At 32.9% G+C, this 60,948-nt stretch overlaps 7 protein-coding genes and 1 pseudogene across 10 annotated transcripts in view; 5 read left to right on the top strand and 3 right to left on the bottom strand.

Annotated features, from left to right (window-relative positions):
- The first annotated feature begins 676 nt into the window (after positions 1 to 676).
- On the top strand, positions 677 to 2,642 carry LOC105172054 (uncharacterized; annotated as a pseudogene). Its single transcript, XR_016067936.1, has 4 exons — positions 677 to 1,280; positions 1,459 to 1,565; positions 1,699 to 1,843; positions 1,905 to 2,642. The product of XR_016067936.1 is annotated as an uncharacterized LOC105172054 (transcript).
- Positions 2,643 to 9,085: 6,443 nt separating this feature from the next.
- On the top strand, positions 9,086 to 11,252 carry LOC105171873 (large ribosomal subunit protein uL13w). Its single transcript, XM_011093123.3, has 4 exons — positions 9,086 to 9,419; positions 10,175 to 10,291; positions 10,381 to 10,468; positions 10,899 to 11,252. Exons 1-4 carry the CDS (start codon positions 9,148 to 9,150, stop codon positions 11,040 to 11,042), a joined length of 621 nt encoding a protein of 206 aa, XP_011091425.1. The 5' UTR covers positions 9,086 to 9,147; the 3' UTR covers positions 11,043 to 11,252.
- Positions 11,253 to 15,439: 4,187 nt separating this feature from the next.
- Positions 15,440 to 19,170, top strand: LOC105171874 (putative pectinesterase 29). The gene is made up of 5 exons (XM_011093125.2): positions 15,440 to 15,929; positions 16,028 to 16,187; positions 16,325 to 16,537; positions 17,504 to 17,748; positions 18,835 to 19,170. Exons 1-5 carry the CDS (start codon positions 15,697 to 15,699, stop codon positions 19,010 to 19,012), a joined length of 1,029 nt encoding a protein of 342 aa, XP_011091427.2. The 5' UTR covers positions 15,440 to 15,696; the 3' UTR covers positions 19,013 to 19,170.
- A 2,401-nt stretch (positions 19,171 to 21,571) lies between these two features.
- On the top strand, positions 21,572 to 24,973 carry LOC105172055 (putative pectinesterase 29). Its single transcript, XM_088885940.1, has 6 exons — positions 21,572 to 22,009; positions 22,096 to 22,255; positions 22,428 to 22,640; positions 23,723 to 23,970; positions 24,251 to 24,448; positions 24,795 to 24,973. Exons 1-5 carry the CDS (start codon positions 21,777 to 21,779, stop codon positions 24,420 to 24,422), a joined length of 1,026 nt encoding a protein of 341 aa, XP_088742066.1. The 5' UTR covers positions 21,572 to 21,776; the 3' UTR covers positions 24,423 to 24,448; positions 24,795 to 24,973.
- Positions 24,974 to 25,071: 98 nt separating this feature from the next.
- Positions 25,072 to 33,898, bottom strand: LOC105172056 (uncharacterized). The gene is made up of 9 exons (XM_088886257.1): positions 33,447 to 33,898; positions 32,025 to 32,134; positions 31,317 to 31,754; positions 29,463 to 29,556; positions 28,878 to 28,950; positions 28,534 to 28,598; positions 27,541 to 27,858; positions 26,079 to 26,185; positions 25,072 to 25,768 (listed from the first exon to the last, which is right to left on the bottom strand). The coding sequence occupies exons 1-9, from the start codon at positions 33,753 to 33,755 to the stop codon at positions 25,312 to 25,314; spliced, it is 1,971 nt and encodes a 656-aa protein (XP_088742383.1). The 5' UTR covers positions 33,756 to 33,898; the 3' UTR covers positions 25,072 to 25,311.
- Positions 33,899 to 34,362: 464 nt separating this feature from the next.
- Positions 34,363 to 43,075, bottom strand: LOC148786744 (putative F-box protein PP2-B12). 2 transcript variants are annotated; one of them, XM_088885888.1, is made up of 4 exons: positions 42,922 to 43,075; positions 36,535 to 36,764; positions 35,207 to 35,310; positions 34,363 to 35,121 (listed from the first exon to the last, which is right to left on the bottom strand). In XM_088885888.1, the coding sequence occupies exons 1-4, from the start codon at positions 42,956 to 42,958 to the stop codon at positions 34,596 to 34,598; spliced, it is 897 nt and encodes a 298-aa protein (XP_088742014.1). In that variant the 5' UTR covers positions 42,959 to 43,075; the 3' UTR covers positions 34,363 to 34,595. The 2 variants fall into 2 exon arrangements, with proteins under 2 accessions (XP_088742014.1, XP_088742015.1); XM_088885889.1 differs by having other exon boundaries at positions 34,363 to 34,935.
- Positions 43,076 to 44,381: 1,306 nt separating this feature from the next.
- On the bottom strand, positions 44,382 to 49,334 carry LOC105171876 (serine/threonine-protein phosphatase PP1). Its single transcript, XM_011093126.3, has 5 exons — positions 48,907 to 49,334; positions 48,467 to 48,674; positions 45,287 to 45,846; positions 44,988 to 45,209; positions 44,382 to 44,700 (listed from the first exon to the last, which is right to left on the bottom strand). Exons 1-5 carry the CDS (start codon positions 49,138 to 49,140, stop codon positions 44,674 to 44,676), a joined length of 1,251 nt encoding a protein of 416 aa, XP_011091428.2. The 5' UTR covers positions 49,141 to 49,334; the 3' UTR covers positions 44,382 to 44,673.
- Positions 49,335 to 56,871: 7,537 nt separating this feature from the next.
- LOC105171878 (Homeodomain-like superfamily protein) overlaps positions 56,872 to 60,948 on the top strand; it is a 4,527-nt gene continuing 450 nt past the window's right edge. Inside the window, exons 1-7 of one of the 2 annotated variants that reach the window (XM_088885756.1) lie at positions 56,872 to 57,430; positions 59,234 to 59,310; positions 59,443 to 59,497; positions 59,746 to 59,824; positions 59,908 to 59,977; positions 60,056 to 60,667; positions 60,778 to 60,948. The exon at positions 60,778 to 60,948 is cut by the window's right edge and continues 450 nt beyond it. In XM_088885756.1, the coding sequence (XP_088741882.1) occupies positions 57,235 to 57,430; positions 59,234 to 59,310; positions 59,443 to 59,497; positions 59,746 to 59,824; positions 59,908 to 59,977; positions 60,056 to 60,475 (897 nt within the window). In that variant the 5' untranslated portion in view covers positions 56,872 to 57,234 and the 3' untranslated portion in view covers positions 60,476 to 60,667; positions 60,778 to 60,948. The remainder of the gene's footprint in view (positions 57,431 to 59,233; positions 59,311 to 59,442; positions 59,498 to 59,745; positions 59,825 to 59,907; positions 59,978 to 60,055; positions 60,668 to 60,777) is intronic. The other variant, XM_011093130.3, reaches the window with a different exon arrangement.

Genomic DNA, 60,948 nt, shown 5'->3' with positions numbered 1-60,948 from the left:
ATTTAATTAATTTATATGTAATTTTTATAATATGGCAATCCAATGTCAATTCATCTTTCTTATAAAGTCAGGTATATTCTTGGACTGTGCCTGTTTTGTTTCATGAGTTTTAAGCTTAACGTAATTTATTCATGTGATATTGTATGTAAATAAATTATCTTTTTATAATAAAAATATAGTAATCAATTTTTCTTAAAATAAATTAAAGTAATTTACTCTTACTTCATTTTAACAATTTCGAGACAATTATTGTTTAAATGTATTATTGAATAATTTACTTTGATAATCTTAAATATCTTTTAAGAAAAGTGTCGTTGACCGCCAGTTGAATAATTTGGATTGGAATATACATGAATTTTTAAATTTCTATAATTATCATATATTGTGGTGTATTAGATTTTTAAAAGGGTAAATTACAGTGACCCCATATAAGATTTGGTATGATTATGAAAATACTCTCGTTATTTAAAAAATTAAAAAATTATACAAATTCAAACAAACATCCATGATAATTTTTTAAACAACTAAAAATTAGAAAGAAAGAAGCACATTTTTTTTAGACTTAAAAAAAAAAAAGGGTATTCTGAGAAGTGATTTAGTGTGATATTCTTTAGTTGGCTCATTAAACGCTATTTTCTGATAGTTTTCCGTTTCAGTGGCAACTCATCAACTGATTAGAGGAAAAAGGAAAATGGCAGCATCAGTCACCACCCGTTGCCATTGCCTAGATTTGAGCAGCACTTTGCACTGCATTGCCCACTGCCCACCTTCTGGGGAGATGCAGATGTGGTGTTGAAGAGGAGGCCTTGGCAGCGGATTTGAAAACATAACAGGGCGTTTAGGCTACTTTCTTGATTAAAGGTTTTCTTGACGCGATTCTGTTCTCGTTGGTGCGACTTCTGCATTAAGAGCCCATATCGGACCAAACAAAGCCGTAGAGGATAGGGCATTTCAGATATGACCGTTGTATCATCATCATCTTGTATCAATCCTCAGCAAACATTCTCTCTGTGCTCTTAAAGGTGAATACGTTTGAATTCTTGAAGAAGTTCTGCAAGAAATATGGCGTTGAGGCCTCTTGACAATGCATTGCCAGTCACTCCTGAAAGACCCAAGAAGCAAGCAAAATCGTAATCCCAGCTCACAACGAGAAGCAACAATTGCCTCAACTTGTTGTGAATGACGAAAACAAAGCCCCTTTACCGCAACCATCTTCTGCCATTGACTACATTTCCTCTGAAAATCTCAAAGCATTTCAACACCCGGATGTTAAGATTCAGGTTTCTTTGGGTTTCTTGAATTCTTTGTTCTTCATTTCTGAATCTAAGATTCAGGTTTTCTTTGGGTTTCTTAAATTCTTTGTTCTTCATTTCTGAATCTTTGATAAAAAATCACTTTTTTGGATATTTCTTTTCCTTGGCTTTTCTGTATTTAGTTGGATGTTGGAATTTTTTGCAGGGTCTTGTTGGCGGGTTAGAGTCTAAAGACTGGTTGAAGGTTTGTGAATCACTCAATGGTATTAGGCGTTTTGCGCTCTATCACTCCGGTCTCTTGCTGCCAATTCTGTAAGTTTTGTCATTCCTCTCTCTCTTTCTCTCTCTCTCTGTACGTATGTATGTATGTATCTATCCATCTATCGAGTTAATTTTTTGTATTGGCTTCAAGATTCATTTGTTGAGGGATGTTTGGTGAGTGTAGGGACAAACTGGTTTCAGTGATGGTGAAGGCAATCAAGAATCCAAGAAGTGCACTGTGCAAGACCTCTATCATGGCTGCTTCTGATATTTTTAAGGCCTTTGTTGGAAGTTTACTCGACTCAACTTCTGACGCTTTCAACCACTTGGTAAAAGATGAACTCCCAAATTTCCCCCCTTCTCTAGGTACGCTTTCTTGTGTTTTTGCAGTTGTTGCAACTATTACTGAAAGCTTCCCAAGATAAGAAATTTGTATGTGAAGAAGCAGACAGGGAATAGTTGGCGGGTTAATTATTTTTTTATTAGTATAATAAAAATATGATGAGTTGTGGTTTCAAACCACAATTCGAATTAAAAAACTACTTTTTTAAAAAAAATTGACCAAGTCGCGGTTTGAAACCACGACACCAAGTCGGTTGTTTAACTAAATTTTTTTATACATTAGTTATATAAAATTAAGATTTGATAAGATATTAAAGTCCAAATTCATTTAAAAAATTATAATTAAGTATACAAATGTAATAGTGTATATATTTTTTTTATACAATTGTAAAAAATACAATAAACACAATTTCAAATGTCAAAAATGTCCACCTGTTCTAATAGAAGAGAAACAGAACGAAACTGTGTATTGGATTGTCTATGACTGTGTATATGATTTTATGCATTAGAATCAAGAATTTGTGTTCTGTATAGATATTTGCTTACTTGAATATTTATTTTCTTTCGCTACAAAAAAATTTAATTTTTGGCAACATTATAAATGACTACGACTTAATAAATACGGTAAATCAATACTATTAACCACGATCAAATTTTTAGCACGATTAGTCAATAATTTGGTCAAAATTTTTAGCTATGGCCAAAATATATATTAGCCATGATTGCAGAAACAACGGCTAATGGCCGTTGCAGAGCTCTGGTTATTGTATTCGGCACGATTTTGTTTTTATCATGATAATTAATTGTAGCGCAATGTATATTTCTTCTAATATTTGCTCGGCTTCTAATCATTAATTATATTATATTATTTTTAATATTTTGATTGAATAAATTATGTAGTAGGGAAAGAAAATAAAGGGGGGGTAAGGGATCTAAAATTTTGTGGTATATGTTAAATAGGAGGGTAAAATTAAAGTTTGATACCTTCATGGCTTCATCCTTTCAATAACCTGCAATTTTATTAAGAAAATTCAGATTCGTATTAACTGACCATGCATGTTCAAATATTCATTTAGTGTGTAGATTATAATCTTTTTTTTTCCCCTTTAGAAAAGGAATTATTAATTCTTAAATTCAAAATTTCATTCCGTCAAAATAAAACTTGGTCCTTTTTCATTATAAATTCTTTTATGTATTAATACTTAATTAAAAAATAAATTTTTTTTGCACATTTATTTATATATACCCAAACTTTTATGAAATTTATTGAACTTTGATGTTTCTCTTTATTTAATTTTTGTTTAGTTCTACCAATTTTAAAAAATAATATTTATTTATTAGTAGTGATAATTTTAATTTTGGGGGTAAATGGTAAATTATATTAAAGTAATGGTATATACAATTACATTATATCATTCCTAAGTTGGCAGCATGAAGCTAAGCAATCTCCTTTAACCATGCCATCTTCCTTCTGCCGGAGCATCGTCTGTTCTTGAAGAACAACCGTTGCATAAATACGTCTGGAGAACTTTTCCAATGCCTGCAGCAACTCATCAAAAGGGAAATGTTGTGGTTATAATTGGGTTGTGTCGAACTTTGAGACAGGTGTCCTTTACCCCCTTTTCTGCGATCTAACGATTGGCTTCAATAGTTTCAACTTTCGAGTGACACTATGATCTCGTTCGAAATATGCGATCTCGAGTGGTGATATCGACATTAGTCATGTATTTTTCCAAAATCTAGTATTTGGGTATGAGGATAAAACAAGAACGTGAGACTCGTCGGGTTCGTCCCCAACAATAACTCTCCGATGCTATGGGTGTAAACGAGTCGAGTTGGAGCTCGATTTTGAATTTTCTGACTCGAGCTCGACTCCTATATGCTGAGCAGGAGCTCAAGCTGATTTTTTATTTTTTTGTTTATTATTATTATTATTATTATTATTATATTAAATTATGGGAATCACCAATTTTTTATATAAATTTATAAGTAATAAAATATATTGTATATTATTATTATTGTTATTATTAGATTAAATAATGAGAATCATCAATTTTTTACATAAATTTATAAGTAATAAAATAGATTGTATAATGTATACTATATTATAAATATACCATAACATAATATAAAATTTTAATTTATTGTTATAAATATAAACTACTGATTAGTTAAGCTATAATATAAATAGTAAAATGGACAAAAAAAATCATACTGAACAGCTTAAAATTATAGAAAAGAAATTATCTGAAATAATGCAATTGAAATATATAAAAATATTTTATAGTTGAGATTAATATATGTTCACAATCAGCAGTAAATTTATATATTTATAAATGTTAGTATTACATTGATATAACTATCATCTTACATTGTTGAACAACATGGGTTAATCGGACCATCAAAATTCAGATCAAACCGTTAGATATGATCAAACTTATAGAAAAATACATTTGGTAAAGTTTTAGACTTATTGGATATATGGATGTCAAGATATCGTACTCGAAACATAAAATAACCATTCAAGTCGGTGTATTGTAGAATTTGGTCATGTGATTTTAACTCGGACCATCTGATATGATATAATGGACACGGCCTTATATATATATATATTTAAATTTGGTGTGAATCGGGCGCTCTCATTTTAAGATATCGTAATTGTTGATTAAACTTTTTGATCTCATTATATATATATAATAAACTAATAATTAAAATAATTAAAATTATTCAACCATCACTATTATTATCATTATCATATTTTTAGATTAATTCATAAGAATCACTAAATTTTGACATAAATTTATAAATAATAAAATAGATTGCATAATGCATAGTATGTATCCTGATATAAATATAAACTCAAAAATAGATAATAAATGATAAGTGAATTACTTATCAATTTTAAAAAAGTATATATGCCATATTAAATAATAATTTTAATTACAAAAAATATTATAATTTACTAAGTTGTTGATTAAATTTATTTTTTATAATTATAATATACGATTAATTTTAATTATAAAATTGATCAAATATAAAATATATAAAAAATTCAAAAAAAATAGAAAAATCTCGCAATCTTATTAACAGAAACAATTAAAATCGAGCTCAAAATCGAACCGACTCGACTCATCTGCCACTCCTAAATAACTACGGTGTCTGATTACAATAGCATGAATGAAATAAGAAGAACGAAAGAGGGGCGGCGGTTTTCTTGTATAATGGAAGCAAAAGGAAGAAATGTACGAGTGGTGGAAGGAAAAGAAGAAAAGAGACGTGAGAAGACATCCTCTTGTCATATTTACTTTTTGGTAATATTTTCACGTTACACTATAAAATTTAAATTTTTATAATTACGTATACAATTTTAATATTCAAATACAAATCAACTCTCATTTCTCGCACCTAATAATATAGATTTGGAAACATGTAATTCTAAACATATTTTAATTTTTCGCACAAAAATCAATTAAACATTTTCAGTTTCTTAAAAATGCTAAAAATTGAAAATAAAATGGAAACAAAACCAAACGGAAATGTTTCTGTTTGAAAGCTTGCGAGTTGATTCCGGAATTATTTTTTTCTGTTATTATTTTTTATATTTTAAATACTTGTTCTTATACATTTTATTGCATATTCAGTATAATTAATTATATCATGCAAGTTCATTGAAAGATTTTTTTAATAACGAGTGGAGGATTATAATTATGACAAATCGCAAAAAAAAAAATATCATTATAATTTACCTGGAAAAATTGATTTTGTCGTTGCTATAAGTTTTGCAAGTTCTAAATTGAGAATGACCTATTTTCTTACTAAAAAAAGTTATAAAACGACTTTTAATACTTTCAAAATATGATTTTTAGGGTTTATATGTAGCAAGTTGTTTAATTTCATGACACGTTAAAAAGGTTCGAATCAAATAAGCCCTGAACGCTTCTAATTGGAGCAAATTTATTTTCATAAACCAATAGAATTATAATTGTTCACGTCAATTTTTTTTAAAATAAATTATCAACTAAAAATAAAACAAATCGGCAATAATTTGAGTTTGCATATTAATACGAGCAAAATATGATGCTCGAGTTCAGTTGAAATATAAAATGATATAAACTAATAAAATATGGATGAGTGAAGTTGAGAGTCACTACAAAATATTGTGCATTAAATTATCACTGGAAACAATTAATGACACATGTATAGTGACAATCTAATAACAACAATCACTTATTGTCACTATATTTGTATTGTTATAAAGTTGTAATTATAGATGTGTCACTAATAACTATAGTAATAGCTATATACATAATCTTTAGCACTAATAATTATATATTTTAAAAATAAAAACTGTTGTCGCTCGATATATATTTTTTGTGAGGATTTTTAAAATTGTTAGTCTATATCTTGTCACTGGTATCATATTTTTTTATAGTGAATGAAATTCCTAATTTTTCATTTGCAAGTGGGAGATTAAAGTCATTAATTTTTCAGGCTAGGGGAGTCTACATCTTATAGGCAATCCTCTAGTTGGTAGGATAAGGTCGACCTGCCCTGTCCTCTCTCCTCGCCCCCAAATTTGATTGGAGGGTTATTTTTTGGCAATTGAAATATTTTAGCCTCGAGAGAATGATAAAAGAATTTATTGTGGATGAGGTTTCTAAATTCTCTACGTAATGTAAAAGGGATATTTTCTTGCCACCAAAATCCCAAGATCTTCATGTTAGTGATTACTTTAGGAATAAGGACAACTTCAACCCTTCTCCGTGGTCGCGACGTGTCCTTGCTTACATTGCTAGTGCTTTATCTAATTTTATGGGGCTTGCTGATGTGGCTTGAAGGGTCCCACATAGATGCCATATGGGCCATTCTCAGGTGCCCTATGGAATAGATTTGACAGTGTCTGGACCTCTATTTTGATTGAAAAATCTTAGGCTCTTAAGCTTCCATCATGGATTTGGGATCGAACCGGTCGAGTTACTGGGTCACTGGTCCAATCGATCGGATCGAATTAAAAAAATTGGTTAACTCAGATTATAATGTATATACACATATGTAGCATATATTATTACATTATATATACATTTCAAATAAATTAAATGTACAACCTAATAAATTTCCCAATAATAGTTTAATAAGAAATACACAAACTCAATCTAATTAAGACATTTATAATATTTTATGAATTTACATTTATATAATTTTTATATAGCAATGATTTATAAATTACATATCATTTATACAATTTAATTAATAATTATAATTAATACAAATAACTTTCTACAATTATAACATCTCCTCTCTTTCTCTTTCTAGTCTCTACTCATTATCTCTCTATTTCTCCTTTTTCCACCACTAAAACCTAATCGTTTATTCTTTTCTCCCTCCCTCTCCCTCTAAGTATATATTCTTTCTCTATATTTCTCTCTCTCCCTCACACACTCTCTCTCTATACTTTCTCTTACCTTTCTCCAAGGTTAGAATTCAAAATTTCAAAAACTACTCATTCTTGTTTCAAATAAAAAATCTATGGCATATATTGAAGAAGAAAGGGAAAAATCATTTACTTTTTAAGGTGAGATTTGATGTTTAAGAAGAAGAATTTGGAGTCTTGGATTTGGAGAAGGTTGCACTCCATTTCCCCCTTCTTCATCTCTTACACAATTTTTCAGCTTTTTTTTTTAAGTGAAAATCAATTTGACCGGTTTTTGGCCAATTTTGATCGATTTACCAAATTCTGACAGGTTCTCACTAGATTTGAATGAGGTGGTTTTTATCATATGAATTGGACCGGACACATGACCAGTTCTTGGTCGAACCAACCAGATGGATCGGGGTCTGATTTGATCTTAAAAGCAGTGCTTCCATGTGGACTTCATGGTTATCCACTCCACTTTAAGCCGCTCGAACCTCATTAAACCAGTTCTCTTCTTAAGGGCTTTGCCTAACTTCTTGTGGAGCACTCTGGCCTTTCTTTTTATTGGCTTTCTGACTCCTTTAAGGTTTATTGAGCTTTGCATTTTTTCTGCCCTCACAATCTCTTTCTTTCATTTAGGTCACCTAGGCCTCTTTGGTCAATTCATTTTTATAACATCACATATAATCCATATATAAATTTGCAATAAGTCTAATTCAAATTTAGGCTTTATGCATCTTGTGGATCAATTCAAGATAAATACATTTTTTTTTTAATTTTTAAATGAATTGATTAGGCAAATGCATGTTCAAGCAGAATCTATTAAAAGATCGATTCATGTCAAAGTTAATGATGTTTAAACCCAATACTCTACTACAATATACAATGATTCTATAGAGACTCAAGTAAAAAACAAGTTCGAATTCTCAGCCACGACGAAGCTATGTAATCGCAAAGTTTAAAGTCTTCACTGACATCAAATCCTCAAACTCTATATTTTGAGACGACTCATAATTTGCACCCACAAATTCAAGTGAAATAACATATCAGTATCAAAAAATAAAAAACTCCTAACCAGTGGATCAATTGAATAGAAGAATTAGAAGATAATATGCATTCTCAGATGTTGTAACCTTTCAATTAAAATTTATAAAAATTTCATTTGTCCATAATATTTTATTTTATTTTTTGTAAACTCAAAATTTGTGTGAACAATAGTATACTAAGAGTTAATAAAGTGTAAGTTCCATATACTCTTTTTTTTTTTTTTCCCTTATTTTGTTCTTACAACATATATTTAAGAGTTTATAACATTGGAATACAAAACTAATTTTTTGAAATAATTTTTGAAAATGTCACGAAAAGCATATAATATAAATAATTCATATAGAAAGGATATATCACTATAAAATACAAAAAATAATTATCACAATATTTTTTTTGTATAATTTAATTCATTATGGACACATGAACAAAGTTTAAATATTTTAAAAATACATAATAATCATGATGAGGTTTTCCAATCTTATATGGTTCCTTTTTATCCTAATTGACTACGTTGATTTATCTTTTTTAACACACACACACACACACACACACACAAAAAGGAATTAAGGAAAGAAAACATTTATTTGATAACCTTCTTGAAGATAATATTAATTTTAAAAATAAAATAAAATAAAACTAGAAATGAAAAAGCCTATACTAATTGGGCCTGGCCCATATTAAAAAAGCTGTCCAAAATCCATATACTCAAACCCTTACCAATGTAACCTGGCTGCTGATCTACCGCATAAATACGGCAACTCCCACGTAAAAACCCTAATCTCTCGTCACCACTGCCCCCATTACCCCCCGCCTCTTAGAGAGAGAAGAAAAATGGTGTCGGGTTCAGGGATCTGCGCGAAGAGAGTGGTGGTGGACGCTAGGCACCACATGCTTGGTCGCCTGGCCTCCATTTTGGCCAAGGAGCTGTTGAATGGGCAGAAAGTGGTCGTTGTTCGATGCGAGGAAATCTGCCTTTCAGGCGGGCTCGTGCGCCAGAAGATGAAGTACTTGAGGTTCCTCCGTAAGAGGATGAACACCAAGCCTTCTCATGGTCCCATTCATTTCCGCGCTCCGTCCAAGATTTTGTGGAGAACGATTCGTGGGTATGGTTTGAATTATTCATCCCGCTGTTTGTTTGTTTTCTTTTACCGTTTGGTGTTTCGTGAGGTTTTGGTGTGAAGATGACTTTTTTTTGGGTTAGTAGAGGTTTGTGTTCTAGTGATACTCGCTTGGTGTTTTAATCTGTGAAAATGTGTCAGGTGATTAAGCTTTCGAATTTATGAATGCTTGTGTATGGAACTGTGATGTATTAAATTGCGATTGGCGCCTTTTATTCCCTCCGAATGCAGTATGCATGTAGCTCATAATGATGTAAGTGCATCTAATGTGGAGAAATTGTGTCCAAGTTTAGTGTTTTACGTTGAACATTTTCTATTCAAATTGCTGTATGTAAAATTGTATTGTTATAGATATGTATCAATTGGTTAATTGATCTCCTTCTGTTAGCAATGTGGATACAGATTTAACTGTTGATGTATGAAGGGCAAATACTCATTTTGCTCTTTGAACTTTTGTGCAATTCTAATGGTCCAACTAAATGTTATATGAAAAATGTGATCTTTCATTGGGTTTTTCTCAACTTGACACGTTTGTTATATTTATGTAGAGCTGATCTTGTTTAATGGTTTCTGTTTGTGGGGGCTAATGTCATAGTGAATAGATGCATCTCTTTGTGTATTTCCTGTGAACTCTTGTTGTGATTTTCCTCAAGCAAGCGTGCTGTTACTTATGCTTCACAATATCTTATTCTTGTGGTTGAAATAGCCTGTTCTTATGCCATATGTTCACTTACTTAAAGGATGATCCCCCACAAGACCAAGCGAGGAGCAGCTGCACTTGCTCGTTTGAAGGTTTATGAGGGTATTCCACCACCATATGATAAGACTAAGAGGATGGTTATTCCTGATGCTCTCAAGTGAGTTTATAGACGAGCACTATTTTTTTTCTTTTTTTTTTTATATTCATACTGGTGTCTCTTCAACTCATTGCCCAATTAATGATCAGGGTTTTGAGGCTTCAAGCTGGTCACAAATACTGTTTGTTGGGAAGACTCTCATCAGAAGTCGGATGGAACCACTATGATACTATCAGGGTAAGTGAACTTTTCTTTCTGTTTATTCATACATTATATCTCTTCCACGTGTGGAGTACAGATATGGGTCACCTTGTCTCTTAGCTTTAGCCTCTTAACTACATAAGTTTGAAGATCTGAATATTCCATTTTGACTCTTTGTCACCTTGGCTCTTGTTGAGTAAATGGTAATCAGAAAATAAACTATGTTTTAGTGGGTGGAATCTGAGTTGTAATGTTGGTGGTGGCTTTGCTCCTTGTCCATGTTCCACATGAGACTTTGTTTATAAAAGTTCGCTATGCTGATGGGTTTGGTTTTTGCTTGAGTGGCATAATGTTCCTTGTGGTTATTGCTTTATTCATTTGGTTCAAGTGGCAAAAACTAAAGTTTTTTTCCTAGTAGATTTCAATGTCACTGATCTCTTCATTACGGTTTTCCTGTTTATTATAGGAGTTGGAGAAGAAGAGGAAGGACAGAGCTCAGGCAACATATGAGAGGAAGAAGCAGTTGACGAAATTGAGACTCAAAGCAGAGAAGGTTGCTGAAGAGAAGCTTGGTGCCCAACTTGACATAATCGCCCCAATCAAGTACTGAAAGAGCACCATAGTAGTTCTTCCAAGTGCCAATTTTGTTGGTTAATGATGTGTCTGGTGGATTTGTTTCTGTTAGCAAAATCTATTTTGACTTTTATTTTTCTTGTGTCAAATACATTATCGAATATTTTTCCAGTTCCCTATGACTGAGATCTTGAAATCGCCAAACATGTTTTCTGTTTTTGCCTATTGCAATACTTCTTAAGGCCAAGTGTTGGTTTTCACAGAGATTGTGGTTTGCAGAAATTGCTATCTAATATAGTTGCATATGTACAATCAACTTCACTGTGTAAGCATATGTATGTTTTTCTTTATGCTGGAGATGATGGATATTTATGAACGCTGCTATTAAAGCAGCAGTAGATTTATTTACTATAGAGGAATGGAAGGGGCATAATAGCCATTCATAGCATGGTTGATGTTGAATGGAGTGATGCACCTCACTGTCCCTTAAAGCATGCTCTGCCTTAATAGTCTGCTGTGATATGTTGGATTTGTGTTGTAGTTTCTATTGTCATGGCTCAGCGTGGCCTCGGACCACATAATGGTCCCAGGCAATGAAACGGACGGAGATTTTGGTAGCGGCACATGCACACCAGCAGTAGATTATGGGGTTGATCTGGGGCTTGAGGGGCAGTAGGGGTTGGGGGAGATGGGCAGCGGTTAATGGGGTTGGTCTGGGAATGGGCTGCCACCATCGACACCGTCTGAGTGTGGGGTGACCGGACAAGAAAAATAATGTAATTGTTTGTTAATTCATCTCATTTTATAATTACAAAATAAATAAAAAAAAATTCACCCCAACTCATGTCATTTCAATAACAGAAAATCATTGATTAAAAGAAATGTTCCCTTTTTTTTTTTTTTATGTTTTTTTGGTGTGGAAAACACAAAAATTTCCGTCCATTCGCAAACCAACAAATCTGTCTACAAAGCACTCCCCACTCCCCAGGTACAAAGCATCTCCTCAGTCACCGCCACGTCTCTACTCCGAGTAAGCTAAAATACTAGCAGCCCGGTTTGCCTTTTTATGAAAACATTCCCAATTGAAAACAGAAAACAGCTGCAAAATCTCAGCAAAAAGGGGACCAAACGGTGCTAGATAAGCTTCTTCAGTCCGCAACAGCTCAATGAAATTACTCATAGCCTTATATTTGAAAACGGTGCAGCAGCAGTGTAACGAGAATGTTATTTTTTTTATAACATGAATAGATTACAATTATATCAACGATTCAAATACTTAAATTACAATATCAAATATAGTTTCAATCATCACTAATAATTTTTATTATAATAGACCAACAACTACTATTAGAATAAATCAAATATTTTATAAACGCATGAATTAGCCGTTATCAGGACTCAATTTCGCCAATTAGCCGTTAAAAATGATTTCTCGGTAATTTTATTATAATTTAGAAGGTACTGGTTTAATTAAAACATAAATAAGTCAAGTGTCTAATAAACTCAAGAATTGACCATTTTTTTGTAATTTCATCATATTCCAAAGCACATTGGTTTAATTATCATTTAATACATATATATTTATCAAATAAATCATTTTGGTATGTGAATTTTGTTATTAATGTTATTTTGGTACTCGAATAATTATAAATGGTTCAATTGGTATGCTAATTTTACTATTATTATCATTTTGGTACATAATTAATACTATTTATTTATTTTCTCTATTACTTTTTATGTAAATAAAACTTGATTAAGGCCCAACGACGCACCCAACAATGTACTAAAAAATGACCGTTTCAACCTTAGATACTAAAATAAAAATAATTAATAGGGAAAATAAAAAAATTGCATAAATTTCAATTAATATATTTTCTCTTTATCTGAACCAGACTTTCAATTTCTATATTTCATTGTTATACCTGATAATAATATTTTTCTTAATTTTATTTATAAATATTTGTAAGATAACTCATTATTTATTAAAATTAAAATCCAAGACATATGATAACCTTTGGGAAAAAAAATCAATTTTTAATTTAATTTTTGAAAATTTATAACATTATATTTAAACTCTTGAATCTAAGTTTACATTTTTATAATCATATGTTAATATGTCCGGTAAATGTAAACACATATCTTTGCCTATCATAAAAACTTATGATCCTATCTCTTTATTATATTAATTCAACAAAAATACTACTTTAAATATATTCTTTCAGTTCGCTTACTTACAATTATATAAATTATTTAATAATATTTTTAATAAAGAAATAAGTTTAATAAAAAATATAAAAAATGTGAAAAATATAATATCCTGGATAACAACATAAATAAAATGAGAAGGACTAAAATGAAAAAGGTAAAATATATTAATTGATATCTCTGCAGATTTTTCTTAAGTATGTTTTTATTTTAAAGGGTAAACTATTGCCTCTTAAACCATTTTTATGTAATATTTATTCTTCTAAACTAGCAAATATAACACTTAAAAGTTTTTACACTTTTGATTAAGCATATATATATATATATATATATCATTAATTGCTTTTTAAAAAATATATATGAATTGTTGGAATATTATATTTATTGTGTGTCTATTATATATATTAATTTATTACTCTAGTACTTTTAATTTAAAGTTTCACTTATTAAAAAATCTTTTCAGTTAGAAAATAATTTAACGATGATTTAATATGCAAAATATTAAAAATACATTGAGAATAATCTAATTATTCAAGGTATGAGGAGCAATTTTGTCCAACCAAGAGGGTAAGTATTATATTGTTAGTTTGGAGGGGAGGGGGGTAAATGCTATATCAAGAATAGTTCGGGAGCAAAGTGTATTTAATTAAGCCTATATTATGAAGGCAATATTGTCCAAATATTTGGTTGTAGGGGGTAAGTATTATATTTGTTAGTTTAGGGGGTAAATGTTACATTGATAATAGTTCAGGGGCCAAAAACTTAACCCTATTTTAAGATCTAATAGTAAAATGACTTAAAATAGAAAATAAATTGAAAAACATCAATTTTCTATCAAATTAAGTGATATTAATAATAAAATTCAAGCATACTAATTAGGTTATATATTTGCAATTATTCAGGTAGTAAAATGACATTAATAACAAAACTCGAACATCAAACTTTTTTTACCCATTATATATCGAAGTTACACCATCGGCTGTCCTCTGTAATTTCATCATAATTGAGGGGGTATTATGTAAATAATGGAATAGATGAATGATCAAATAATCTCAGCATTAATTGGCATGAAGATGAAGAAAGAAGAAGAAGTTGGCAAATTGTAGACAACAAGAATCATGACATCTTCGCCTATCGTTAACAAGAATTGTAATATAGTAAGAACCCAACAGACGTAGAGGACAACATCCTAAGACCACATGCATGTTGCCCGTGGAAAAAGATATATTCTGAACTACAACCCAAGGCTTGAAAGCATGGCAAACTGCAATCTTTTCCGCATTTTGCTCTAAAATGTTGCAACATAAAATCTAGAATTTATGGTTTCAGGCTACCTTTTTGCCCTCTCTTTCAGCCATTATTACATCTTCCTCGTTTCCCAACTCGAGAACTTTATGTTTGTACAGCCTGGTCATTGAGCCTTTTCTGAAAATTTCGTATAGGTCCCGAGATGCTAGAATGTATGCGGTAGGATTAAGTCGTTCGTGTCGTTGCTACTACGATGCGGATCTCATGCATATATTGACCTCTGATTCACTCCGATTAAGAAAGATGAACTGAATGTCTTAAAAGAACGACCCCCTTCCATACAAGCCATTCTTGATTCAGGTTTTCTCCCGTAAGTTCCATTTTCAAATAATTGAAGATGGAATTGCAAAATTTAATTAAATTAATGTAACAAAGACCACGTTATGGTAAATTCTTGAAATCATTGTAAAGAGGGTGTGCGTGGGTCAAATAAAATCTTTTTCCCCTCTAAAATTCACTAGTTACAAAAATAAGATATATATTTATATATTTAACATATATGTTTGTTTATGCACAGAAGAAAATCCAGTAAAAGGAAAAAGATGAAACAATAAGGGAAATGTTGAAGAAATTAATTAATCTTATTATGTAAATCATGAACATAAATTCTACAATAAGATCCATGATTTCTGATATCAGAATTCAATTAATTGCCCTTCTTGACTGAATTAATTTCCCCAGTTCCCTCCAAATACATACAATCATTAATGAAAAATTATATCAAATAGAGAGAGTGAATAACGATGATCACCGATAAGTTTGAGGTCATGGGTTTAAGTTCTACCGTGTGGGTATTGTTTCACTGTGAGTTTATTGTAACTTAATTATTACAAAATTCTCAATTATATTTATGTATTGATCGAACGGATGTATTGTTTAACTTATTACAGCCTCTATTAAACAAAAGTAATGATGAAAAAATGTTTTATGAACAAATTAAACTCTTTCAAACTAATGTTTCCAGCCCCCGTTCTCAGTTCCTTCCAAAACTATTTAATGACTCTAAATAACCAATTAATTGCTGCAGTTATACACTGAATCATGTAATTACCTAATAATCATATATAGTTTGCAGCCATTGCAATAGTCCTCATTGCTTTCTCCAAACCTCTACTTCTCATTTCTCTCCAAAATCTTCCTAGTTTTGTTGCAATACTCTCACCTTAAACACTCAGAAAATGTTGTCTTATAGGTTGTTTATCCATGTTCTTGCTGCTGTTTTCTTAGTATTAGCATCAGGCAATGCTGCGTTACGAAGAAACCTTGGAAAAAGCAAAGTGATTATTTGTCAATCAATCTTTGTTGATCCATCAGGTATAGGCAATTTCACAACCATCCAAGCCGCTATCAATATTGTCCCTTCTTACAACAAAAGATGGATATGTATACGCATCAAAGCAGGCGTGTACAGGTGACAAAAACATCGGTGTTACTTTTGCTATCTTAATTATTTTAGTCGAAACATGTAAGGGATAAAATTTCTCAGTTTCTGTTTCAATCTTCATGCAGAGAACAGGTTACAATTCCTTTTGACAAGCCCTTCATCTACCTCAAAGGAGAAGGGAAACGAAAGACGTCTGTCGTGTGGGATGCTCATGAATCGATTGCAACCAGTGCCACTTTCACTTCTCAAGCAGACAACATCATGGCCAAGAGCCTAACCTTCATTGTAAGAATGAAGCTAGAGATTATTTTACAAAAACACTACGTGAAAAAGGACTATATTAATCAATGCGTTTGTTTTCTGGTACATCTGTCCATTTATTGCTCATGATTTGCCTCATATTACATGAATCTGATGCGCAGAATTCTTACAACTATCCCCTGAATGGCTCCGGCAATCCAATGAGGCCGGCCGTTGCAGCCGTGATTGAGGGAGACAAGTCGGCCTTCTTCCGATGTGGATTCATAGGACTGCAAGATACATTGTGGGATGTTTCAGGTAGACATTATTTCAAACTTTGTACCATCCAGGGAGCTGTAGATTTCATCTTTGGTTCCGGCCAGTCGCTTTATGAGGTAAGGGATACTGACAACAAATGATTGAATAATGTTATTACATTTGAAAATATTACGTTGTTGATTTTCTTTTTTGTCTTTGCCAATTTAGGTTGTTTCTAATTTCTTTAATTTCTATCTTTTTATTTCCCAATCTTTGCATTAGAAAGAGGAAATTCTTAATATGCAAGATTTGTGTCCTAATATACAGAATGCTAATTACCAACCTACCTTGATGAATTTCCCTTCTTTCTTGTAAGGTTTACATAATTCAATGCTACATGTAAATATATATGTACAAAATCTTGAGAAATTCTACTCTGACAACTTCTTCTGTCTTGACATGTTTACTATGAATTTCTTTAAGCCAAATCAAAACTAATCACGGGACAAATGAATTATACTTGTCATGTAAGAAAAATTATAATTTTAGTTATATTAGTACGGTCGGATGGTAAGTTTAGTCTTGTATGAATCCATTTTGAAAATTTTATCTTGTAATTTTAAAAAATTTCAAACATTAAAGACAAAAAATGCTAGAAAGTACAAGTGACATGCATGTGGCTAACTTAATTAATTGAGTGCAATTGGGACATTTTCGCAAAGTCAAGTAATTTTGGTCCCTCGTGTGCGGAAGTTTTAATTACACTACGAAATTGTCAAAATAAATTTATATAGAACTAAAATTGCTACCTTCATACTTGCAGTACTAAAATTATAATTTTTGTATAATTAATATACAGCTTAAGAAAAATACCAAACTATACTAAATATAAAAATCACTTGCTGAATGGTTAAATTGGTACATAAAATTTTCCCAAAATCTTAGGGTCTTGTCAAATTATTTGGTCAGCTAATAGATAGAAACTTGCTAGATATTTATGTCATTAATATCCATCAAGAATAGAATCCCGTTGTTTTTTTATTTTGTTCTTTTTGGACATAATATTCCTCTCATGAGTTAATTGTTCGATGTTTTGGGTGTAGAGATGTTCGATATCAGTAGTAGCAGGAGCTCTAAATGGAGTTGCAGGCTACATCACAGCTCAGGGAAGATCAGAAGCTAACGAAACAAACGGGTTCGTGTTTAAGGAATGTAACATATTTGGAAATGGGAAGACATTCTTGGGAAGACCCTGGAGAGATTATGCCAGAGTTTTGTTCTACAACTCTTCCATGTCCGACATTGTTGTCCCTCAGGGATGGGATCCTTGGTTCAGCACTGCCCATCTGTAAGTACTGCAAAATTCTCTTCTTAATTTTCTCAATGTATCACTACAAAAAAATTGAGTTTTCGCTACATTATAAATAACGACCATTTGAAAATTATGGTAAATCAATACTGTTAACCACGGTTAAACAAAACTACAGCAAAAACTTAATATTTATCACGATTAATCGATATTTGCTATTATTTTTCGCATAGCCAAAATAATAGAAAAAATACATGTGATATGCACGTGACCAACTTAACTGAATGCATTTGTTTTGCCATTTCAGAAAATTCCGTTCATTTTTGTTCTTAATGTGCGATTTTTTGAAAATTATAGAACAAAATTTTCGATTTATGCAGAACTAAAATTACTATTCTTTTATATTTATAGGACTAAAATCTAGTTAAGTTATGTAGATTACTAATCTGTTCTGGTAATTATACCCCTTGTCAGTAAAAAATGGAGCTGGAAGAGCAAAGCGACAACTCTTTCCCTTCGGTGACAACCACCCAAAAAAAACTGAAAAAATAATCATTAGTTAATTAATTAATAAAATTAAAAGATAATTTTTATTATATTTTATTTAAATATAGTTATTTAAAAATTTAGTTTATAGAAAAGCTGCATGAAGATAATTTGTATATTATCAAGGAAACTTTATTCAAATCAAAGTTTTTGCAATAATAATAATTTTCAATTGACATAATACTAGAGAAACTCCCCTTCCATATTTAATTAATTACATACACACTGCCAAAAAGAATTGATTATTCTATAAATTATAAATCACTACAGCTTAAAAATCATAGTAAATCAATATAATTATCTACTACGATCAAACAAAATTAGTTCGAAAACTTAAATTTTAACCACGGGTAATCATCATTCATTGTAATTCTACCTATGACCAAAATATCTGTCAGAACTTTAGCTGTTTTAAATATTCAGATCTCACTTATACAAAAACGAATAATAATGATTGCGCAGCAATAATTAATTAATATTTATTATAATTTTTTTATTTTTAATCATAATAATTAACCATAATTAAAAATTCTATTTCTCATAGCTGACACCCCGTATTTGGTTGATACTTTTGTTCAGGGAGAAGTTGAGGTTTGCAGAGGTTGATTGTCGTGGATTAGGTTCCGACACCTCAAGGAGAGTGAGTTGGGCCAACAGGCTGGACAAGGCAGAGTTGCAACAGCTGACCAGCATTTCTTACATTGATGATCATGACGGTTGGCTTTCAACATTTTCAATTATTATAATTCCAGATTGATAAAAAATCAATTGTGTATCCCTCGGGGCCAAAAAATTCAAAATGAAAAATTAAAGAAAATAGATTTTACTGATTTTGGTGGAATATATGTCTTTATTTGTTTTTATTATTTTTAATTGGTATTTGAGTATTGTTATTAATGTTATTTTGGTACCCAAGTGAATTGATATCCGCGCAGTTTCATCGTTAATATTATTTGGTACTGAATTGATACTTTTTTATTTATTTATTTTACATTACTTTTTAAGTAATAACCATTTTACATTTATATTTTCTGAAGTATATTTATTAATTCTTATGTTAATAATACAAATATAACAAAAGAGACCCTGGTACGTACTGTTGCACATAAGCTAGCAAAATCTGCAAATAATACTGGAGAGGTGCGTCTAGACCTCCTCCATGCATTGTAGATGATCTGGATGCTGAATTTCAGCACTGGAATCACTGAAAGTTCTATCTTTCCTATAAAAAAGAAAATTATTTTCTATGTTGTGGGATTTAAAATGCATTTGTGCCGCTAAAGTTAAGAGTGCTTGTCCACTAAAATCAAACCAAACATAATTGAAATTTCAATATGCCAAAATTATGTATCGAAAACTGAACTAAATTGTTCGGCTCGATTCGATTTTTTTACCAATTTTTTTAAAAAGAAAAACCTACATAGTTATATATAAATATATATTTTTTATTTAATATATATAATATACATTTTTAAAAAATCCAGCATTCAGTACGGTGTGACATATTGGTACCAAATATCAATAACGTACCGAATCAAAATTTATCAAAATTGATTATTAAATACTGAATCAAATGTTTGATTTGTTATTCATTATTTACCAAAATTTTTCAACTCGATTTGGAATGATTGATCTATGGAACTGTGCACACTCTAGCTAAAGTTGTGTACAAATGCTAATGTAGGAAACGGTACAGGTGTTTGAGTTTAATTCAGTACCAATCAGATAAATCTTGGGCGATTGAGGACAATAAAAGCTGTGATTAGTTTAATGAGAGTGACCCATACAAGATGGGTCTGATTTTAAAGTTTGGGAATTAATAGGTTCCAAATTGCAGGGAAACTTCTAATTTTGAGAAATAGTTAATGGATTTTGAGGAAGGAATAAAGAAGTTGAATGCTTTCAGTAAAGGACACTTCTCTTTTTGTTAGCCCATACCACAATATTCAACTCATCATCATTTCTCAACTTTCCAAATAGATGTGATAAAGTTATAAAACTCTTAGGTTGTCCGATACTTTTGAGGAAATAACCAAATTCGATATTCACGTAAATTCGTTGCAAAAAATAAAAAATAAAAAATTATGACAAAACAAATACTATCTATTGCAATCAAACAAAACGAATACAAAATTGTCATGGTTTTACTATAACTAAAATATTTGTTATGCTTTTTAGCTGTACGGGCTAATATTTTGCCCTTGCTTGTAGAAGCACGGCTATTAGCCGTTGCATAATTATTGTTAGTTTATGTTTGCCGTACTTTTTAACTTTTAACCATAATAATTAGCCGGCTTAAATACATTTTTAGTCCCGTAACTTAATTAGTCTATTTGTCATTTTTGTCCTTTAACTTTCTAGGGTAGGATTTTGGTTCTGCTTCATTTCAATTTTCATGACGTAGTCTTTTTTTTTTTCACCGGAGTCCACTCTTCTTGAATGCATGTGCTTCTCACATAAATTTTAAAATTGGGGGTTTTTAATCCTATTGGCCCAATTCTACCAGCATTTTTGTTCTTTAACTTTTTAAAATAATATTTGGTCCTTAATATTTGTGATTTCAATCCATCTTTACTGAAGTTCACCCTTCTCGAGGGTTAAGGTGAGCTCCAATGAACAAAAGAACTGAAATCATGAAAATTAAAATGATGTAAGACAAAAAAAAAAAAAACCATCATAAAAAGTTAATAAGCTAAAACTCTAAATAATTTAAATTATGGGATGAATAATATTTTAATCCTAATTCATTATTATCAAAAGCAATATTTCTGCTGGTGATTTCATTAAACCACATATACATAGGAGAAAGTAGGTTCAGTTTAATTAAATTATATTCTTCCATTTCCTGCTTGGGATATGGGAATATAATTCTTAAATTGCCTCATAATTAAAAAGAAAATATATATCAAAAGCCCCTTTTAAGACTAGTGATAATACTGAAGAACGGTTTCTTGATCAATAAGTGGGAAATTAAATGTTCTGGAAGAAGATGGAAAGAAAAGAAGAAATAAAGCAAACTTTCTGTCCCACTTTACAATTATGAGCAAAAATGTTGTAGAAAAATATTTTCTTCAAGATAACTGAGGAAAGGAATTTGAGTTGATGCAATATTTCTTTGTGAAAAGACATAATCTGATCTTGTTCGGATATTACTTGGAAAGTTGGACAACACTAATAATAAATCGAGTATTACTCACCTACTATTATTCAATTGAATTATTTAAGTTTAATCCAACCAATGTATTGCCTAAAATTCTAAAAATAAATACATGTGACTTTTGGCCTAGCGAAGACTGCTTAACATCCACAAAACTAACGTAAGAAAGGTAAGAAAGTGATGAAATTATGGTACATAGATTACAAAGAAAATCTTACATCAAATATTAATTGGTTTTTTAATTACTTCCATTAGAAAACCTTTTGAAATCCTCTCCTCTATTAAAAACCAATCTTAATTATTCACTTTCTCTCAACTTAGAGAAATTTACTCTCCTTGAACAGTTTCCATTGCCACTCTGAAAATGGCCATGTTTCTTCACTGTATATACATTTGTACAGCTGTTTTCATCTTTTCTGCATTCACAAATGGTGAGTTTCAAGTAAGATCGAGCAGGAAATTGTCAGACGACGACGATATGATCACTGTCGATGCATCGGGCCACACGGGCTTTTCGACTATTCAAGCAGCCATTGATTCTGTCCCTTCAAACAACCAGAATTGGATTTCCATCTATGTCAAAGCTGGAGTTTATAAGTACTATTTTTCACTTTTCTACATATACTTAGTGTGTATACACAGACACACGTGTGTATTATGTGTTTGTATGTGTTTGGATGCAGTGAGCAGGTGAAAATCCCTCCGGACAAGACATTCATCCATCTCAGAGGAGATGGAATAGGGAAAACTAATGTTGTATGGGGTGCACATGATACAATGTTGACTTCCGCGACGTTTGCGTCTACGGCTGATAATATCATCGTATCGGGGTTTACTTTTGTGGTAAGAATTAGTTTACGATGTATATCGAGAATTTTTATGAACTCTACTTTTTACTTTGTAAAATATGTAAAAGTAATTAATGTCGGGATGATATATTTATTTTTTCATTCAAAAACACAATAAAGAAAGAAACCTTAAAGTAAAAAATTGCGTGCTTAAAACATTTATACAGAATTCTTACAATTATCCCCCAAGCAAGAACGGGAGTCCGGTGAAGCCGGCGGTGGCCGCGAAGATCTCCGGCGACAAGTCGGCTTTCTACGAATGCAGTTTCTTGGGGTTTCAGGACACGTTGTTGGATGATGCGGGCAGACACTATTTCAAGCTTTGTAACATTGAAGGAGCCATTGATTTCATCTTTGGAGGTGGTCAATCCATTTATGAGGTAACTATCAATTGCATTTGGCTATATATCTTAAATAGGTTTCAGTTCATGTTGACTGTCTTTTGCTTTTCTTACATTTGTTCATGTAAAGTAAATCTCTTTACCTATGTCTTAATTTGGGCAACGAGATAAGGATTTAGGACAAAGGCTGGTGAGGGAAAAATCTAAATTCTGAAGCATTGGGTTCAAGTCTGATCAAATCATTAAACATTTATCCATAACACATAATTATTTATTTATAGGGGAAACAATATTTTTTTGTCTCATAATGTAAAGTCTTTTTTTATTTTTTATCCCATCATAATTTTTACTTTTAATTCAGTACTTTTCATAGAGTTGCACTTTTTGTCACATGTCATTATTTTATTAGATATTCACGTGGTCATTAAATGAATGGGATCAAAAGTAAATTTTTTTTGACCAAAAGTGAGAATTTTATGTCTAACGAGAACAAAAGTGTAGAGGCCCTATTGGTCACATGCTAAGTATATGACATTTTCTGTTAAAATAATATCGAGAAAGAGGTGCCATGGAACAAAAAATACTATATTTTAGAAGTTATCGGATCAAAAGTAAAAATCTCATAACTAAGAACAAAACCAAATTACTTGATGAAAGTGTTATTTTCCTTATTTATAATTTTCATGAATTAAAATATATGTTGCAACATAAATATAAAATTTAATGGCTTTTGCGATTTATCCCTTACAATTTTTTTAGACGTCATGTGGTGAAAAGTGTTACGTTGCAAATTCTTTTAGTTATATTAATTTTTTTTTATTATATGATCATTAGAAATGAAAATTTAATTAACTATATGTAAAAAAAAATCCAATAGGAATTAATTTATAATAGAAAATCGAATCCAGTCTTGTACTTTTATACATAAGCTACGTAGACAAAATCCACATTACTTGTATATATGTTTATGAAAATAATATACGGACATGATAACACACATACGCATAGTGCACTATGAGATATAATATTAATACATAATGCAAGATCTAGATTGACAAGATAACTGAGAAACAGGCTTTACTAATAGCTGACAACAGGATCAATTTTCTCTTTGAATGTAGAAATGCAGGATATCGGTGAATGCAGGAATATTAAACCCTGGTTCGACAGGTTTCATAGCTGCACAGGCAAGAGCAAGTCCAGACGATGCCGGCGGATTCGTGTTCAAACAGTGCAATGTGACAGGAAACGGGAAGACATTCCTGGGAAGAGCCTGGAAAGCTTATTCCAGAGCTATATTTTTCCACTCGTTTCTCTCGGACATCGTTGTCCCTCAAGGATGGGATGCATGGACTTACGTCGGCCATGAGTAGTAACATTTCCCTGTCTAAACCTTCATTTTTAATTTAATTTAATTTTATTTTTTCCTTAGTTATTGATAGAATGTGAGATCACTACAAGAAAACAGGGCATCATCAGATATAGTTATTAACGGAATATTGGTATTTCAATTGAAAATTGAAAAGATAAATACAATTAGGCAAAATAATCCATGTCTCAAGTCCTTTTCTCTTGTAGTGATGGATGAGTAATTTTAACATTATAGACTGATATTTCTTGATTACTTTTGTGTTGTCTTAATTAATCAGGAACAAGATAACCTTTGCTGAGGAGGAATGCGAGGGTTCAGGATCAGACAAGTCGGGGCGGGTGATGTGGGAGAAAGACTTAAGCCCTAAGGAGATCATGTCGTTGACGAGCACTTCTTACATTGACAACGAGGGCTGGATTCCTAAACTACCTCTCAACATCCAAAACTAATTCTTCCCCATCTGTATAAAGATCAAGTAAGAACATCTATTTTCTTTAGTTTCTTGTTTTCGCATTTATATAACAATTGAGTAATAACATCTATTTTCTTTAATTTTATGCATGTGTTGCTTGGAAAATTCTAATCCAAATCAAATTTAGTCGGACTTAAACCAATTATATGGCAAGTATAATACACTGGTCCTGTGATTAGTGTACACTTTAGGAAGAGTGACCAATTACATAAAACTATATCACACTTATTTTGTAATTTATATAATTCAGCCGAATCCGATTTGGGCAAGAATTTCTTGTGTTGCCAATGGGAATTATATGTTCATTTGTTGTTTCCTTACATTATTCTACTATGTATGATCATTGCAGGTCTAATTAAGGAGGTCCAAACGCATGCAATGACGACGTGTAGAAGGTCTCAAAAATACTGTACGTAGCTAGCTACTGCATATTTTGGGTTTTTCCACCTATAAATTTAGCTGTAAGAATATGACACATACAAAATGCAATGTTTCATATACCTACTGACCTAACTAATATATATATATATATATATGCAAACAACAAACAAATTTGCAATTTTTCCCTTTCCTCAAGAAATATATGTACATATAGAAATATTGCAAAATGTATCAAACAACCAATAGAATCAAAATTGCATATTAGAATGCAGAGTAACAAAAACATTCGTAAAAAGTTAACAACATATATACATATGATGTTACGTGAATTAAAGTCGCTAAAATTAATTACTGACCTTAAAGCTATAATAGTAACAATGTCAAAATATCGAATTTTAAAGGATTAATTGAATATTGCTTTCTCCAGAAAGGAGCCTTTTGCCTAATATATCTACCACAGGAGGCCTGCGTGCAATTTGCCCGTGTTAATTATGTTGACGAAATCCAAAAGTTTGAAAGAATCCCTTTGGCTTTGTGCTTTTCTTGGCCTTCATAGGGCGAAACTCAATACCTTCAACAATGATGTCCATTCTATAGTTTGTATCCAATAACCGCGCCTCCACCTCTCCTTTGAGGCCATGATCAACATAGAAACATCCAAGTTGTATTTCCATCCACCCGTCGTCTCTTCCACTGCTTGGTTGAAAGCTCACCATCTTTTCTTGCCTTCCGGGACGATCGATATCTAGTTCACGTCCACGGAAAAAATTTCTAACTCTTGCCTGTGCAAAATATTCTATTTTTGTGTTTTTATCAGCTAATTCAAATACAAGATACGCTTCATAAAGAGTCTCTGGAGTAAGCATTTGTGTTGTAATTCTGCCTCGGATATCAAGCCCCCACGAGTATCTTGGCACAGCTACCTCCTTGAATCTGCACATTCTAGGAAAAGATAAATCCTGGATAGTTCGTGGAATTGAATACAAATTACATTGACACCCACTGAAATTAGTTCAAAATATACAAACATTTTTTTATTTTTTTCGTAAAATTAAAAATAAACCTCCTATGTTATAATTGTAATCCACAATTACACCACTCTTTAAAAGCAAAACTTACATAAACAACACCTGAAAAATATTACACTAACACCCTTCAGATGATGTAGCTGTAATTTTATAAAAGACAAGTACTATTTATATATTTTAATCTAATCTAAAAAAATATGAATATAATTAAAGAAGATTTGTACCTTGATTTGGGGTGAGATTTCATTTCCCAACCTTCAGGTACGAATACAAGTTTTGCAACTCCCAGAGTGAAACAGTTCTTTCCTGTATCTGGATCAAGGGAGAAGCTCTGTTTCGGAGTTCAATGTGTTAGCATATAAACTAAATGGGATTAGACATAAAAGGTCGAAATGCAATTTACATGTTCTAAAAAATTCTTATGAGAAAAGAATGTATAAAGAACCCCTTCAATATTTCTATAAAATAGCCCATTTTTTTCTTAAAAATTACTTTTTAATGCATGCCATGCTTCATTTTTAATATTTATTTATATTTTTTAATTGAAAAATGATATTTCTAGCTTTATTTAATTTTCGTTAAATCTCATCTAATATAAATATATGGTTCATATCTGATTAACATTGTTTATAAATTTCTAAATATAGTTAATAAATTGACATATATTTAGATAAAAATAGTTATATTCTTAAAATTATATATATTTATTTATATAAATAAGTTATATTTTGAAACTCGGAAACCAGATTTGCTTCCTATCCGAGTATGAGCATAGAAATTGGAATGTTCAAATTCGAGATGGACCTATCAAAACCGGTCAAATTCGGCTAACTACATTTTAGGAGAGTCAATTCATTTAGTCAAACTTAATTAATAACTTATTGTGACAATATTATTTTGCCTGTAATATAATTAACTACTTTTTTTTTAAAAAAAAAATAGTAATCATGTGATATTCACTATTTGGTCAGACTCAATTTAAATTAATATTTCCAAAATTTATGCATTTCTCGATCAATTACTTTAATAATTTATTTTCATATTTAAGCTATAATATTTCAGAATATTATAGAAAACATATATCTTGCATATTGTGGGGATAAATTATAATATTCTCTATATTGTATTTATTTTATAATATTTGAATTTATTTATGTGTGTTTCTCGTTAATTTTATTCGGAAATTATTTGTACATTTTGCCTTTAGGTTAATTAATTGATATATAATATATTAATATACTATATATATTCATTATATAATATAGTTTGGGTCAATCAATTTTTTATCATGCCCAATTAATCGAACCAATAACTTATCCGATTTGTTGTTTCGTTCAATTTTTAAAACATTATATATAAGTGATTATAGAATACAAGAGTGAGAAACGATGAAGAGAAAGTGGTAAAATACACTTTTAATCTTATAATTTTAGTCTATTACTTTACAAAATAATTTTAAAATTAAAAAATTCGATACATTTAATCTTTTATTTTACGAGGATTTATGAACTAAATATTTTTTTTTTCAATTTCAGAACTATTCTATAATTTTCATAAAATAACTAAACATAACAAATTCTTAATTTTGAGACTATTTTAAAATTTTCATAAATAAAGAAATAAAAATATTCAACCTCATATATTATCCTATGAGACAAAATATAATTTAGCCGGAGAAAGTCGTACCAGGGCGGCCGATCTCCATACTGCTTCATGTTTATCAGGCGGCAGCATCGTCTTCCATTCGTGGTGATCGAGCTTTAGGTCCGTATAGTCCATAGGTAATCGAGTAAGATTGGGGGTATGATCAAATCGAGAAATATAGGAGGCAGAACTGCTTAGATCTGAAGTAGAGGGCGCGAAGGCGGAGCTAGTTCTGCTGCCGCTGATGCTGGGATCCCTGGAATCGGCCAAGGCAATTTCCCTGTCTCCCTCCCGCCGCAAGACTGCTCCAACCAGCCTCTCCCAGTTGTCGTAGTTCATAGCCATCTCAATCAAGAAAATTAATCATCTATCTAGTTTGGTGATTTCTTCTCCCAAATGGTGTTTGCTCAGAACATGTTTACTAGATCATAAAGATTGTAGTTGTGGAGTGTGTGGATGAGAATACATAGGAAGACTGAAGATCTTCGTCAACTCAACTGCTTGATGAAACGCGTTGATTTGTTGTATGTATACTGTGGAGTGGTTGAACCAAATTAAACAATGAGTTCAAACTATATTTATTTTAAGGGTTAATTTTATTTATATCTCTTTAAAAATAAGAAATCATACTTTCTCTCGTTTATATATTTTTGAAAAATTGTGTGACTTGTATTTGATCTGATTAAGTTGAGAATTTTGACAAAAAAAATAACTAAAGTTACATGACTAAATTATAAAAATTAATTCATATTGAAACAAAAATGCCACTCCCAAATTACAAGACTAAAATTGCATTTTATTCCCCGCTCATTAGTATATATTAAGAAGTTTTAGAATAAAAATTGTGGATAGTTATATTTACACCCCAACCTATGATCGACTTAAAACAAACTATTCCTGCTTTTATTTTAATCAAATCAATCACAAAGCAAGTATAATAACTTGTCAAGTAATTGATCAATTTTCCTAAACTGTAGAGCAATATATGAAAAGTTTACTACACTTACCATATAATTAATTTAGGTTCAGCCAAACCTGTTCTAAGTTAGAATTTTCCATTAGTGCCAAGGCAGTGGCTTCTGCTCCACGATTGGAAACACCTTACAAGGATCCAAGCACAGATTTGGTTAGTTCATGTGTCATTGCATAACAAGTACTCTTAATCAAACTGCAGCTACATCAATGAAAAGTAGAAACCGAAGATGGAATTAATGTGGAAAACAAACAAGCGACTTATAAGCTGGGCGATCATATTATGTTGAGGGAATCCTTAAGTAGGAAAAAATCTCTTTGCCCTCTCTGTTTTTCCTTTTCCCCACTTCATCAGCTGGCTTCATATAGAGTACACTAATTGGAAACCGGAGGACGAAACTCAATACCTTCAATAACGAGGCCCTCCATTCCGTAGCCATTCCTCTCCAGAAACCGCGCCTCCACCACTCCTTGGCTGCCCTGATCAACGTTGATATCTCTATAAGGGTAGTAGCCCTCGACGAGCAAAAAGTCAAAAATGCCCCTCAATCCCATGAAAATTGCAAAAGAAGGACAAGATCCGAGTGATCACCAACCCAACCCGCTGGACCCAACCCGAAAAAGAGACTCGGCTTACAAGCCATTTGATCACCTGACAGTTATGCTTTCAGATACTGCCGCGTGAAACCATTTGATACGGTATGGAAAACTATAAAAATCCAATCATAAGTATTCATGGTACGTGCAACTAATGCTATTTTCGATCCTATTAAATCCTTTTGGTCGAATTCGACCCCATTTTCTAACTTAAGCATCGGAGGACTTTAGTTGGGGGCATCCCAATAAGCCTAACTTGTTTTCTGTTCTCAGGATCCAGTCACAAGAAGTTAAGGAGAGCCGTGATCCGACCTAAGGATCACCCCAGGTCACTACCCGACCCATCTTCAGCGACCTGCATCAATCTCCCAGTTTTATTTCCATCCACCCGTCACCTCTGTAATTGCCTTGTCGGAGCTCACCGATGTTTGATGATCATGATCTTGCCTCTCGGAATGATCATAATCGGATTCAGTATCGTGCATAAACCTGATTGACGAAGACATGGAGCATGTTGAATCTAGATTTGGATAGCAGTCCTTGTTAAGTAATTGAAACACAAGATACGATGCATAAAGAGTCTCCCGGGAGCTTTGCATCTTTATCCTCCCCCGGATATCAATCATCATCTCTTTCCCCACTAAATAACTAATAGCTGATGACAGGATCAATTTTGTCTTTGCACGTAGAAATGCAGGATATTGGTGAATGCAGGACTATTAAACCTTGGTTCAACAGGTTTTATAGCTGCACAGGCAAGAGTCAGTCCAAACGATGCTGGTGGATTCGTGTTCAAACAGTGCAATGTGACTGGAAAAGGGAAGACATTCCTGGGAAGAGCCTGGAAAGCTTATTCCAGAGCTATATTCTTCCACTTGTTTCTCTCGGACATCGTTGTCCCTCAAGAATGGGATGCATGGACTTACGTCGGCTATGAGTAGTAACATTTTCCTACCTGAACCTTCATTTAATTTTATTCTTTCCTCCAGAGACGATTTTATCCACGAATTGTTGGTATTTCAATTGAAAATTGAAAAGATGAATACTAGGGAAAATAATTCATCTTGAATTCCTGTTCTCTTGTAGTGATCGATGAGTAATTTTAGCATTATAGGTTGATATTTCTTGATTTCTTTTGTGTTGTCTTAATTAATCATGAACAAGATAATCTTTGCTGAGGAGGAATGCGAGGGATCAAGATCAGACAAGTCGGGGTGGGTGCTGCCTAAGCCCTGAGGAGATGAAGTCGTTGACGAGCAATTCTTACATTGACAACGAGGGCTGGATTCCTAAACTACGTATTCAACATTCAGGACTAATTCTTTCGCATCTGTATAACGATCGAGTAAGAACATTTGTTTTCTTTAATTTCTTGTTTCTACATTTGTATAACGATTGAGTAAGAACATCTATTTTCTTTAATTTTTTGCATGTGTTGCTCGAAAAATTCTAATTCAGATCAAATTTAATCAGACCTAAGCAATTTATATAGAAAGTGTAATCACATACAAGTATATCACACTTGCTCTGTAATTTATATAATTCAGCCGAACCTCATTTGGGTAAAAAAATTCCGTGTTGTGCATAGGAATAATATGTTGATTTGTTGCTTCCTTACATTATTCTACTAAGTATGATCATTACGGGACTAATTAAGGAGGTCCAAACGCATGTACTGGTGGAGTGTAGAATGTCTCAGAATACTGTAGCTAGCTGCTGCATATTGGGTTTTTTCATCTATAAAAATTTAGCTGTAAGAATATGACACATACAAAATGCAATGTTTGCTACCTACTGACATGACTAACATATATATATATATATGCAAAAGCAAACGAATTTGCAATTTTTTCCTTTCCTCCCAGAAATATATATACATATAGAAATATTGCAAAATGTATCAAACAACCAATAGAATCAAAATTGGATATTGGAATGCAGATTAACAAAAACACCCCTAAAAGTTAACAACATATATACATAAACAAGAGTTGAACGAAAATGAAGCGACATATGTGTGGTGCATGTAAAAATACTGTAATAACATGGATATACAAACCTAAAAAAATAATTGAAACATATTTGGCATTTGAATTTAATTATCATATTTGGATGGTGATCAGTTGTTGAAGTATGGCTATAACGAAATTATATTGAATTTTAAAAAATTAATTGAACAGTGCTTTCTCTTCAAAGACCCATTTGCCTAATATGTATACCACAGGAGTTCTGCTTGTAATGCAATTTACCGATACTCATTATATTGAAAAAATCCAAAAGTTTTCTTGGCCCTCGTAGGTCGAAACTCAATACCTTCGACAATAATGTTCATTCTATAGTTTATATCCGACAACTGCACCTCCACCTCTCCGCGGAGGGCATAACCAACATAGAAACATCCAAGTTGTATTTCCATCCACCCATCGTCTCTTCCACTACTTGGTTGAAATAAGCGCACCATCTTTTCTTGACTTCTAGGATGATAGATGTCTAATGCACGTCCACGAAAAAGATTTGTAATACTTGCACGGGCAAAATTGTCCATTTCTGTGCCCTTATCAGCTAATTCATACACAAGATACACTTCATAAAAAGTTTGTGGAGAAAGCATTCGTGTATGTATTCTGCCTCGGATGTCAAACCCCCACGAGTCTCTTGGCACAACCACCTCCTCGAATCTGCACATTCTAGGAAAAGATAAATCTTGGATAAATCGTGGAGTTAAATACAAATTATATGAACACTTTTTGAAGTTAGGTCAAATATACAAATACGTAAAGCCAAAGTTTACGTAAACAACACTTAAAAAATATTACACTTATACCCCTCAGGGGATGTAGTTGTACTTTTATAAAAAATAGGGGCTATAATTATATATTTTGATCTAATCTTAGAAATGCCAGTATAATTTAAGAATTTTTTACTTGACAACTCGTATCAGTCTACGATGTAAGTACCTTGATTTTGGGTGAGATTTGATTTCCCAACTATCAGGTAAGAATACTACAAGTTTTGTTGCTCCCAGCATGAAACAGTTCTTTCCCGTCCCTGGATCAAGAGAAAAGCTCTGTTTCGGAGTTTAACATGTTAGCATAGAAACTAAATAATCGAAATGGGGTGAATTGGTATTTCAATTATTTTGTTATGTCAATTTTTAATATTTAATTTAATTATTAATTTGTTTATTAACTTCCTACTCATCCGTCACCCATCTAATTTCCTTCTTCCCCATTATCTTTCAATAGTTATTCTTTTTTTTTTGTTTGCCACTATCTTTTTTATAAATTCAATATTAATTTATTATTTTATATATACTTTAAAAAATAATAAAATTTTATGAGTATTTTACTTAAATCATATTTATAAAAATTATATACACATAGAGTTTGTCATAGATTATTAGTGTAAACTAAATGGGTTGGACATAAAAGGGCTATATGCAATTTACACGTTCAATAGAATTCTCATGAAAAAAGAACGTACACAAAATAGCCCAAATAATTAAAAAAATACTTTTTAATGCATGACACACGCCATTTTTAATTTATTTTTTAATTGTAAAATGATATTTCAAGCTTTATTTAATAATTGTAAGATCTCACCTGATATAAATCAATGAATGGTTCAAATCTTATAACATTGTTTATAAAATTCTAAATATAGTTTAAAATTATAATATATTGATATATATTTAGACAAAGTTTATATAATTTAAAATTATATATTTATTTATATATAAGTAATATATCTGCTTTCGATCCGGATATGAGCACAGAAATTGGAATGGTCAAATTCGAGACAGACCGATTAAAATCGGTCAAATCCCGCTAACAACTTATTTAGTCAAACTTAGTTAATAACTTAATTGTTACAATATACGATATATGTACAATGTACAACATAATTTGGGTCGATCAATTTTTAATCATGCTCAATTGGTCGGACCAATAACTTATTCCATTTGTTGGTGGATTCGATTTTTAAAACATTATATATAAGTGATCTTATATAGAATAGAAGAGTGAGAAAATGATGAAGAGAAAGTGGCAAAATACACTTTTAATCTCATACTTTTAGTCCATTGTTTTAAATAATTTTAAAATTAAAAAAAAATCGACATATTATTTTTCAAATTTTTTAAAATGATCTAAAAAATTCAGAAAACTCATAGATTTAATCTTTTATTTTACGAGAATTTATGACACTAAGTATATCAAAAAACTTTCAACTTTAGAATTATTCTAAAAAAAATAAGGATGAAATTAACAAATTTTCTAGATTTTGGGGCTATTTTAAAACTTGTATAGAATAATGAACTGAAAATATTAAACCTCATATCCCACCCACTAAAAATATAATTTAGCGGGAGAAAGTCGTACCAGAGAGGCCGATGTCCATACTGCTTCAGGTTTATCAGGCGGCAGCATCGTCTTCCATTCGTGGTGATCGAGCTTTAGGTCGGTGTAGTCCATAGGTAATCGAATAACACTTGGGGTATGATCAAACTGAGAAATATAGGAGGTAAAACTGCTTAGATCTGAAGTAGAAAACGCGGAGGCGGAGCTAGTTCTGCTGCTGCTGCTGATGATGCTGGGATCCCTGGAATCGGCCAAGGCTATTTCCCTGTCTCCCTCTCGCCGCAAAACTGCTCCAACCAGCCTCTCCCAGTTGTCATAGTTTACAGACATCTTAATCAAGAAAATTGATCATCTATATAGTTTAGTGATTTCTTATCTGAAGTGGTGTTTTTTAAGAACATGTTTGCTAGAAATTTGGGGTAGAGAGATTGATCATAAAGATGGAGTGTGGATGAGAATGGGAAGCTTTATGAAACGCGTTGATTTGCTGCATATATACTGTGGAGTGGTTGAACCAAATTAAAGAATGAGTTCAAACTATATTTCTTTTAAGGGTTTAATTTCATTTATACCCCTTTAAAAACTTGAAAATTATAAGTTCTCCCATTTACAACTTTCTCCTAAATATCATATATTTGACCTGGTCAAATTGAGAATTTCAGCTGAAAATGATTAAATTGCGGAAATCAATTAGTACAAGACTAAAAATGTCACCTTCCAAATTACAATATTAAATGCATTTTTTTTTCCCGCTCAACAATATATATTAAGAAGTTTTAAAATAAAATTCATGGATAATTATATTTAACAAACTTGACCTATGATCTATTTAGAAAAATTATTCTTGCCTCTTGTCGAACAAAACCAATCACAAAGCAAGTGCAATACACTTGCCAAATAATTGGTTGTGAACTGTACATCAATCTCACAACAAGTGTGTTGCAAATACCATATTATTGATTCAAGTTCAACCAAACAACTCCACCGACACCAAGACAGCCACTTCTGCTAGAAGATTGGAAACACCTTCCAAGGATCCAAGAGCACATTTGGCTAGTTCATGAACAATTACGCTTAATCAAACTAAAGCTACATGAACGAAAAATAGAAACGAAAAAGATGTAATTGATGTGTAAAACAAAGAAGCGACTTATAAGCGGGAGGATCATATTATGTTGAAGGAGTCCTAAAGTAGGAAAAAATCCCTTTGCCCTTTCTGTTTTTCCTTTTCCCCACTTCATCAGCTGGCTTCATAAAGAGTGCACTAATTGGAAACCCCTGAGGCCGAAACTCAATACCTTCAACGAGGTCCTCCATTCCGAAGCCATTCCTCCCCATAAACCGCGCCTCCACCATTCCTTGGCTGCCCTGATCAACGTAGATATCTCCCAGTTTTATTTCCATCCACCCATCATCTCTGTCATTGCCTTGTCGGAAGCTCACCCACGTCTGATGATCATGATCTTGCCTCTCCGAATAATCATAATCTGATTCAGTATCGTGCATAAACCTGACCGAAGAAGACATAAAGCATGTTGAATCTAGTTTTAGATACGAGTCCTTGTTGCGTAATTGAAACACAAGATAGGATGCATAAAGAGTCCCCGGGGAGAGCATTTGCGTCTTTATCCTCCCTCGCATATCAATCATCATCTCTTTCCCCACTGAATAACGTGGCACGGCCACCAGTTTGAATCTGCAAACTTACCCGCAAAACATGAACGCTCAATGCTGCAATTTTATAGACAGTAAAGTGTGGATGTTGTGTGTGATAAAAACACCTTGATTCCGGGTGAGACTGTACTGCCCAATCTTTCAACAGTAGGAACTTTTCTATTCCCAGCATGAAGCAGTTCTTTCCAGTCGTCGGATCAAGAAAAAAGCTCTGTTTCAAAGTTGTATACAGTTTTACCATGAGTACAATAGGGTTCCAATCATCGAAAATGAAGTATTTACCAATTTTATTTTTGAAATAGTTTCAAAAAAACCATTTTTAGTTTACAACTCTCATATTTGAATTACCTAAGTTAAATTGATTTAAGTCAAAAGTAATAGACAACGTTTTATCAATTTTTATAGTTTATTGGTAAAAAATGTAAATATTATTGTTTTCCAAACACTGGAAACTCATTCAACTGCTAAACGGAAATGGCCCTTCTCAACATAACAATTGAACTCCCTTTTTCCTATTGGGTGAGTAACAATTTACCCCTTTTAATATTAAAAAGGGTAAATTATAATCATCTTTTTTAAGGTTTGGTATAATTATAAATGTCTCGTTATTTAAAAAATTACAAATATCACTCTGATTTTAATGTTCGTCTAACAACAAGCCCATTTTCATTGAAAATGCTGAAGATTGAAAATAAAAATGAAAACAAACCAACCGCTTTAAATGAGTAAAATGCTTTTGTAGTCGTATAAAATAAGGGTCAAATTTATTTTAATGCCACAACTACGACAGGTGTCGCTTTTAGTCCCATAAAACTAGTAATCACATATTTTTATGCTGAAAAATCACGTAGGTTGTGGTTTTGGGACTAAAAAGGCCCAAAATTATATTTTCTAGGAACTAAAAAGACATGATTTTTTGAGTCTTATGGGACTAAAAACATCATCTATCATAGTTTATGGGACTAAAAAAATATTTTACCCACTTTAGATATTATAAAACAATTAATGTTAAATCTTCGCAACACATGTACAATCCAACCATTTTGAAACCAGACAACTCTAGTTCCAACACATTAGCGATTGGATTAAATGCAATTTACACACGTGAGATAAGTAAAAAAATTCACAAATTATCTTCCTACTTTTTAAAAAATGAAGCAATTAAAAGCCGCATCCCCCTCAATAGTTTAAATAATGAGTAATCTACTTCATTTTCTAAAACCCTGGTAATAATTTGCTATTTTTTTCATAAATGGTTTTATTACTCATTTTTCATATGACTCGGACATAAATTGCATTTTTTCCCATTTGGATCTCATCCAAACTGATCTACTTGTAATTAGTTTTCAACTTTCTCACCTAACTTATTTTATCCAATTGCAAACAGTGTAGTAAAATAGCCAGAAATTAACGATCAAGAAAATTGAAATCTAACCAGAAACGCTGATCTCCAAACCACTATTTGTTTATCAGGAGGTAACATCGCCTTCCACTCACTGTGATCAAGAGTTAAGTCAGAGTAGTCCGTAGGTATATTGACAAGCGACTCTTCATGGCTAAAACTAACATCTGAAGTAGAAGCCGAGGAGCTAGCCGCTATGCTGCTGAGATCCCCGGAATGGAACAGCGCTAGCTCCCTGTCTCCCTCCCGCCGCAGAACAGCACTGTTAGAAAAAGTGGCCCAAATCCGGAAGCCCACCCACATCAAGCCCATTACCACCTGGAGGCCCCAACCCGGTACCCGACCCGCTCCACTCTGCCCGACCCGGTTTGACTTATATATGTACCCCCTTATCCTCAAACCCTAATCAGTTCTCTCTCTCTCTTCATTCGGTTCCGCCGCTTCTTCCTTCTCTCTCTCTCTAAACCGAGATGTCCGTTCGGTCTTCCTCTCCCGTCTGTTTCCGGCGGTTTCTAAGGGCCAACCTAATGGCTCTTAGGAAACCGCCGAAACCGCCTAACAAACTATATCTCCGGATGATTTCTAGCCTATATATACGGAGGTCTCATCTCCCCTAAATCTCTCGGCCGAAAAAGGAAATCTGTTTTCTACTCGTGTTCTTCGTGATATCTACTGTGAGAGTGTTCTGTGTGAAGTAAGAGTGTCCGATCTTTGTGTTCGGGTCTTGGTTGGGTGCCGAGTGTTGTGGAGCAACCGTGAGGGCTTGCCGTGTGTGGTTGGGTACGGTATTTGTGACCGTGTCCCTTTAAGATTGGATCTGGCTCTATCTCCTGAGCCACATCCAAACAGTTGATTCGTTGTTCTATTTCTTCTGTTTCTTTATTATATTCTGTTCTGTAATATTTGTTATTCTTTTGGCCTGTAATATTGAGGAGTTTCGTACTCCGCTCATCTGTAATAGTTGATAGGGTATTATTTGAAAGAAATACCACTGGAGGGTTATTCCCTACAGTGGTATCAGAGCCAGCATCTCTGACCCGTGGTGATCCTTGGTGGCGGTAACATTCGATAAACCCCTCCTCTGGTTTTTTATTTCTCGCTCTTTCTGTTTACAGTTTTATATTACGTTTATACTGCTTACCCTGTTACTATCCCTGTTTACCGCGGCAAAAACCCCCTGATATCCCTCTTGGCCGGACCCCTGAGGTCGTCGGGTATCTAGACGGGACTCAGGCTGGTGAGCCCCGGCTTGTGCTAAATCTGCTATTTACTGTTGACATTTGTTTTCGATACCTGTGATTTCTGATAATTGCTGTTGTTGTTATTAACTGCATTTATCTTGGAAACCTGTGTGATATTTCTGAGGTTTATTTTTCTCATACATTCATCGACTACTGTTAGTTTCTTCTGTTGTACACTCTGCTGATTTAGGTTGAAATCTGAGTACCTTAATTGCTGTTATTCGGTAGTTGCTACTGTAAATTGTGTTTTCTGATTATTGCCCCAAAAATCTGCTTCTTTAAAAATTTTCTTGCTGTCGTGTTTCTTTCAAAACCGAACGAATTTTTCCAAAACTGTTTTTTCAAAAATGGCTGGTTACAGCCTTCAACCGTTTGACGGAAAAACCGATTTCTCGATTTGGCAACAAAAAATGAAAGGCATACTCATTCAACAAAAAGTTTTCAAAGCAATAGATGGTAGGTATGTTGAAACCATTTCTGAAGAAAAGAAGCAAGAAAACGATGAATTTGCATATTCTTCTATTATATTAAATCTTTCTGATACTGTTTTACGAAAAGTAGGTAAATTAGAATCCTCAAAAGCCTTATGGGACAAATTAGAAGAATTATACACTGAAATCTCATTGCCTAACAAACTATTCTTGCTAGAAAAATTCTTCAGGTATAAACTCGATCTTTCTAAAAACATTGATGAAAACTTAGATGACTTCACTAAACTCATTCAAGATATTAAACTCACTGGTGATAAATATATAGATGAGTATTCCCCCATAGTACTTTTGAATGCCATACCCGAATCCTACTCAGATGTTAAGGCTGCCATTAAGTATGGAAGAGATAGTGTCAATCTAGAAACAGTAGTAAATGGTTTAAAAAGTAAAGAATTAGACCTTAAGGTTAATAAACCCAGTCAGAACCAACATGAGATAAATGCTGTCAGAGGTAGGACTAAGTTTAGGAATTTTTATCCTAGATATAATAGTAGAAGTAGAAGTAGAAATAACTATAGTAGGAGTAAGTCTAGGTCAAGAGAAACCAGCCTTAAAAATGATAAGATAAAAGATAGACGGTGTTACAATTGTGGAATAAAAGGCCATTATATAAAAGACTACAGAAAACCTAGACGTGAAAACAAAGACAGAAATTATGATGATAAAGACAGAACCAATAATGTGACTATTGAATCAAATGGGGAAGTTTTTACTGTGTATGAAGTGAACTCTGTAAATTCCTTTGACATGAATGAATGGTTGATTGATTCTGGCTGCACATTTCATATGAGTCCTTTCAAAGACATTTTTTCTAATTTGAGATATGAGCATGTTGGCTTTGTGTCCATGGCTAATGAGAAAAAATGCGAAATAAAAGGTCTGGGTGACATTTCGTTATGTTTTGAGGAAGGATATAAAATGATTTTGAAAAATGTCAGGTATGTCCCTGACTTAAGTCATAACTTGATATCATGTGCTGCATTAGAGGAAGAGGGATTAGAAGGTAGATGGGGCAAGGGCATAATGAAAGTGATGAAAGGATCCTTAGTCGTTTTTAAAGCTGAACGAAAACGAAATTTGTATATTTGCACTGCTACATATGAAAATATTGCTGCTTCTGCTCTTGAAAACAATAAAACCAATCTTTGGCATAAAAGGCTTGGTCACATCAGCATGAAGGGACTGGATTTTTTGAGAAAAGATGGAATTTTGAATGACTGTCTTGGAAAATTAGAATTTTGTGATGAATGTATTATGGGAAAGCATCATAGAGTCCATTTTCCTACATCCCCATCCCCAAACCCATCTATGTCTACTTGCATCTTAGATTATGTTCATGCGGATGTGTGGGGTCCTTCTAATGTGCCCACCCATGGTGGTAATCGATATTTTTTGTCAATTATTGATAACTACTCTCGTAAAGTGTTTGTTTTTCTGATGAAACATAAATCTGAAGTCTTCGATAAGTTCGAAAAATGGAAAATCTTTGTTGAAAATCAAACTAGTAAGAAATTAAAATCCCTTAGGACTGATAATGGATTAGAGTTTTGTAATCAACAGTTTTCTGAAATGTGTGACAAATTTGGCATAAAAAGGCATAAGACTAATCCTTATACCCCTCAACAAAATGGGGTAGCTGAACGCATGAATCGCACTTTACTTGAAAAAGTTAGATGCCTGTTAATCAGTTCTGGTTTACCTAAATCTTTTTGGGGTGAAGCTGTCTTAACTGCTGCACATCTCATAAACTTGTCTCCTTCTGTGCCCTTATTTGGTAAAACTCCTGATTTTATATGGAATGGAAAACTGCCTGATTTATCTGGTTTGCGCGTGTTTGGATGTTCTGCTTTTGTTCATCAAAATAGTGATAAACTTGAACCTAGATCCCTTAAATGTATTTTTATTGGTTATCCTGAAGGTGTAAAAGGCTATAGATTATGGGTTAGGTGTCAACCTGGTTTTAAGGTGTTAATTAGTCGAGATGTTACTTTTAACGAAAATGAAATGCCTTGTTTAGCTAGAACCAAACCCATAGAACAAGAAACCACTTTTAATAAAGTAGACCTAGAGGATAACCAAGAAGGGGAGGGATTAAGCGACAACCAAGAACAAAATATAGAAAATCAGGAAAACATAGGAGTCACAAACCCTCCACCAAATCCCCTCGATAATTACCAACTTGCTAGGGATAGGGATAGAAGACAAACTAGGATACCTTCAAGACTTAGGGATTTTCACACAAGCTTGAACATCGAACTAGGAGAACCATCTAGTGTCGTAGAAGCCTTAAAATCTGACAAATGGCTAAAGGCGATGAATGAAGAAATGAAATCTTTAAAAGACAACAAAACTTGGATCCTAGTTCCTAAACCCAAAAACGCTTCCATCGTTGATTGTAAATGGCTGTTCAAGATAAAGCAAGAAAACCCCATAAAATACAAAGCTAGATTAGTTGCTAAGGGCTTCACTCAAAAAGAAGGCATAGACTATAATGAAATTTTCTCACCGGTTGTCAAATACACTACTGTCAGGATTATACTTGCTCTTACTGCCTTTCATGATTGGGAATTAAAACAGATGGATGTGAAAACTGCATTCTTGCATGGTGACCTAGATGAAAATATCTACATGTATCAACCTTTTGGCTTTTCTGATACTTCTAAACCTGACCACATATGTTTACTGAAAAAATCTTTATATGGCTTGAAACAATCACCTAGTCAATGGAATAAAAAGTTTGATGAATTTATGCTGTCTTTAAGTTTCTCTAGGAGTAACTATGATCACTGCCTCTATTTTAAATATGTTGATACTACTCCGATTTTCTTAGTACTATATGTTGACGACATGCTAATTGCAAGTCCTAGCTTACATCTTATCCATTGTCTTCAAAATGATCTATGCAAAACCTTTGAAATGAAAGACCTTGGAAATGCAAAACAAATTCTCGGCATGAGCATTATTAGGGACAGAAAAACTTCTTCTATTCTCTTAAACCAGAAAACGTATCTTTTGTCTATCCTCAAAAAGTTTTCTATGGAAAATTCGAAACCCACTGCTGTTCCTTTGGCTGCTCATTTTCAACTTAGTAAAAGTCAATGCCCCCAATCTGAAAATGATATGCAAAAAATGAGTAAGATCCCCTACTCTAATGTGATTGGCTCTATTATGTTCCTAATGGTATGCACTAGACCTGATGTTGCCTATGCCATCAGTTGCTTGAGTAGATATATGTCAAATCCTGGCCCCCCTCATTGGGAAGCATTAAAATGGCTACTTAGATATTTGCGTGGATCTGAAAATGTTGGTATTAAATTTTCAAAACATTCTGCGCATGCACATCTCATTGGTTATGTAGATTCGAATTATGCTAATGATAGGGACAGCCGTAAATCCACTACATCCTACATGTTCACATTTTGCAATTCATGCATTAGTTGGAAATCCCAACTTCAACATATTGTTGCTTTATCTACAACTGAAGCTGAGTACATTGCTACAACAGAGGCTTTTAAAGAAGCTCTATGGCTTAGTGGGCTTCTAAATGAAATTGGTTTCTTAAAAGAAAAACCTGTGATCTTCTCTGATAGTCAATCAGCAATTCAGCTATGTAAAAATCCCGTCTTTCATGATAGGACAAAACATATAGATGTCAGGTATCATTTCATTCGTGACATTGTCGGAAAAAATGAGATAAAATTAGAAAAGATTAGCTCAGATGAAAATCCTGCAGACATGGGTACAAAGTGCTTGCCTACCGAAAAATTCTGTAAGTGCTTAAAAATACTCTTATTAAATCCTGACTGATACCTCTGTACTGTTTAGTGTTGTTTATATTGCAGGTACAACTTTGGAGTATTTATTGGCAATGATGAGAAAACCAGATCCAAAAACCCCTGACCTATACCATTGGGTATTTGGTCCAAGGTGGGGTATGTTAGAAAAAGTGGCCCAAATCCGGAAGCCCACCCACATCAAGCCCATTACCACCTGGAGGCCCCAACCCGGTACCCGACCCGCTCCACTCTGCCCGACCCGGTTTGACTTATATATGTACCCCCTTATCCTCAAACCCTAATCAGTTCTCTCTCTCTCTTCATTCGGTTCCGCCGCTTCTTCCTTCTCTCTCTCTCTAAACCGAGATGTCCGTTCGGTCTTCCTCTCCCGTCTGTTTCCGGCGGTTTCTAAGGGCCAACCTAATGGCTCTTAGGAAACCGCCGAAACCGCCTAACAAACTATATCTCCGGATGATTTCTAGCCTATATATACGGAGGTCTCATCTCCCCTAAATCTCTCGGCCGAAAAAGGAAATCTGTTTTCTACTCGTGTTCTTCGTGATATCTACTGTGAGAGTGTTCTGTGTGAAGTAAGAGTGTCCGATCTTTGTGTTCGGGTCTTGGTTGGGTGCCGAGTGTTGTGGAGCAACCGTGAGGGCTTGCCGTGTGTGGTTGGGTACGGTATTTGTGACCGTGTCCCTTTAAGATTGGATCTGGCTCTATCTCCTGAGCCACATCCAAACAGTTGATTCGTTGTTCTATTTCTTCTGTTTCTTTATTATATTCTGTTCTGTAATATTTGTTATTCTTTTGGCCTGTAATATTGAGGAGTTTCGTACTCCGCTCATCTGTAATAGTTGATAGGGTATTATTTGAAAGAAATACCACTGGAGGGTTATTCCCTACAAGCACGCACCAGCCTCTCCCAGTTGTCGTAGTTCTTGGCCATCTCCACAGTCAAGATGAATCTTCACCGATCCTAACTCAGATCTCTTCAGAGAATCATGTTGCTGCAAAAACGAACATGAAGAGGAAACTTCGGATGCAATTGCGCGATGTACAGTCAAATAGAAATTGGAGTAGGAAGAATTCCTGGTCTACGTCGTCAACGGGCATTAACCCGCCCCGGAAGATGGATTTTTTGTATAGTGCCTCACTTGCCAATTAATTAAAGAGATGAAATTCAATTTAGTTATTAATTAATTATATCATTAGGAGCAAAATTATGAAACTCCCTTGTCGTTTTAAAAATTACAAATACACCCTTTTAATTAATAATTGCCTAACAAATAACTCATTCCGCTAAGTGACTAACAAATTAAAATGCCCTTATGCAAATTAAATTAAATTTTTTATTTATTATTTATTATTTTATGCGCATTTTGAGAATTCTAGCAGTGTTTTTGGCTGACACCATACTGAAAAACTTAATGAAATTAGATATTTTATTTTTTTTTGCTCATTTTTAGTGTTTTTTACATGAAATTTCATGCTTTTGATTCTCAAAACATTTACCTTTCCAGCATTTTATTCTTCTGTTATAACATGAAAAAAAAAATGTTTGCAAATTTTGAAAAATTAAAATACAATTAGAATAAATGGCTGTACAGGGATTTGATTTGAGTGTGTATTTATATTTCAACAATAGCAAGCTACCAGTGCCAAGCTTGCCAACATTTTAAAGATTTCCTTTTCAAAATTTTTATAAAGAATTGCAACCACATTTTATAAACTCTCAAGTATCAATAAAAATCTTATAAGCTTACCGAAACACCTTGTAACTATTAAACCGTATATTAATCTACTGGGTAAATTACAACCACCTCTCTTGAAGTTTAGCATAATTACAAATACCTTCTCGTTGTTTGAAAAATTACAAGTACATAATATCTTTAAGTTAAGAGGATATTTATAATTTTTCAAACAATAAGAAAGTATTTTATATTATTTCAAACCTCAAAATTGATAGTTGTAATTTATCTTAATTTATTTACTTATATCACTATATATTCATCCAAGTAATGTCCCTTTTCTTTTTCTTTTTTTAAAGAAAAAGAATATGTGACTAGATTGTCACATTGAATTAAGAGAAATATGCAAGGCTATGAATCCAACTGAGTTGAACATGTTAATTTTTGTGCTAGTTTGAATTATTATCAAACTTGAAAAATTGTATTCGAGTTGCATTTGATTAATAATCAAATCAAACTCGAATCTATACGTTTTATTTAAATCTAATGCGAGTCGAGCTCAAGTAGTTGAATGGTGGCATCAGGTATAGTTTCCACATGCTTTCTGTTAATACTATTAATTGTGCACTGTGTGCATCCTGACAGTTTACCCTTCATTCCCTGCATGAATGCATCACAAGGTCCAGTAAATCAGTAGTGATGATTTCTTGTTTCTCCAGTTCAACAATTAGAGTCAGAAATCTTGGCTGTCAAAAGCATCCAGCTCTCCTATTAGATTGGCAAGAATTACACATTAGGTAGAGATTCTTACAGGCTCCCCAGTTTTACTCTTGGGAAGAAATCTTCTATATTCCGTTCCACCTTGCTAACTTCCAAACAGCATGATGATCCGAAAATTAAAGCACTGCCTTCGACCCGATATGTCAGATGTCGCGGAATGCAGATTTCTTGTATCTTTGTAAGCTAATTGATCTCACCCTATTCTACCACCAAGAAATGACTGCAAAGACGGATGAAGACGAAGTAGTGTTAATTTGGTTGTTTGGCCGAAGCCATATGATATTAAAAGGAAATGACGTGATAAAGATTATTCGTTGCTTCAGACTTGATTAAAAGAACAAAGATAAAAAAAAAAAAAAAAAATTGTTCAGTTTCATTGAAAAGAAGAGAAATAATAGAGAGAAACGATGATCAAATGAATTAAACAGAATGTACGATTACGCCATCCAAGCATCTAGTATGTTGTCTGGTCCTACTGTATCAAAGTTGAGATCCGAAACTTAGTACCTTTGTTTTTGTTTGAGGACGTCCTGGTTTAGTTGTTGTTGTACTCCCAAATCCAAACTTGGGTTTCATTTCGACAGGCTTTAATATTTCAAATCTGCACATCAAGTTCTCGTCCATACTCATTATCGCACCAGCATTGTCAAACTCTCCACAGTAATTTGGGACCGAGAATATCGTTACCATTTGTCTATCAGCGAAAAACTCGTATCCATCTTCAACAACCTGAACAAATTCTCATGGTCAATCAATCACTGAAATTCCATATCAATTGGTTAACAAGAAAAACGTAAAGTTCAGACCTGGTGCGCACGGCAAATAAGATCTAGATCATGCTTTTGAAGAAATTCAGACACCTTATCTGCACCAAATGTATATGATATACCCCTATCATTCATTCCCCATCCTTGAATATCTTTACTGGGATCAGACCATAGTAAATCACATAGTAAACCAGCTTGGGGGACAGGAGTTGGACGCTGTAGATTTCTGATCTGATCTAAGTCAACCAGGTCAGGTGAGAGACCTCCATGCATGCACAACACCTTGTCATCAATTAGAGCCGCAACAGGTAGACAATCAAAACAATCGTTGAATAATTTCCATAGTCTCACATTAAACCTTTGTCTGCACTCGTCGTAAAAACCATATATGCGATTGACTGATATGCATTCGTGGCTGCCCCTTAGTAAGAAAAAGTTTTCAGGATACTTTATCTTATACGCAAGTAGAAGGCAGATTGTTTCTAGACTTTGCTTCCCTCGGTCGACATAATCCCCTAGGAATAGGTAATTAGATTCTGGGGGTAATCCACCATATTCGAAAAGTCTTAGAAGGTCAGAATACTGACCATGAATATCACCTGCCAAAGAAAAGTTGAAATGAATTTCATGTCAATTATCATTAAACAAGTTCTGATCTTACACCAAAAGAAAGAACTACCAGCTCAATCACAATCCCAATCGACTAGCCGGATAAAGCTTAGTAAGTCATCAATTACATATACACATGGATTCATGGAACCTCACTTTCTTGCATGCTCAGCACCCTATAGTCACCGAGTAACAAAATAATTGACATATATATAGTTGTTTGAGTTTGAGTTGAACCTTAACTTTCCAAGACCAAACTCAGGATAATCACAAGCACTCACTCAATTGATGTAGCTTAGGCTGTAGAGAAAGGGCCTATGATGGAATCATTGAATCTCAGCGACGCGGTGAAAGATCTAAAAGAGGTGGATGATCCTCTGTCGCCACTCCTTTCGTAGTCAACCCGGCCCGGGAGGGTTTCTCAAGTTCCAGATCAAATATGGGCTTCGGTGCCATCGTGAAAAGCCCTACCCTGTACAGAGGATATCGACTACCTTTGGGCTCTTCTCCTCTGGTATTTCCGTTCTTCTCCTTCTCGTATTCGAAACCGGAACAAGCTCTTCGCTACGCCCCTCGCTTTGTTAGCAGTACTAGTTTGTAGTCTTTATTGACCTGGAACAAAAGCTTCTTACTGTTCCCAAAAGCAGACTTACTCCAATTAATCAAGCCCACTCTGCAAGCTTTAACTCCCGCGGTGAAGAAATAAGGAGATCTTTCTATATCGAAATATCAGTTGAAAAATTCATAGGAAAATTTCTGGATCGCCCGGTCAGAATGTGGAGTGCACCCTTTAGGACAGGTTGCAGATGTGTATATGTTGAATTACCTCTAAATAGGTTTAGGTTAAGGAAAAAGTGAAACCGATCGCTCTAGCCTACATTTGTACATTGTATTAATAATAATAGTAATCTTAACCCCGTAGCAATGTTTATATTCAACGTAAAAAAGCAGCAGCATGTTTTATCATTTCACCACCCAACATCAATGCAATCCATTACCACTCAAACATTTGGAAACCAGCAATCTGTCAAACAACTCTAAGTGCACTGAATTTGGCATTGATAATACATAATGAAAGAGCAACACATTGATCCACTACAAAATAATGAAAATAGTGATAGAAATTTCGTTTTTCAAGGTATACACGAGCACGTACAGAAGGTAACTCATGGTATGTTCCAATGGCACAGAACAAATATGAGGCACAATGGCATGAAATCTGTCGAGATAAGAGAATTCATTTCGGGGAAGTACAGGCCTTAGGTCATGATTAATGTGCGCATTCTCCTCAAGACCCTTCTAAACTTAGCCTTGCGCAAGAAGTTGCATTTAATTCTTATAACGAAACAACAGTTAATATACTCATGAATAGAAGCAACTGGAGATTTGTGAAATATCAAGAATTGTACTTTCTACCATTAGAATTGTTGCACACAAATTGTTCACTTATCCAAACAAGCTGCACATCAGGCATGTGAGAGAGTAAACAGTTATCCGGAAGCTAATTGAAGTAGCAAGAGCAAAGGACATGGTAGCTTCAGAATAAGGTTTCCCTAAACTACAAAATCATATCCGAGGATCCTATGTCTTGAAACCGAACATGTGGCCTCTATACACTTAGGAATACACAAGAACAGAATCATGTCTCTTTGTATGAAAATGTCCCACGTAATCAGAAATTTGGCAACAAATTGCAAGGACCTTATCATGAACTAATTAAATATCTATCTGAATATAAATAATAACAAGCATATACTATTAACTAATTAAATTATTATTTTATTTCGAATATATTATATTATTTATTGTAAATAATATTTGAAATTAAACTCCTATTATAAAGTATAATCGTAATTAAAATATAAATTAAAAAAATAAAATTAACTCCCTACCCCGACCCCATCTGTCATCCCTTGCAAACCCCTTCGCCACCCACCCATAATCGCCCCCCTCCCACCGCGCCCCGCTGCCGACACCCACTTTGGCTCGCAGGTCATCAAGAAGGTAGTGACAGTGACTTCATCCCAAGATTGGGGGGCAACGTCAACATCGCCACCTTCTGTGAGGGATGACAGGGTGCAAGGGGAAGGAGTTGCGGTGGACAACGGGGCGCGGAGGGTTGGGAGTGTTTGATTTTTAGTGTGATGTTAATTTAATTTTTTAATTGAAATTATAAAATATTAAAAATTTGATATACTTTTTTGGTATTTAACTATTTAAATAAATATATTTAGAAAATAATTATTCATTTCTTAAGAGGGAGAAAAATACAAAAAACAATCTTAAAATAAAAAAAAATAGAGGGTGATTTTATGAGATCAAAAATGATAGTTTAATTAAAGTGAGTGTAAAAAGAGATTTTTTCTATACAAGAATTTTGCCCTGACAGCTACAACTTCTCCATACAAACACCCATCCCAATCAAAGTAGTACCACAGCAAGTCGGTCAGCCAGAAAAATGTAATAACCGAAATGGAACAAAAACACTCCAAGAAAATCAAAACCCAAACACAAAAAATAAATTTGACCAGAAATTCAACAAATAGAAAGGAGAAGGATGCCAATCGCCGAAACCCAACTGAAATACAGTGAAAATTATCAAAACTGTACCACAGATCTTAACGGGTGCCTCCAGCTCAAGAAGATTAGGCTGTAGCAAAAGAATCTGTCTAGACTGCACGCACAGCTGCCTGATCTCCAACTCCGAGAGCTTCACCTGCTTCCCCGGCGTCCTTTTAACCTCAAGCAAACGGTTTATTATATCATCAAGAACCACTGAATCCATCTCCCATTCTTCTTTCGTTCTTAAGAACTTGTGCTGGCAATCAAGATTGACAAAAAGGAGGAGGAGACAATAGGTTAATTATATTTTGCCATTCGCATTATGGCTGTTTTATATTTCGCATTATATGTTTCCCAAACCCTCTAACTCTAATTTTATTTTCCACTTCTATTTTCATACACCGTAACTTGTAATGAAAAGTAAAAACTATTGCAAACACCATCGTAAAAAGGTGAGGAATTAAGGATCAAGAAAATTAAAGTCTAACCCAAAAAGCTGATCTCGGTCCTACTATTTGTTGACGAGGTGGTAGCATCGCCTTCCACCCACTGTCATCAACAAGCCACTCTTCATTGCTAAAACTAATATCTGAAGTAGAAGATCGGAAGCTGGATGCTATGCTGCTGAGATCCCCGGAATGGCACAACGCTAGCTCCCTATCATCCTCCCTCCGCAGAACAGCACGCACCAGCCTCTCCCAGTTGTCGTAGTTCTTGCTCATCTCCACAGTCAAGATGAATCCTCACCGATCCTAACTCAGATCTCTTCAGAGAATCATGTTGCTGCAAAAACGAACATGAAGAGGAAACTTCGGATGCAATTGCGCCATGTACAGACAAACAGACGGAGACTTGGAATAGGAAGAGTTCCTGGTCTTCGTCGTCAACGGGCGTTAACCCGCCCCCGAATGGGGATCTTTTGTAGCCTATATATGTGGCTCACTTGCCAATTAATTAAAGAGATGAATATTAGTTTAGTTATTAATTAATTAATTGGGCTAAATGCAATTTATCTCCTATATGTAAAATAACAAAATTTTCCATGCGAAAAATGAATTAACAGCTAATGAAGCCTAGATCAGCTAACGAGCTGAGGCTTCATAATTTTGGAGGCTATGGGTTCAAACTCCACCAAGTGTGTGGAATGTTGTCTGTTATATAGTAGAAGTTGACTTATTGTATAGTAGGAATTGTTATCCATTATAATAGTAGATGTTATTGAGTAGAATAGGATAGATAAGTAAAAATTTACTTTGAAACATAGAGGGTAATTTGCTATATTATTTTTTACATGAGTTTTTTTGTTTATTTCTCGTATCGAATAGGTAAATTGCATTTTTTTCTTTTAATTAATTATATAATGATATATACAATTATGAATCTCAGTGTTGGATTTATTTTACTTTACCCGATATTTTCTAATAAATCGCATATTTCTTGAATTGAATATAACTTCAAATAAATGGTCGATTTAATTAATGCTAAAATTAATGACTACGAAAATAAACTCAATTATTGTTTGTCAAGAAGTTAATAAACATACAAAATTATGTGAGTTTTATAGGGACACAGCGTTCATCATTTAGTACTTGAAATTCGAAATCTTCCACATGGTTATATTGGGTTATGCATACATAATTATTACTTTCACTCCAACATTTTTCGACTTACTTCAAATCTCATAAATTCACTAGGTATCGAAAGGTATTTTTTGGGCACCACCCAACGAGGCTAACAATTTTTTTTTTTTTTTTAGGTTATGGAATACTTACAATTCAAACTACCCTCAGGATGATTTCGATATCCGAGCCGAATCAAGGTCCTAATGCCCAAATTACTTTTCATATTAGTTAGGAAATCTCCTTTCATCATGCCTAATACTTTTTTTAGTTAAAATGGGGCAGTACATCTTGCTATTATTGAGTGATTGTAATGTTGGTCCTATGGGTGTTATTATTTAGTCAACATGGCCCATCATTTGATGATAATATTTCGTCTTTCAAATATATCCTCAACTTTACTTGTGTTATGTCAAATATGACCCTAATTCACAATTATTTTTTTCAAGAAGTCATTGCTTTTTCATGTATATTTCACTTTCATCTCCTCTTCATATGAGATTGTTCTTTCTTTTTCTTTCTTCCAACTAGTGAATGCGTGAGGGTGGAGGAGTTGTCGAGGTGGTGGGGTGGGGTGGGGTGGGTATATATATATATATTATCATTTTTTGTTTGAGATATATATTTTTTATATTATTATATATATTAAATATTATTTTGAATGGAGATGAATGAGGTGGTGATGTGAAAACTGATATAATATAAATATATATATATAATTTGGTCTTATGGAGTAATTTTGTCAATTTCATAAATAATAATTCAAAAAATAAATATGATATAAAGTCACCACACAATAATCATTCAATACTTCACACAAGGTAAATAAGATATTGAATTATCATTTCATTAAATATCCCAACATTAATCATGAAATTATCTAACCCTCTTAAATCCCATCATAAAAAGTAAAGAAGCCCTTAAATGATAGCATTACGATGGATTATTTGTAATTATCTCAAATTTTAAGGAAGTTGGTTATGATTTATCTTTATTATTATTATAAATTCATGATCGATGTAATATCCTCTTACTAAGGACAAAAATATAAATTTTTCCAGAAATTTGTAGCTACTTAAACATTTCGTTCATTTTTCTTATAGAAAAGAGAAATGAGCGAAAAAAATTCGGAGAAAAAAATTAGTAAATTACCTCCTATATTTTAAAAATGAAGCAAATTTTATATATTGTAAACAAACAATTAATTAACTGGCAAGCGACTGAGACGACCCAAAAATTTCATGCCCCTTGTGCTTTTCTTGTCGTCCAGAGGTCGAAACTCAATACCTTCAACAACGAGGTCTAGACTATGTAGCGAGCCATCTTTACTGTCCCGGCCTCTACCTCTCCTTTGTCACCCTCACCAACGTAGAGATCTCCCAGTTCGATTTCCATCCACCCGTCAGCTCTATCGTCGCCCGCATGAGAAAATTGCGACTGCAAAAGGTTTTGAATGCAGTTTCTTGACCTCGTGTGCTAATCCAAAAACAAGGCCATCTCAATCAATCAGTATAAATCATCATAGGAAACTAAAATGCTTCTGTTAGAAATTTAATAAAATTAAAAGTTAGAGTAAAATTGCAATTTTTCTGTGAATTTATGAAATCTCATCTGTTGAGTTCGAAAATAATGAGACAAGCTGAAAGAGAATGCTATGACAGAAGGAAAATTTTAGGTTATGGTTGATCAAATTTGAATCAATTATATAATAAATAAAATATATTTATTGTGTGATGATTGTACAATTAAAAACCATGACTAATCCCAAAGAATAAAGGGCTCTTGTTGAGAAAGACTTAATGAGCCATGTTAGTGGAAGTGGTTCATACAATAATTCCACATTCCCACTACCTAAACATACAGGCATATTGAGGGCCAATAGTTTAAAGCCACTTGTGTGCATAGCTTAAATTTTGGGATAATGACACTTCCCTTTCCTGAATTTGATGTAATTACACGTAAACCTCTTATAATTTAAGAAATTATATCTCACTACAAGTGAACAGGCTTTCAGAGATGAAAATAAGAATTGATTTCACTTTTCAAAGATAGATTCAACAATGGAAAAATCTTGTCTTAAAATTATAAAATAAAGCTACAATATATTGATGGAGTTTTGTACGGCTAGGCATTTTCAAAACAATTAAAACAATAAAATATGAAAATATTCCATCATTAATTTTGGTCAAAGAATTTACGACGGGATATTTTTCATCTAAAATTCACAAAATCTGAGACAGAATCAAAAATGAATTTTAATTTTTTGTTTTTTGTCTTTGTTTCATCTCATATATGAATCTTGAATTTTTTATCTTTTTATAACATCATTCTTTGTTTTCGTCTTAAAATAAAAAAATTCTCAGACGGAAGCAAAGACGAAACCTTAGATGCAGTTAGGTTTGTGGAGGAGGAAAGCAAGACAGGTCTCCGTCAACCCATTAATCAAACCATACGAAATTATAGGTGGCTTTATCTCATATATTCGGCAGGTTTACTGTTTGATGTTTGGGCGTTGATTGGGGTTGCTGCGCTGAATGAATGAATGGGCGTCCATCTCTTTGACTTGGGCTTCCACTGTGTTCAGATCTTGGGCTCCAAAAATATACCATCTTAACATCACTAATTACAATTAATTAATATTTATTTTAAATTTTTCGCTCACAAAAATATTTATCATAATTTTTAACTACAATCGGAATACCATGCTTTTAACTATATCTAATGTTTTCAGCCCTAGTTAGTTAAATTAATACTTAAAAATGAAACTTATATATTAAATTTTCCATTAATAACACTACAAAAAAAATTAAATTATGCCTATGTTATAAATTATTATAATTTAAAAATTATAATAAATTGATATTATCTACCATGATCAAATAAAATCAGTACAAATAAGCTTATGTTTTATCATAATAATTAATTATAAGAAAAAAAAATCATATTTTCATATATAAATCCGAATAAAAAATCCTGCAGGGGAAACTAATAATAACATGCATTAAATACCAATCATATAAACATTATAAGGTCAACAAAAATATAAAAATATGTGATGTTCTTGTAATATATGTATGATGATGATGATGATGATGATGGTAGTTTAAGTATGGGCGGTTGGGATTTTGTGAGTTGTCCCAAGTTGACTTCAATCATTAAAGTTCACAATCATGTTATTATGTATAATGTGGGGTAGGGTACAATTAGTTGTTTCATATATATATATTTCAAAGGTTGTCCAAATGCCCTTTGGAATTAGTGACTCTGACTTCACTACACCCAACTCTTTCTTATGTTTAGGGCTGATTCGATTTTTTCCAAATTATTTTTAAATTATATTATTATTTTGATGATTTTATAAAATAATTTATTGTTTTTAAAATCAAAATCGAATGTGTGATTTTACGCGGTTGAGGTGTTGTTTTTATGTAAGGATGTTGATTTTTATCGAATACCAAATCAAAATATTTTGGTTCTGTTCAATAAAAATCGAACTTATTTTGATTTGGTCGAATTTTATGTTGAATTAAATGAAAATTAAACTAAATATAATTTTAATTTGTTGGTTATGAACTATTTATTAATCAATAATTATAATAAATTAGGTATGTATTAACCATAGAATTGTTATTTTTTGTTATATATACTGATCTTAAGATTTTGATATTTATATATTATATTTGTTATTATATTTATATTTTTTTAAAGTTCGATATTCATTTTGGTTCAACTAACTGGCACAAACAATCAAAATCGAACAGAATACCAATTTTTTTTAAAATTAAAAAAGATCAAATAATTTGTAACAAGTTTTTGAAATAATTGAAGTCAGATACACAATAATCAAGACATAATGCAACTTTTGAAAGGTAGTTTTAGTCCATATGCACCCATAGGGGTAAAATTGTCCGAAAAATATGCCAGATGACTAAAAGTAAGCAATTTCATAAGTTACTGGACCTAAACAAAAATGAACATAATTATCGGACTAAAATTAAAATTAGGCATACTTAGCGGATTAAAATAATACATTTTCCCTAAAATTTTCATCAGGATTATGTTATATTCAAGATATTGTTATATATTTATAACAATAATTATTTAATATTTTTTTGGGGATGGTGATAAATTTAATATATATCTAAGTATATTTAAAAGAAGGTTATTCATATCATAGCATTGAACTTAAATTAATCTGACATATTAGAAAATATTATAAGTTATCTTTTCTCAAAGTTTGTGTAATTTCTGGGAGAAGGCATCACAGAAATCTCATATGCAAGAGGCTGAATTATAAAATGTTTTAAGACCAGCTTAATTTTTTTTAGTTCAAATCATATTATATCTTTTATTTTGATTAATATATTATTAAAAGAAATTTAATATTTGATCATAATTAATCATTATGGTTAGAAATACATAATCATCAGCTACGGGCACGTAATAATTATAGATCATGGTTTTTGCAAGTGTGTCTAAAATATTTGTTGTAACTAAAAGTCGTAAATATTTGCTATGCCATGACAAAAATAATTTCAATGGTGAACGATCTAAGTTTTTGCATTAATTTTTATTTAACAATGATTAATAATAATAATTTATCACGATTTTAATAGATAGCCAATAGTAATTAAATTTTCTAGTTGAGATCATATTATATATTTTTTGAATTAATGTATTATTAAAAAAATTTAATATTTAATCATGACTAATCATTATGGTTAAAAATAAAATAGTTGTAGTAAATAGTCATTCACCACGATCATGCAAGAGTTGTTGGTCGTGATTTTTGCAAGTATGTCTAAAACATTTGTCATGGCTAAGAGCCATGGCAAAAATATTTACTTAAGCATATAACTAGATTTAATAGTGGATAATCTAAGTTTTTGCATCAGTTTTTATTTAATAATAGTTATTTATTAATAATAATTTTTTTCTTATATATATATATACAGTGCATATAAAATATTTTTTAAAATAAAATAAATAAAGTAAATTTTATATACATGTGAAAATGATAATATGGTAGAATTAATTAACAAAATTATATTTTTATATTGAATTGTGGTATCGAATTAATATATTTTTAATAAAAGTACGTATAAAAACGAATATATTCCAACTTTAATTACTGTTCATCACGCCCCAATTATGGGTCGATTTGAGGACCTACTTCGTCTTTATTACGGAGGACGTGGGATTTAGAAATAAATTATATTTAGAGGCGTTCTTTCGATAAAATCGAATCATAACATATTGAAATTTTGATAAATTAAATACTTGATATGGTAAAAATGCTATACCAAGTATCAAACTGAATTAATCAGTTTAATTAATAATTATCCAACTTTTTTTTCGATTTTTCAAATTCAATAGTTCGCAAAATTGGATTTTTTATTAAAAACAAAAAATAATTAAATATTAAATATTAAAAATAATAATTATACTTTCTATTTATTTATTTTACTAATAAAGTAATGAAAATAATATAGAAATAATTAATAGATATTATATTATATAAATAATATTTTTTTCGATATGATTTGATAAATTAAAATTAACAATAATATGAAAACGAATACTGAATTTTTATGAAAATGAAAATAAAATATCAAATTGAAATTTTCGATTTAATTCTTCAATATTGGATGATTTATCAAACTCAACACATTAATGTTTTTTTATTTAATATTAATCGTTGTAGTATGCGATCTCCAAAAACATATAAAAAGATTATGGTGTGAAATAAAAAGAAAAAAATAAATTTGTGAAAATAAATAATCATGGTGGGAGGGGAGTCAGGTAGAGAAAAAAATAAATTATAATTGTGAGTTTATTAAAAATATGAGAGTAAGGTGGAAAAGAAATATGGACTAATCAACTGAGAGGAAAAAAATTATAATTATGAGAATATTAAAAAATATTAAAAAATAAATTAAACGATAAATTTAGTATTCAGAAAGGTTTTTCTTTATAAATAAGAGTAAAATATATAAATTAATATATTATATTAAAAAAAGAAAGAAAAAAATAATTTATTAGTTTTGTAAAATTTGAAAAGTTGAACAAGTTATCTTATCAGTTGAATAGCTTTTAACTTCACAATTAATCGCCGTTTGTGGATGTGGAGAACTTTTATTTTTACATTAGTATAGACATAGAATATAGAGATAATTACACATCTCTCCCCTGAGGTTTGTTGTAATTACACGTAGACCCCTTTACATCTAACAAGTTTGCTTCTGTCTAACAAATTAGTCCATCCATTTGCTAAAATTCACCAAATTTGCTAATATTAACAAAAAAATTGAAAAAAAATCTATTTTTACCCCAAATTGATTTATTATTGACTTATTGCAGTTCAAATAAATCATTTTATGAACAAATTACCTTCATATGTATTCACACATTATTGAATATGAGGAGGTATATTTTCAATGTTATAAGAATAACTTAGTTCGAAAAAATTATTTGACCTACAATAAGTCAGTAATAAGTCAATCGAAGTATATATCAATTTTCACTTAGTTTTTCTGTTATTATCGACAAATTTGGTAAATTTTAATTAATAAGAATTAATTTATTAAATGAAAGCAAACCTCATGAATATTAAATATAATTTCTCAAATAACGTGAAGTTTAAGTAAATTTAAGGAAAAAAGAGTCTAACTATCCCTAAAATATAATATTGGTGATTATTACTTTAAAGAATTAGAAAAAAAGAAAAGAAAGAAGTCGGGTAGAAGCTGGCGAGTATTATACCGTATGTGTCCATAGTCCATGCGAGTAGCAGTACTTCTCTCCTTCATCAAAAAAGAGTCCATAGAAAATATCAAAAATGGCAATGACAGCCCATCCTACATGTTATTGTTTCTTACCCTCTCTCTCTCTCTCTCTCACACACACACACACACACACAGTGCAGCCATAGAGAGACAAAGACAGATACAGGCTAAAATACCAGACAAAGACAGTACACAACAAGACATCGCTGTCTTGTTTCCTTCACCCAACGCCCCCCCCCCCACCCCTTTTAGCTTCCAAAACAAACAAACCATTCTTCCGAAACCACACAAACCAAAACTGGATTTTCTTTGCCTACCCGTTTCGGCTTCCGGGTTCTTTCAAGAATCTTCTAGCTGACGGGTTTTCTTGAATGAATTGAGGCTGTGAGTGGGAAAACGAGGAGAAAAAGGAATGTATTCTGCTTTGCCAATACACAGCTTGGCTATAGACGCTACTGGAGGGGAGTACCATGGGTCCTTGGACGGCACCAACTTGCCGGGGGATGCCTGTCTTGTGCTCACCACCGATCCCAAGCCCCGTCTCCGGTGGACGGCGGAACTCCATGAGAGATTTGTTGATGCCGTCACACAACTCGGTGGCCCTGACAGTGAGTCCCCTATACATATATATATGTCCTTTGTGTGTGTGCGTGCGAGTATGTATGTTTATGAATATATGTAGGGGAATGACCCTGATGGTTGGTTCCCATTTCCAGCTGTTTGTGGTTGAGGGATGGTACTAATGTCTTCCAATTATGGTGGCCCTGAGTTGGTTCCCCCTTTCCCTTTTGACTGTCTATGTGTATGTTTTGTGTTCTATTGAGAAGGTAGAGGGGTAGGGGGAAGGAAGCCGAAAGGTAAGGTCTGGAGGTGGAATGTTTCATGTTCTTCAGTTATTGGTAAACAATTTGTTGGTATTTGACGCAATTACGGCGAATTATTTGGATTCCCGGTGTCGTCGTTGGACGAAATAAAAAAATTAAATCAAGAATGTGCTTATTTTGGAGGGAGGGGGCAGCTTGTAGTGCTTGTTCCAGGTCTTGTCAGTTGATATAAACATGTCCGTTTATACGGAGTTGCAAATATATACATGTGTCGATTCATGTTGAATGTGCTGGTTATCTTTAAAGAACTTCGGTTGGAAGAGAAGTTGAGCAATCTAAAGTAGCTCTGGCAAGAAGCTGGTGTAAAATGTGAGATAGTAAGTGAAGATGAAGTGCGAAATGTTGGGATTTCTTGGTGTTAATGAAAAACAGAATATATTTGATCCCATGTTCCCTTGCTATCAATATTGCAGTTGCTCTAAGTTTTGCAAATTGTCTGTGTTGTTTTGGACCTAGAGGGGAAGAAACTGTTCTCCTCTTTGTAGAATTCAATATTTTTCAGATATGAAGTTTCAGTTTGCTAGAGGGTGATGCTTAAAGGGTCTTATAATTCCTCATTTGTGTGTTCTCCAATGATAATTTGACTTTCCCGATAAACACGTTTCAGCAGGCAACTGCTACGATTTTCCTTGTCTCATCAATAAGTGCATAGGAGAAATGCATAAACAACAACTGGGTTTTTCTCATTTATGTTAGTTGAGTTCTCTTGGTAGTTGGTATTTTGGTAGATTCGTGTTTTCCCTATATCGTAATTTACAAATTTCTGATTTCCCACTCGAATTTGGAATCAAAATCACCAATTCTCCTACTTTGGATCATTCATTTGTTTTCGTTTCGTGGAGATAGGTGAGTATTTGAAAATTACTTCAAAAACTTGATGAAGGCCTTCCTTTGGTTCAAGGTTCTTGTATTCACACTCCTAGTTAATCACTGTCATACTGCCTTGTGACAGGCTATGGTTAAAATTTTGCCTATTCATTGTGTTCTGAATGTATAAGTTTTTCTTGTTGAGTTGGACGCATAATATATTGATAACCTTAACAATTATGCTCAGAGGAACGGCTTAGGCTGATATACTTAGAAAGTGTGACCCTTGTAGTAAAATATTAAGGAGAAAACTTGTGACATGAACTTAACCTGATCAAACCAGAGCTGTCCACTTAGCTTCAAAGCATAATGGTTCATGATAAAACACTGCAGATCTTTGTGGTGCATCTAATAAGGAAGTTCACGAGTTACTATCTTTTGTATTCCACCAAGTATTATATCGAAGTACTTAGTTTTTTTCATACTTCCATTGGAAGACAATGTTTTCTTGGAACACTGACCGGTCTACTTTGAAAGAGATATAAACACATAAAAAATATCTTATATGTCCATTTACCTGATCCTGCATTGATGGACGTTAAGAATGTTTTCAGGAACAAGATCCTGAGCATCAAGAGCAATTACGTTACACAATATTTTGACTTACTTCTTTTGATCATTTAGTTGGATTTGCAAGCTAATACATTCCTTGTATGGCAGAAGCGACGCCAAAAACAATCATGAGAACAATGGGAGTTAAAGGCTTGACTTTGTACCATTTAAAGTCTCATCTGCAGGTACGTTGTTAACATAATATCTTCCCCCCCTATTTTCAGGGAATTTTACCTTGATATTTGCGATTAATTTTCTATCCAAGACATGGAATGATTTACTATAAGCACGGGCTGCTCATTAACTTTATATTGCAGAAATACCGCCTGGGAAAGCAAGCAAACAAGGAGTTAACTGACAACTCAAAAGACGGTACTCACTGAAGCTATCTTGCTTTACACAATCTTAGCCTTTTCGGCATTGCATATTATATACCGACAGTGGTCTTTGCCAATTTTCATATTTTCAATTGTAGAAGAAGTGGAAACATGAAGTCAAATTCTGATAAAAGAGTTGTTCATAGGAAACTATAGTTATTTCTCTGTACCATATGGATAAAATGATAGCTTCTTGCTATTTGGCTAGGAACTAATTGATTGATTTGGTTAATATGGTTGCAGCATCTTGTGCAGCCGAGAGTCAGGATACAGGTTCATCTACGTCAGCTTCGTCAAGAATGATGGCACAAGATATAAACGAGTACTTTACACCTCTAAGGATTTTCCTTGACCAAATACTTGTTCTTCCTATATAAATATAATTATATTTTCACATTCCTACAGCGGTTACCAGGTGACTGAGGCTTTGCGCGTGCAGATGGAAGTTCAGCGACGGCTGCATGAGCAGCTTGAGGTTTGAATTTGATTCTATCTCTTAGAGCTGTTGTGAAATCTCATAACCCAGTTGTCATAAAAAAGTGAATCTTCTCAGCAGGTTCAACGCCGTCTTCAGATCCGAATTGAAGCACAAGGCAAGTACCTACAGTCAATCCTTGAGAAAGCTTGCAAAGCACTTGATGATCAGGCAGTGGCCTCTGCCGGGCTAGAGACGACTAGGGAAGAGCTCTCGGAACTAGCAATCAAGGTTGCGAACGACTGTCATGGAATGTTGCCAGTCCCTCCTGCAACCCATGTTACCTCAGATATGGATAAAAGAAACGCTCCAATAATTCCTGCTCGGCTAGGCGACTGTTCCACGGACAGCGGGTTGATCTCAAATGGAAGCCCAATATCTTCATCGGCAGCGGAGTCACAGGCTGCTGCACTCAAGAAAAGGCCACGCCCATTGTTCAGCACCGGAGACTCAGTGCCTCTTGACAGCAATATGAGAGCAGTGGAGTGGATGCTATGATGTCAAGTATTGGAGAAGCAACGGTGGTGGATATGTCGATTTCGAGAACAAAGCCAGTTCTCTTTTCTTTACCGTTTCTGCTGTGCGAACTATCGATGGTTTTGTACATTCTTCCAAGAAGATCATAGAAAGCTTAATTCCACTAAATTTCACCCTCCTCTGTATTTATCGGGACGATTTTTAAATATTTATGTAAGTGCAATTTTTTTCGACATCTCATTACACATTTTATGCTCATTTTTTAAGTGAACAGTATAAAATAACTGCAACATCTCTCTGTGGCTTGTGACATTTACATGCAGATTGGAAAGTTTGAATGAGTTTGAAACCAAACAAGCTACAAAGCAGCAAAATGGATTAGATTTTGCTCCATTGCAGAAATTTCTGAAAGAAGGTCAGAAATGATGCTACATAACTTCAGTGGAGATGTAACATTTCTTGCCAACCTATCTATTACAAATAGTATATGAACA

Source organism: Sesamum indicum, linkage group LG10 (genome assembly GCF_026168435.1).
Source record: "Sesamum indicum cultivar Baizhima isolate 11 linkage group LG10, ASM2616843v1, whole genome shotgun sequence".
NCBI classification, from domain to species: Eukaryota; Viridiplantae; Streptophyta; class Magnoliopsida; order Lamiales; family Pedaliaceae; genus Sesamum; species Sesamum indicum.
The sequence above is the reverse complement of the archived record's forward strand: the minus strand, read 5'-3'. Positions and strand labels throughout refer to the sequence as shown.

Bases quoted from the DNA above. Each gene is read 5' to 3' on its own strand.
- LOC105171873 (XM_011093123.3), top strand. From the start codon at position 9,148: ATGGTGTCGGGTTCAGGGATCTGCGCGAAGAGAGTGGTGGTGGACGCT. The intron at 10,292-10,380 runs GTGAGTTTATAG...ATTAATGATCAG, and splicing joins GTTATTCCTGATGCTCTCAA to GGTTTTGAGGCTTCAAGCTG. The intron at 10,469-10,898 runs GTAAGTGAACTT...TGTTTATTATAG, and splicing joins ACCACTATGATACTATCAGG to GAGTTGGAGAAGAAGAGGAA.
- LOC105171874 (XM_011093125.2), top strand. From the start codon at position 15,697: ATGTTGTCTTATAGGTTGTTTATCCATGTTCTTGCTGCTGTTTTCTTA. The intron at 15,930-16,027 runs GTGACAAAAACA...ATCTTCATGCAG, and splicing joins ATCAAAGCAGGCGTGTACAG to AGAACAGGTTACAATTCCTT. The intron at 16,538-17,503 runs GTAAGGGATACT...TTTTGGGTGTAG, and splicing joins CCGGCCAGTCGCTTTATGAG to AGATGTTCGATATCAGTAGT.
- LOC105172055 (XM_088885940.1), top strand. From the start codon at position 21,777: ATGGCCATGTTTCTTCACTGTATATACATTTGTACAGCTGTTTTCATC. The intron at 22,641-23,722 runs GTAACTATCAAT...CTTTGAATGTAG, and splicing joins GTGGTCAATCCATTTATGAG to AAATGCAGGATATCGGTGAA. The intron at 23,971-24,250 runs GTAGTAACATTT...TTAATTAATCAG, and splicing joins TGGACTTACGTCGGCCATGA to GAACAAGATAACCTTTGCTG.
- LOC105172056 (XM_088886257.1), bottom strand. From the start codon at position 33,755: ATGTCTGTAAACTATGACAACTGGGAGAGGCTGGTTGGAGCAGTTTTG. The intron at 31,755-32,024 runs GTACTTACATCG...ATCTTTTCCTAG, and splicing joins AAATCTCACCCAAAATCAAG to AATGTGCAGATTCGAGGAGG. The intron at 28,599-28,877 runs GTATTGAGTTTC...GATCCTTGTAAG, and splicing joins GGAGGGCCTCGTTATTGAAG to GTGTTTCCAATCGTGGAGCA.
- LOC148786744 (XM_088885888.1), bottom strand. From the start codon at position 42,958: ATGGCCAAGAACTACGACAACTGGGAGAGGCTGGTGC. The intron at 35,311-36,534 runs GTTAGATTTCAA...ACTTTGAAACAG, and splicing joins TTTGGAGATCAGCGTTTCTG to AGCTTTTTTCTTGATCCGAC. The intron at 35,122-35,206 runs GTGTTTTTATCA...GTAAGTTTGCAG, and splicing joins CAGTCTCACCCGGAATCAAG to ATTCAAACTGGTGGCCGTGC.
- LOC105171876 (XM_011093126.3), bottom strand. From the start codon at position 49,140: ATGAGCAAGAACTACGACAACTGGGAGAGGCTGGTGCGTGCTGTTCTG. The intron at 45,847-48,466 runs GTACAGTTTTGA...TTTCTTTGGCAG, and splicing joins GGCACCCGTTAAGATCTGTG to GTGATATTCATGGTCAGTAT. The intron at 44,701-44,987 runs GTACTAAGTTTC...CCGTCTTTGCAG, and splicing joins GTCCTCAAACAAAAACAAAG to TCATTTCTTGGTGGTAGAAT.